Source organism: Nelumbo nucifera, chromosome 3 (genome assembly GCF_055504915.1).
Source record: "Nelumbo nucifera cultivar China Antique chromosome 3, China Antique-T2T, whole genome shotgun sequence".
Lineage (NCBI taxonomy): Eukaryota > Viridiplantae > Streptophyta > Magnoliopsida > Proteales > Nelumbonaceae > Nelumbo > Nelumbo nucifera.
Genome location: NC_142651.1, coordinates 20907591 through 20979679, shown reverse-complemented (window position 1 = coordinate 20979679; position 72089 = coordinate 20907591). Strand labels below are relative to the sequence as shown.

The window sequence follows — 72089 nt, the reverse complement described above, 5'->3', positions numbered from 1 at the left end:
ACATGGACGCCCAAGTCTTGCGAAATGGACTGGGCGAATTTCAAAAAATTTCTCCCATCTTTGCAGGGAATCGAATTCCCTATTTTAGAAAAAATGTTTTTCAATGATCAATCTTGAACCATGAACCAAACTAGATCTGGACCAAAAGGAGGAGGGAGGATGTACCTGATACGGAGAACTAGTATCTCCCAATGGAGGTGTTCATGCCCAAGGAAGGATCCAAAATCTGCTTCCACTGAAGATGGCACAGTGCAAGATGGAGCAGAATCAGCAATGTTCTTCCAAAAGAACTTGACCCTTCGCAAGAATCAACAGGATGGCTTGTGAATACAACTCCAATCAATCTTTTCCCCAAAAGATTGGTATCAAGAGAGTAGGAGATCGAACTACTGGAGGTGGCGACTGTAGGAAGGAGGCTGCAAGAGAGTATTCGTAGGGTGCAGAATTCTCTCTTCTTGTGATTTCAGGTCTGAAGAGAATTGAAAATCAATCTCTAAAGGCTGCCATCCCCTCCTCCTTTTATAGATTTAAAGGGATCAACTCCTAATCCTATTTGAAGCTACTGATCCAAATCATATTTGGATTAGAAGTCCCTTTAAGTGATAAGGGAGAACCCTTATCTTATCTGCAGATCAGATCAGCCATCTCCTAATCTAATTAGGAGGCTTCCAGATCTAAATCTCATTTAGATCTTGGACTCTCTAAGTGGATAAATTCATAATGTACATATTTCTGATTGAAGCTAAGGGCATACAACTGTCTAACAACTCCCACTTGCACTTAGGTCCAATCTGGTACAAGCCGGAGTTCCATACTTTCCACGTGTTTCTCAAACACTTTCTGTGCTAGTGGCTTAGTCAATGGGTCTGCTACATTCTCCTCTGATGCTACCTTCTGAATCAAGATGTCCCCTCTACCAACAATCTTTCGGAGTACGTGGTACTTCCTCTCGATGTGCTTCGACTTCGAGTGGATTCGTGGCTCCTTAGCCTGAGCAATCGCTCCATTGTTGTCACTCAACAATGGAATGGGTGATGTGCTGGACGGAACTACTCCTAATTCGTGAACGAACTTCTTCATCCACACGGCTTCCTTGGCAGCTTCACTTGCAGCAATGTATTCGGCCTCGGTTGTGGAGTCTGCTGTGGACCCCTGTTTGCTGCTTTTCCAGCAAACAGCACACGATCCTATCGTGAAAACATATCCAGATGTAGACTTTCTATTATCCGGATCCGACTGGAAATCTGCATCTGTATACCCTTGGATTTGTAGTAAAATACCATCGAATACCAGACAAAACTCTTTTGTCCTTCGAAGGTACTTAAGTATGCATTTCACAGCAGTCCAATGCTCATTTTCTGGGTTGGCCTGGAATCTACTTACTACACTCACTGCCTGGGCAATGTCAAGACGAGTGCACAACATGGCATACATGATGCTCCCTATGGCTGAGGCATAGGGAACGTCTTTCATGCTCTCGATCTCCTTAGAGGTCTTTGGAGACATCTTTTTGGAGAGATTGACTTCATGCCTGAAAGGAACATTTCCTTTCTTGGAGTTTTCCATGCTGTATCTATTTGACTATTTTGTCAATATAAGCAGATTGGAATAATCCTATTATCCGCTTCGATCTATCTCTATAGAGTCGAAGACCTAGTATATAGGAGGCTTCTCCAAGGTCTTTCATGGAGAATTGCTGTGATAGCCATACTTTTATCGTAGTTAACATTCCTACATCATTCCCAATGAGTAGAATGTCATCTACACACAGAACCAAAAACGTAACCTTGTCACCATTGGTCTTCCTGTAAACACAGGGTTTATCCGGATTCTGCTCAAAATCAAACTTTTTGACCGTAGAGTCAAATCGGATGTTCCAACTTCTAGAGGCTTGCTTGAGTCCATATATGGATCTATTCAACTTACAGACCATGTGTTCCTGACCCGCAGCTACAAAACCTTGCGGTTGCTACATATAGATATCTTCAATAAGATCTTCATTCAGGAACGCAGTTTTGACATCCATCTGCCAAATCTCATAGTCATAGTATGCTGCTACAGCTAGCAGGATCCTAATGGATTTAAGCATGGCCACGGGCGAAAATGTTTCCTCATAATCGATGCCTTCTTTCTGAGTGTATCCTTTCGTCACCAGACGAGCTTTGTAGGTCTCAACCCTGTCATCGAGGCCCTTCTTCCTCTTGTAGATCCATTTGCAACCAATTGCTTTTACCCCGGAGGGCGGATCCACCAGAGTCCAGACTCCATTGGTCTCCATTGAGTTCATCTCAGCTCTCATGGCATCTACTCATTTAAGGGAGTCTATGTCCAACATATCTTTCGTATAAGTCACAGGATCCTCTTCACTAGTCAAGGTTTCGACCAGGTAACTATCCTGATCGTAACCAAAACGGACCAGTGGCCTGGACACCCGGGTAGATCTTCTAGGTTGGTAATTACCTGGAACTTGTGGGATACCTCCCACTGCATCTGAGCTCTCCTCATCAAGAACAATTTCCTGACGAAGATTGTCCAGGATGTAGTCATTTTCCTAAGAATTGTGCATTCCGACTACAGAACACCTTTTGCTCACTTGGATCATAGAATAGGTAGCCCACTGAGCCCTTTGGGTAGCCTACGAATAGGCAACGACTGGTCTTGGATTCCAATTTGTTCGGATTCGTTCTTTTAATGTGAGCCGGACAACCCCAAATCTTCAAGTGTCGTACACTTGGTTTCTTTCCGGTCCAAAGCTCATGGGGAGTCTTAGGAATCGATTTGGTTGGAGCCCAGTTCAACACGTATATCACAGTCTCTAATGCGTATCCCCAAAAAGATGTGGGTAACTCTGAATGGATGAGAAGTGACCGAACCATATCTAATAGGGTCCTATTCCTCCTCTCTGAAACACCGTTAAGTTGTGGTGTAGCAGGAGGAGCTAACTGTGATACTATCCCATTTACCTTTAAGTAGTCCCTGAATTCATCAGAGAGATATTCGCCGCCTCGATCTGATCGAAGGGACTTAATTTCTCTCCCTAACTGTTTCTCGACCTCTTGTCTGAACTCTTTGAACTTTTCAAATGATTCAAACTTGTGTCTCATTAGGTACACGTAACCATACTGAGAATAGTCATCGGTGAATGTAATGAAATACACGTGTTGGTTACGGGTCCTAACACTCAGGGGACCACATACATCAGTATGTATAAGGTCAAACGTTCCTGTACATCTTTCAGGCTTACCGTTAAATGGCCTCTTTGTCATCTTACCCTGAAGGCAAGGCTCACAAGTGGGAAGATCTTCTACAGTTAGAAAATCCAAAGGACCATCCGTTACCGGTCTTGTGATTCGGTCAATACCGATATGGCCAAGTCGGTAATGCCACAGGCACGTGGGATTAGCTGTATCACGTGCTCTTTTCTTGAGGATTTCAGCCGACGTAGTTTCGGCTATGTTAGTTTCTAAGAAGGATGTAGAACATAGAGACCGTTTTCCAGTTCCCCATATGCGATGAATTTATTGTTTTTTTAATAGTAATCGTATTACTGAAAAAGACAGAATATCCATCCGCACACAGTTTTGAGACAGAAATCAAATTTCTTCTTAGATTTTGCACAAAAAGACAATCTTTAAGTACAATATTTCCTTCTCTAAATTTTAATTCTACGGTGCCTATTGCCGCAGTTGCAATGCTTGCAGAAGTCCCCAAGTAGAGCATCACTTCTCCATCATTCAACCTTCTGCTTACCTTGAACCCCTGCAGTGAGTTACACGCATGAGTTGAAGCCCCAGAGTCAATACACTAGGACGCAGAAGCCACCAATAAGTTGGTTTCTATGACACAAGATTCGAAATTACCTTTCTTGGATTCCAGGTACTGAGGACAATTCCTCTTCCAGTGGTCGGTTTGTTTGTAGAAGTGACATGCATCTGCTGTCCTGTCCTTCTTCTGCTTCTTGGGCTTGGTAGTCTTCTTCTGGGGCTTCTTTGCTTTCATCTTTTTCTTGCCCGTTTTGTTAGCTTCAACAAGCATCACCACAGGCTCATCATTCTTAAGTAAGTCCTTGGCCCTTTGCAACATATTGCTGAGCTCTTGGATGCTAACATTTAGCTTGTTCATATTGTAGTTTAATATGAACCCATTGAAGGAAGAGGGCAAGGAGTACAGAATGGCATCCACTTGAGTGCCAAGATCTAGCCTGGATCCAAGGGCTTCCAGCTCGTTAATGTATCCCATCATCCGAAGACAATGGTCGTGAACTTTCTGCCCCTTGGACATCGCGGTCATGAACATTTTCAAGACCTTTTGTCGAGTAGAACGGTTCTGATCTTCGTACATTGTTTTCAGACTGTCCAATATGTCCTTAGCGAGTTCGATCTGATCGAACTGCCTCTGTATTGAGTTGTCCAAAGAAGCAACGACATAGCAGCGGTCTAGGGAGTTTTTATCCTCCCAATCTTGGAATTCTCTCCTACGGGCTTCGGAAGCTCTATCACCCGGACGCTTCGGGGTAGGAGACTTGACTACCTTGTCCAATTTTTCAGATGTTAAAACTAGCATTAGATTGCGGTACCAATCGGCATAGTTTGGGCCCTTAAGCTTATTGTTGTCAAGAAGCTTTGCAAATTGTCTGTTTGCCATTTTCTGATAAAACAACAAATATCAGTCCACAACCTTATTTGATTCACGTTCATATCACAGACATGGATTTTAGTCTATGTTCCATTCCCATTTGTTCATTTCTGAGTTTTCCCTCCTTCTCAGGGACGGAGACAGCGACTTGTCTCTGGAAATGTGGGAAACCACATAGGGTGCATGGAGCCAACTGTTTCAGTTGCAAAACCCCACCACCTTTCTGTGAAGGATCATATCCACTCATCATATGAGTTTTCCCTTTGGCCTCTATCAGACAAGGTTCAAAGCCATTTTCAAGTAAACCTTTCGGTCCAGTGAGTGCTCACCCATCATATTCGTGAACGCCAAGGTACCGTAAGAGAGTTCCCATTTTCTGGTGAAGCCCCTCCCACATCGGTCTATGACGCCTCTATCATCTTATGAAACACTTAGACAAGCCCAACAGCAAATGGATAGCCCATTTTCTGGTGCGTTTCCTCATTACTGAAGGACCCATCCTCATGCTAATGATGGAAGGCCTTTCGAGAGTTCATCACATGAATCTCCCTATCACGTGCACTCATATTTACTGGAGGGAACAAGAATTACGCCCTAGTTTATTTTAGGTCAAACCAAAGTGGCTCCCACTGACTTTCATAAAGCTAGATTTCGGTGGGCCTAAATCGGCTAGGTTTCCGCACGTAATCTCTTTAGGAGGTGTGGCGCCCACCATTGAGGGAGGTCATCCAATGACCAGAAGGGACACCACGACAATGATGTGCATTCAGCCATGGTGTGCGCAAGAGCCACTATCGAATCTGCATGGGCCAAGTACTTATGGCCCATGAACGTAGCACATCTCACATCCATACATCACATGCAGGGAGGAATTGATCCAATCAATTAAATATTTGTAGAAACCCATTTGAAGCCCCATTTTAATCCATAATATTAACAATTAATGTCATCTAAGTATATGGGCTGAATTAGGGTTACCTAGTTCGGCCCATATAGCTTTATCCTTTGAAGTGGGCTTTTGGCAGTTTTAACAATTTAAAACTGGGCCTTACAGGTTGGGCCGAATTAAATATCCAATTAATTATCAATCCTTAGGCCCATTAAACAAAAATAGGGCTGATATTCAGCCTTGATCGAACCCTAGATTCGGTCCAAACAATTTGAACCAATCTTGGTTCGAATGGGTCTAGGGTTTGATCTTTAATTCAAGAAAATAATCTGAAATTAAAGAACTGATAAAACAAAACAAGAATCAGTCAATCCAGGGCTGTTCGTACAATCCATTCTGCAAAACAGAGGTTAGATCACAAAATGCAGTTTCACAAACTGCAAATCGCAGGTAGCGAATGTCCCATCTGCGAAATCTCCTTCCTTGCGCCGCCATCTTCGATCCAAAAAAAAAAATAGAAAACCTAATTTCTATTATAATTACATCAGATCGAATACCTAATACATTGAGTCTAAAAAATAAAAAAAAATTATTTACAGACCAAATGTAATGATTAAATCAAGAAACTGCAAATCTTGCAGGTTCCCTGCGCAAACCAAGAATTCGATCTCCTCTTGTACGAACAACCCATAAATCAAGAAAATCATAAAGAACTATTCTAAACAATAATCAGATTTATATAAAATTTAATTTCAGATTATTCGCCCATAATTTTGGGAGCAAATTCCCAAAACACTTATCTGCGCAAGTTGGGTAGAACACCTTCTGCCCATTTGCACAGGTTCAGATCTGAATTAAAAAGATTTCAAGATTTGAACCATGACTCTGATACCACTGAAGGGATGGGATATCCATCACATGGACGCCCAAGTCTTGCGGAATGGACTGGGCGAATTTCAAAAAATTTCTCCCATCTTTGCAGGGAATTGAATTCCCTATTTTAGAAAAAATGTTTTTCAAGGATCAATCTTGAACCATGAACCAAACCAGATCTGAACCAAAAGGAGTAGGAGGGAGGATGTACCTGATACGGAGAACTAGTATTTCCCAATGGAGGTGTTCACGCCCAAGGAAGGATCCAAAATCTGCTCCCACTAAAAATGGCGCAGTGCAAGATGGAGCAGAATCAGCAATGTTCTTCCAAAAGAACTTGACCCTTCGCAAGACTCAACAGGATGGCTTGTGAATACAACCAATCAATCTTTTCCCCAAAAGATTGGTATCAAGATCAAATCTTGATTACTCCTGTAGAGAGTAGGAGATCGAACTACTGGAGGTGGCGACTGCAGGAAGGAAGCGGCAAGAGAGTATTCGCAGGGTGCAGAATTCTCTCTTCTTGTGATTTCAGCTCTGAAGAGAATTGAACATCAATCTCTAAAGGCTGCCGCCCCCTCCTCCTTTTATAGATTTAAAGAGATCAGCTCCTAATCCTATTAGGAGCTGCTGATCCAAATCATATTTAGATTAGAAGTCCCTTTAAGTGATAAGGGAGAACCCTTATCTTATCTGCAGATCAGATCAGCCATCTCCTAATCTAATTAGGAGGCTTCCAAATCTAAATCTCATTTAGATCTTGTACTCTCTAAGTGGATAGGGTCTAGGCCCAATCCTATCAGCTGATCCATCTCAGAATTCGCCCATTTTATTTGACTGATCAAATCAGCCTAGTTCGAAATGGGCTTAAGGCCCATTTAAGGTTATGTACTCCTTTAGCCTTTCAAACTGCTGCCTAGTTGGGCTTCCTTGTATAGCGTGGGACCCAAACTTTGATCTACACATCAGCCACATAGGTTCAGCCCAGCCTTTGTTACAAGGCCTGGCCGAATACACTGTTATGGACAGTGCAGTCCCTGAAACCCATCTTATGGGCTCTATGGGCCCAACACTTACCCTAAGTGGTCCCTGGGCCAAGCCACCTTGTAACACCCAAGGACTGTGGGCAGATGCAAGATTAGCCCATTAGGTATTATCCTCAATGGTCTTACACTTAACCTCTCAGCCCATAATGATCAAACACTGCCCGACAAGGGAGGACCTCTCCCTCGACTGCAAGGAACAATATTGCACTCTTTGCTTACATGGATCCCGGGAATTAAAACCTTTTGCAAATCATTTCGAAACCAAAACATATATATATCTTTATATAAATATATTTTGCAAAACAAAATCTCAACAATTGAAATCGGTTGCCGGCAGTCTTGGTTTCCATCAGAGAGTGCATCCCCGATCATTACCTTCGTTCGACAAATGGGCTGATCTTGTCACTATGATCACCCACTCAGATGAATTCTCGGACTATCCCAACATACCCAGGTTTTGACCCCCGCTAAGGATCTCACTGATTGGTACATCAAAGACAGCCCAATCCGACACCTAGTGTAGTATCATAATCGAGTCAAGGGGTTAGGTGCAACTTTCCAGTTTTTGCCCATCTATCTCCAACTTTCCAGCATGTGCTTCGGGTCTCACCCTGGTAGCTGAGACAAGCCACTCCAACAGTTGGCAGCACACCAGTGTCAGCCTTGGCAGGATAAATCTCCCCAGACTTATCCAATGGCTGTGAACATTCTAAAGTAACACAAGTCTCATTAAGTGTCCAGTTTAAGGGTATTACACAGAAACACACCACAGGAACATGAATCAAATGTGTACTTTATTCATTTACAATAAATTCATAATGTACATATTTCTGATTGAAGCTAAGGGCATACAGCTGTCTAACATTAACAATTGAAAGAAAAATCAAGTGGCCTCATGAGTGCATGCTCTTTTCCTAGCTCAAATGATACAAAAATACAAAAATAGCCCATTTAACATATGAAAAAAATAGAGACCACCTTTAAGGTCTACTACCTTGCTATGACAAGCAAGAAATGCCAAGGTAGCTCAATATGTGTTGTGATGTGTTCACATGGTCACAATACTTTCTTGTGGCCTTCCAATACAACATTAACATGCTATCAATCAAAAGAAATACCAAATCACCCAGTGAGAGCATGCCTGGGTGATTTGATTTCGATGAGTTCACATGGTTACAACACTTTCTTGTGACCTTCCAATAAGTCATGAACATGCCAATAATCAAATTTAACCAAATCACCCTGCGAATGCATGGCTAGGTGATTACAACTTCTTCTTCTTCTTCTTCTCTCTCTCTATCTCTACCATCTAATAAAACATAGATATTCTGTCAATCAAATGAAAGACAAAATTACCTAATGAGTGCATGCTTTTTGTTGCTACCCCAAGTATAGTACATGAACCACCCACTCTCATATGATAAAATGAAGACTACCTCTAGGATCCACTACCTTACTAGGGATATCAAGAAATACAAAGATAGCCTAACATGTGGAATGGTGAGCTCACATAATCATAACACTTTCTTGTGGCCTCTAAAAAAAACCTGGACATGCTATAAGTAAAAGGTTAAACCAATTCACCTAGGGGGTGAATGCCTGGGTGATTTGGTAATCTAGAATAATTGCTTTCCTTAATGTAGTTGCCTGAAATATAGATAACCAATTATTTTGCAGTTTGACATGGTTTTGATCTGGGTGTGGTTAGTGTCAATGAAATTTGGATGTACCTTCCTTGCATTGTAGGGAAAATTGGGTCTGAGTTGCATGTTTCAGTCTCGTTTTCATGCTCATCTTTTTGAGAGAAAAAAGATCATAGATGTCGGAGTAAATGCCCTTGCATTGATAGTTCATGCATATTGTCTATATCTGCGAACAATGTAAACATATTGCTATGAATTTAAGAAAAGTGTTATTTTTCTATAGCGTTTTTTTTAATAAAAGTGGGCTTTGAAATTGATTGAGAGGGCAGATTGTATGGTAGAAATAATTTGTTCGAGTGTTACTCATTGGCATTAATATGTTGCAGGGCGTATTGTGTTTCTCAGTAATGATGGTGATGCCACACAAGTGACACCGCCGACACAAATGGAATTGAAAGGTGTTGGCTATTACTGAGAGCATGCGGTAGAAAATGAGGCACTGGTAAAGAGATAGACGGAAATTGTGGAAGCCCATAAATGAACATCATAAAACTCACATATGGAAACATGATTGTGAAAATGGAGGCATGAAGTAGTGCCTGGCTGCCTGCTACACATTCATTGATTAATTCTTTCTCAGAGGCCTTTCCATGATCTTTATTTTTTTGTTATTTCATTTCTTTGAAAGGAAAGAGATGTACTTTAGATTTGGTTCAAGTCTATAGAATGAAATCCTTGTCGGGAACATCCGAGAGAAACATGTTTTAGATAGAAAGTATGCTGTAATAATCTTTAGGGAAAATTTTGGATTAGTATCCTGTACTTTGGGCCTTGCGACACTTTGGTTCATGTGATAATTCAGTACCTGAACTTTCAAAACGTGTCAATCCAGTACCTGTCATTAATCAGCTATTAAGCCATTAAGTGGCATTTGAAAAGATATAAATGCCATTCGAGTGTTATCTAATTATTTTATTAACCATCCAAACATTGGCAAAAAATAAATAATTTCAAATCCTTTTTTCTTCTTTTCAAGAAAGTTGGGGTCACGTCACATCTTAACGGGCATTTTGGTGACATCAACTTTTTTAATAGAAGAAACAAAAATTTTGAACTGTTCATTTTTTGTCAACATTTAGATAGTTGAGAAAGAATAATAAATGATACTTGAAGGATATTTGTCTTTTCAAATGCCATTAACATCTGGTTAACGATATGTACTAAATTGGGTTTTGAAAGTGCAGATACTGAATTGTTGTATTTTAAAGTTTGGGAATCAATACCCCAAAGTACAGGATGTTGGCTGATAGAGAATTTTCCTTAATTTTTACATATTCTGCAATCCATCTCATCTTCGGATTGATTTGGTTTGTTGGCCTGTGGCCATTCGACTTCTTTTACTTGTTTTACCTAATGCACAACTGGAAGTTAGCCCATTGAATAACCTGAAACCAAATGATTTCATTTTTAACCTTTCATTTTATATAAACCCTAATTTTATCATCTAATAAGTCATTATAAGAATAAAATGGAAAAAGTGGCGTGGTATATTTAGATACAAAGATTTCAGATGTAAATGAATCAATTTTAACACGTTTCGGTAATGATGGCATTGGTCTAGTTGGATGATGTTTCCAATGATTCAAGCGCTATTGAAACCCAAGATGGAAGTGATTTCTCTGCCAAAGTGATCCTAGTCCTTGAAATCCTAAATGACTGTTCTTATCTCTGATTCAATATTAACGTTCCACCAATTAAGATGGCCGACTTGCAACGAAGCAGTTTTATTGTTTTACTCTGCGTGTTCATGGAACATCTATAACTGAATCTCTTTTTTTTACGTTGGACAGGCAAAAACCCTTCTGTCTTAGGACGGGTCGTGATACTCTGGGTTGGGCCGCCGGGGGGGCGGGGTTGGTGCCTTCTAAAGTTCTAATACCAAGGCCAACTGATCGTTGGTTTAGAGTTGACTGTTGAGAGCTCCTGCACAATTGACTTGCTGATGCTGAAGGGATCTTCTTCTGCCAGTAAAAGCATCGATTCTACAAGCCATGTCTCAGCTGCTTGCTGGTACCAAATTTGAAAACTATGCACTCAGTCAGGCTGAGGGCAGAGGGCCCGAACCTCTGTGGTGGAGATGTTCTGGTTGCAAACAGAATGCACCCTTTCAGTGTCGGTGTGGTGAGTGGTGGACACAAGGCTGAAAAAATGTCGTGAAGATTAGGGGTGGCAATTTTTCATCTAATTCATCCAACCTGTCCACTTATTTAGCGGGTTGTGATCAATCTATCATTCAATCCGCCTATTTAAATGGATTGAGTTGGATTGGGTTGTGGATAACCATTATAAACATAAATATTAATTCCTTAGCTTTTTTTTTTAATTTTCTTCATTTGAATTAAATAATTTATAATTAATGCATTAATTTTCTATTAATTATTAACTAAATTTAGTTTTGTCTTGAATCAACACACTTCACCCAACATAATCCAATCAATTTGACCCGAGTTCGGATCAGTTCAACGCGGTGTGACCCGATCCAGCATATACTGATCCGGGTCGACCTGAATCCGAATTAGACCCAGGTGGGATGGTTCGGTACTGCTTGCTCTACCTAGCTGGGTCATCCGGTCCTGCCAGTATCCACATATCCCAACCCGACCTGTTACAAGCCGATCCGGGTCGACCCTCGAATCTGAAACGGTTTCGAGCGGGATGGTTCGGTGTCTGCGTACTTTGCCCAATTTGGATCGTCCGACCGACCAATATCCACACATCTCGACCCAAATCCGGACCGACCCAATTTACTTATGTTGACCCACTTCGAGTCGGTCGGTTCGGTCCCAAACCCATGCACAAACCTAATATGGTATGGTCCAAGCCAATCCACCATTGACTGAATCAATCCAATCCGATTCGACTAGACTGATCCAGATCTAAACGGTTCAACCACCCTTGATGTGATTAGCTCGAAGATAATCCAATTAAATAGTTCAAGATGGTCTGACCGGTTTGAACCTAAGTGGTTCGGTTAAACCCAAAATCCGAACATAGTCAAATGGCTTTGCTGCTTGTGTAAAAATAACATGCATGTAATGTGATTTGAACATTCACCATTTATGTAAATACTAACTATAATTACCACCAAACTATGACCAACTTATTTGTTAAGAGAGAGTTAATTAGTTTTTTAAGTCCATAAATATAAGATTAATGGATTTTGGTAGGTTGGATTGGGTTAAAGTGGGTTTGGGTTGAACCCAACCCATTTAATTTTATATAACTGGGTCATTAATAGGTTGGCGGGTTAGATGGATTGGGTTTAAGGCTAATTTTTGGCCAAACTTAATCTCCACAGAAGGGGCCAATCCAATTGTCAGTTTAGTCCCGAATCCGACACTCACCATTAGCCATGTGGCTAGTTATGGGCCTGGACCACCCATATCAAAACTGTATCGATATCATCCAACGAACTCGTTGTCTACTAGCATTCCTCTCTCTCTCTCCGCTTCACACAGAGCTATTCTAAGGCTAAAAATAAGTGCTTATTTGAGTCATTAAGCACTTATTGGTATTTGGAAAATAAGCTCGAAATAAGTGCTTATTTTAAAAATAAGGGCTTATTTTTAAGTCCAAATTTCTAGTTTTTTTAAGTGCTTAAAAATAAGGGCTTTTTTTTAAAAAAAAAGGCTTATTCAATTTTTTTTTTTTCTTCTAAAATCATTCCCTAGTTGAACTTTAAAATACCACATATAAAATTATCCCTATTTGAATTTTATAAAAGTGCTTTTTATGAAAGCACTTTTACGAAATCACTTCTATAAAAGTATTTTTATAAAAGTACTTTTACGAAAGCACATTTATGAAAGTACTTTTATGAAAGCACTTTTATAAAAGTACTTTTACAAAAGCACTTTTATGTTAGGAAAGTACTTTTACAAAAGGACTTTATAAAAGTACTCTTATCAAAGTATTTTTACGGAAGAACTTTTATGAATGCACTTTTATAAAATCACTTTATAAAAGCACTTTCTTAAAAATACTTTTATAAAAGTGATTTCGTAAAAATGCTTTCTGAAAAGTGCTTTCAAATGGTATATTTTGAAAATTTGAAAAAAAAATGATCCAGAACAAAATAGTCACATACCTTATTTACTTAAGTACTTATTAGAGAAAAAGACTACAAGCGCCCAATATAAAATAAGTAATTATTTAAAAAAAATAAACACATGAAAAAGTTGAATAAATACTTATTTGAATAAACACTTATTTTTAACTTAAACACTCCCAAATATCACCTAATTGTGAAGAAATGTGGCATAACCCGCAAAACTTGCAGTTGCAGTCGCCCTCGGCTCATCCTTCAACCTGAAGAAGCTGACCAGCAAAAGGAGAGTTCCAAAGCAAACCGCTGCGAAGACAAAACCCGACAAAGAAATGCCTTTCTTGGTATCTCCATTAGTGGGGAATCACCAGTTGGCCGAATTATCGTTGGCCTCTACGAAGATGTTCCAAATGGCTCTGCTAGGTTTCGAGTAAGTGGAGCAGAAGGGATTCGTATTGGCTACAGAAAAAGGAGTTACAACATGGAGGAGTTAGTGGATTGGACGTTGACAATCTCGTCAGAGAATGGAAAAAGGTGAGTGTGAAATGTCCAGGGACCAAGATTAGGCATGAGACAGCCTCCAAAGTTGAAGCTTCTCGCACGCAAAGGGAAGCTGGAGATTGACGAGGAAGAAGTGGGTATAACCCAAATGGAACAGAGTTTTTGATTGCCATCACTCCAGAGATTCTTTGGATCTGGATGTGGTGTGGCCGGTATTCCCCAACGGAGGAGGAGGAGGAGGTTCTCAACATCAGATCAGAGAATAACTAGCAACATCAAGAAGCTGCATTGCAACAGTTGAAGATGGAACCGTGGAAGCAGCCATATAACGCTTAGCCTCTTGGCTTTGCAGCTGGTCAAGACCAGCGATCTTAGCCTGTGTATGTAGACGATGGTAAGGATTTTGGGGCGTCTCCATGGCTCTAGAGCGAGACCAAAAATGCCTTGACGCAAAATACCAAATTATATTCAATAATCAATATTTAGGTTACATAACTAGGTTGGCTTTATATAATGCAGAGAGAGAAGATTACGAACGTTTGATGGCCAAAACATTTTACTAAAATGGCTAAACAAAAAGGGTGGTTGGAACTTGGAAGCTGTGAGGCGATTGTTCAGCAAGATATCTGCTTAGTTGGTCGGTTCTTCGTTACGTGGTTTGATCGTCACAGTAATCTAGGTGAGCAAAGTCAGGGCTAGGTATTCCTTTGCTCATCGCCCTTAGGCATTTTCATTGAATTCAATTATGAAAGGATTACAGGTAAACTGTTTTATCACAACTGGGTTCCATCTTATTGCAACTATGAGAACCTTGAGCTCATCAATGGTTGTAGGAAGAGTCATGTTCGGGATAGACGTGGTTGAGAAGATAACATAGGTAAAAACAGCACAACAGAATACAAGCTCTCCCTCTTTACGGTTGTAGGAAGTCACAAATTTATTCCTTCACCCCCTCTTTAGCGTGCCAGTATGCCACACTCTCACATTCATTTTTGTTGCGCGACGCGTGTGTGTGTGTGAGAGAGAGAGAGAGAAATCAAATGGGATCGGATTTATTGTTTCATGTAAATCCATTGATCTCTCGTGCAAACACCGTACACTGTTCAGGACATTTCAAGTAACTTGACTTAGGTCCAGTTCAACGCGGTTGAGTGCTCTGGTACAACAACCGTGAATACTCCATCAATCATTCTATATCCCAAAATTTGGTTCTCCAACCTTCAATTCTCAAAGACAAATAAGTCTAAGAGATGTTTAGGTTGGATATTGCAAACCCTCTTTTTCTAGATGAGAATGCAACAAAAGAGATACTTCATTTTGTTATTTCTCTATTACATACCAGTAGAGGTGCTTCAGCTCTCAGAGTGCATGAGCCATTTTTTATATGAAGATTCCATTTGTTAAACATGTTCATTTTAATCTTCAAATCCCACAGAAACTCCATTACTAGTGCTTGATGATCTTTTAGCTTGGTTCAAGAGTATGCTTCATCCTTTTCGTGGAGGGAGACATGAAAAGCTTTCGAACTGAAGCAATGGGATCATCCACCTGTGGAAAAGGTCAAAGTGCAGAGCTGAGAAACCCTACTTGAAATAATTGTTCTTGAATATAAAGATAGAATCAAGACAGTAATAAATTAACATGCCTCAGACATGGATGAAGATGAAACAGAGTCCGCCTGTAAAGGATGAGAGCACTCCTTCCTGCGATCTAAGGCATAAAGTGTTTGCTTCCATCCAGGCAATGAATTGGCTGTTGAGGATATCCAAGGGCAGAAATGTCTGTGTTGTTTGATTGGATCAAACTTCATAGTTTGGTCAAGTTCATCCTTCTTTTGATCCTTCCCTGCAATTACAGGAATGCTCTTATAAAAACTTGCAAAACTAATGTGTCATGGCAATTGGCAAAACGAAAAGACTGACCAAAGTTTGAGCATACACAAATGTTTATAAGATGAGCACTAACATGAGAGTATGTAAATAACAACCAGAGTATACAGGATTTCGTGATCATGAAAGCAATTGAAGTTTAAAAACAAATCAGGAAGAACAGACAGATTAAAGTACATCATCACCATCTAAGCCTTGTCTGAAGTTGGCTAACAAACAGATTTTAATAGAGGAAGAAAAATCAAGGGCTTCATCAATAGAATTAAGTGGAACGAATGAAGAAATTACGTATATATGTGCTTCATATCATGCATGAAACTAGAAAACTGTACATGAGAATTTTATTCACATAAATAAACTTACCTTCAGTCATGTCAAAGATCAAAATGAAAAATAGACAACTGCAGAGTTCTCTCTAATTTTCTATGTACCATTAATCCTAGAAGCACGTTCCAATGTGAAGGTGAGAGTTGCATAAAATGCATTTACTAAAGTTGCACATCAATAAATCAGTGTATCAAAGGGCCTAAGGCATTAGGCAACACCTTGTCTCTGTGGCAATGTCAAGGTGTATTGCCATTCTTGTCAAGGTGTATTGCACCTAAGAATGGCTGTCAAAATTAGAAATAGGGGTGCAAATGGATCGGATCATGATCCAATCCGATCCCATTTGGCCAAATTCGGATCATCCCTGTTCGGATCTTCAGATTGAATTCGGATCCCCCCTACCCGATCCGATATATATTATATATTTATAAATATTTTATATTATTTATTTTTTATAAAAAACCATGTATATATATGATGAGAATAATTAAAAAAATACTTCTATTTTTTGTTTTTACTTTATTTAAATTAATATATTTTATTTTTCTTTTAATAATTTATTAATTTTTAAAGAAAACAAGTTGGATCGGATCAGATCCAATCCGAAGATACGACTTACCGATAGGATTCAAATTCAAATTGAGTCCTATCAGATCTGATCGGATCCGACATGAACAGTGTCAGATCGGATTCGAATATACCCTGATTCGAATCCAATCCGATCTGTTTGCATCCCTAATTAGAAATATCTGTTACATAATAAATATATCTAATTACCAAGTAATTGCATATATAACTGGTAGAAACAACTCCAAAACTCCTTTAAAGGAAATAATGTTAACTTCAATCTCTCTAATTTCTATCTTCTCCCTATCCCTCCAAGGAAAAAAAAAACTCATCAGACCTAAACTGCTGCAAATTTACCTATTAAAATGTTAATAATGTTACATACTACAATCTTAATTTATTATATTTTTAATATAAAAAAAGCTACATATTGAGATCTTTTCTGCAATATATCCAAGTGCCATGATTGCCTTAATGGCAACCATGCTAGGCAAGTCAACTGCCTAGTGCCTAGGCAACACTGAGTATATTTCAGCATACACGTGTTTATCACACTAAAGCCATTCAAATAGGCCTTAAGCTTGTAAACAAAATCCCAATTACATAAGAAAAAGGGAATTTGTACTAATGCCCTGGAAATTCTTTAACCACCTCTGAAATCTGCATTCCAATTTCAACGGAAAAAGTATGGTACTGGAAAGTTGCAAGTGAGGGACATGAAGGCAGACAGCCAACTCTGCACCTATAACTGCAAGCAGTCTACTGGATCCCAACCACATGCTTTGAAACTGTGCCAAGCTGGACATTTTGGACCTTCAACCAAACATATCTATATATGTATGTATTTACTAAACCTGGAAGCTATAGTTAGGCTAAGGGGATAAGGCTTTGTTGAATTGTTGAGTGTGTGTGTTAAATTGAATTGGGACTACACCAAGAATGAGACTAAACCTGGAAGCATACTTTTGATAGATACATTAAAATGCTGGGATATGTTAAATTGAATGACACTACACCAAGAATGCGCAAGATCTATTGTTGAGTAATTGAAGTTCTAACTGAGCAAAACCCTTCATTGCCGGGGATAGGGGTGTCCATGAAAAACCGAAAAACCAAAAAAAACGAACCGATAGGACCGGTTCGGTTTGCAAAACTTGTCCATGACACCCCCAGCCAGGGAGACTATAAAACCTTAGCAATACTTCAATCACAAGATCTCCCTTCATATTGAATAATTGCTAATGTGGTTAGTCCTTCTAATGATTACTCACTTTACTGAGTAGTCACTCTCTAACCAAATGCTGCATCACTGTGTATATGCATTACCACTTGCTAGATCAAATGCAAGACCATGCTATTTAACAGAATAAATTTGCAAGGAAAAATACACATGAAGATCTATGGATTCAACCCAGAAGAAAATACTCACCACTGAGAAGAGAAACAAAGGAATATAAGAAATTTTGAGAGTTTAAACTAAAAGAATATATTCATTGTTCCAAGAATGTCTAGAAATTGTGGTTTTCACTAAAGAAAATAAAAAAGAGAAGTATGAATATGTTATAATCTTGGGAAATGATGGCTTATGGCATGCATATAATCAAGTTGAGGATTTACAAAAAGCAAGAATACTAAACGAAGGCAATAAAAGCACACTCAAAGTTATTAAATGTGATAATATGAAAACAGAACTAAAAGAAAAAAAAACATAGGTTTACCAAACCCATATTCCACAACAACTTCGTTAATGACAGAAGAGTGCAGCCTACCTTTTGCTTCCTCTACTTTCTGTTTGTCAACTGCTAGGTCCATGGAGATATGGAAATCAGGACAACCCTTTCCCAGATTTATCTTACTGGACAAATCCTCATTTGCATTGACTTCCAGATGAGATGCAGCATGTAAAGATTCATGAGTGTTATCCTCTTGATGATTGCAACAATCAGCTTCAATCATCAAAGATGAGTTGTTCTTACTAATTTGCTTGTTCCAATCTGGGCCATTAGCATCTTCAGTTGTTTCAGGAATTGAATCTTTAACTTCAACGGTAAGGCTAACTTGTTTTTCTGCATTCATATTTCTAGCATCTTCTGCATCTTCATGCAATGTATCATTTTGATCTTCCGAGTCTTTGCATGCACCAATTGCCTTGTGGGAAGGAAGTCCTACTATACTGGTATCTTCTGGAGAGATGTCATGATCATATGCAACTGTGTTTTTCATTCCACTCAAGTTCTGGTCCAAACAAGACACCTGACCATCATTTCTAGAAAGAGAATGTCCATCATTTGTTTTGTTTTTTGAACTCTCCATACCTTCTGGCTGAATACCTTGTTCATTACGAGTGTCAGCGTCATCTTTTTCTTGCTGCGGCAAATTGTTTTTCTGCGACTGGAATTGTACATTTTCTTCATTCATGCACGATGTAGTAGACAAGATATGATATCTAGCATCATAGTTAGTAGATAATCCAGCTCTCAAATGTCGGCTGATAATGGGCAAAGAAACTCTTGCTCTGTAGTCCTGTTTTGTTGGTGGAGGCCCCCCTGCAATTGTCAAATTTAATTTCAGTGATTTTTCTTTTGATGATGTTGCACCATTGCAGCCAGTATCATTGGTGCACCCCCTATTATCAACATGATTTTCCTTGTCTGCATTGTGAGCTACTGGATTCCCCAAGGCATAGCTAACTGCATTTTCACCAGGATTATTTGAAACATTTTTACCATTGACCTCAGAAAATCCAACAAATCTGAATAGTTCCAAAGGCTGTGGAACAGTAGCAAAGGCCCATAATCCAACACTGGCTCCACAAAGCCCACAATCTAGAACAACAGAATCTGGATCAGATTGATGTCCAAGAGTTGGGGAGTCATTATCCACCTGAGTAACCTCATCGTCACTGGAACGTGGATAGATAACAATACCAGAACCATGTCCATTAACAATCTGTGGAGAATACCGTGAAAGCTGAGCATCTTTTGCAGATTGACTTGCTAGATCTTTGCATTCAACCACATAAGGTAATAAACGAGGTTCCCATCCACATAAACTGATGAGCTTTTGAGCCTGCAAAATGCTTCAGCTTTCAGCTAGCAATTAGAAGGTGCAGTTACAAACAATTAGGAACTGTTTAATTGAGGAAAGTAATAATGAATTGTGTGCAAGAAATTATCAGCAGCAGACATTATAAACACTTTAAACTGAGACAAAAATACAAAATGAAGCAATCTAGAAATGCAACAATGTTACTATTGATGTTTACAAGGGATATACAACACAGAATTATCAACAGCATGCACAAGAAACTGTATAATTGAAACAAGGATTTGGAACATTTTTTGACTTATTAGGGATTTATGCTTTTTCCTTTGATGGATAGGAATTTGATACGTCTTTTTCTATAAATATAGGAATCTAAAACTTCTTAATTTATAAATTGATTTAAATGGAAGAAAATGACAAGGAAGTATGGAAGGAAGGATTACTTAATCCTAGCCAGAAAGGAAAGCTATTTGACCCCAAGAAAACAAAAAAGGGTAACTAGATAACTAGTGAAAATCATCTGAGGGATCTCTGTTGGTCTTGTATGACCTATCATGAAAAGCCCTCTCCACAAAACAGGTAACTAGTTAAAGTTGATCATCAACTTAACTTTGTCAACTACAGGGCTTGGAGTTGCAGGAATAATAGATCTAGCAACTTCCAGACCTGACTGCATTACATGCCAAACAGGTTAAATGGATGTTAATGACTGCAAACAGACACTGAGAGGACATTAATTTTCTTGTCCATTAATAAAAATCACTTACAAAATTTACCTCATGAAATATCAGTAACAGCAAAACATTGACATGATATATTCCCAAAAAAGAGAGCTTATCTAGAACATGTGGGAAGGTCTGTAGGGCTAAAATTTTTTCCATGATTAGGAGAGGAATTCAGAGACTCCTGTCCGGTGCCAAACTAATTTTCCATGTAGTTTCCTGTATAGTTTAGATTCCTTAACAAAATGGCCTGACTAGCAAACTCATTCCCGAAACAACCCAGGAATCTTTTCATGTGGCAGGTCAAGTTAGTTTGGAGCTTAAAAGGAGTCTCCATATTCCTTCCTACATCCTATACCTATAGAAAAAATCTGGCCCAAGAAACTATGCAACATTTTCAACTCATTTTCATAGCTAACTTTAAAATAAAAAAATTAAAAATTTAAACTTAGAATGTAGGGAAAAATCCTATACAAGGTTCCATATTAAGCTGATGTGAACAGGGGGAATGAACACATTGCCAATCCAGAGGGTCCTCTATCTGATAGACCATAGAATTTATCCACATTGCAAACATAGATTGGGGAGACATATACAGCTTCTGCTAGTAGAATTAAACCTGATAATACAAGTTGGAAGACCCTGTATCCAATTGATTGCCTAGGTACTCAGTTGTAGAAGCATCAGCAGATTCAAAGCCATAGTCTAGCAGTGGAGATTGTTTCAGAAAGTGTTCCAACTGAGGGCTCCTCATAGAATCAATAGCTGAAGATGAAATTACAGGAAGAGCTGAAAGTCCCAAAAGTGCACGAGAGCGCTTTCTGTATCCATCAACCAAAGCGGGAGCAGCTGTTGGTGGAAATTGTGCTACTGCTTCATCACAAGCATTGTCGATCCATGGACAAAGTAGTTTGTGCCCATTATCCAGTTTTAAGCTGAATACTGCTGCTGCCTTTTCAACTGAAAGAACACATTATGGAATTGTCATATCAAGTCAATGGACTAGAATATTGCTGACAGTTTGCCAAACCAAGTCATATTGGTTGCAATAGCAAGTAGCATTACCATACCTTGCTGCTGTGTCCAAGAAGAAGGAGTGGAGAAGAGGAGGCGTGCTCCACATGCCTCACAAGCAATGATGTCCGTTTCTACATTGATCCATCCTCTCCTGGAACAGTTTACAGCACTCATTACCTGAATAAGATGAAAGACACTATCATTTCCAGTTTCATAACATAAAAGTAATGCTCCACAACTTAACCATGGAGAAAAAAAGAAATATGAAATTGTTCATCCTTCCATGCTAAAATGTTAACAATGTTATTTATATACACCATACCAAATTTTGGCTTCTTCACCACTAATATTAAAAAGTATGGAAAGCAGATCAGGTGACTTATAAATACCTACATAATGAACTACAAACTAAAGCACACAACCAATAAACCAAAGCAGGCACCATAAATAATAAATAATATAAATCTTCAGCTAATGTATTATCTAAATCACTGAGACCATGAACGTAATCAGAATAATTTTCAGCTAAATCTGTCACTACAAGCACTATACTAAAATGTTCCCTATGATAAATATCAACGAACGCATTGCATGAACAAGGACAGCAACACCTACAGAGAATAGGAAAGGAAGCATCAGTCCTCATAAAACTGCTTGGAAGTGGCAATATCAAATTTTCTAATGATTCTATTTTTTGGTCAATCTGAGTTTCTTTTGAGTTATATTATAAGGCCTTTATTTCAAGCAGGTTGAATGGAATAATAGCAGAAAGCAATGTTTTAAAAAGATGGAGGCAGGCATTCCACTATCCTAATGTGTGAGGTGTAAACCAGAATACAAGAGGCTCAAGCCTCCTGGGCATAGATTTGTTAATTAATAAATAAAAAATATGGTAAATATCCAAAAAAGGAAAAACAAATATGAGAATTTAGAAATTTTCACGTTTTCAGTTTATAATAATAAGATCATTACATATAAATATAAAACTGAAGTATCATCAATCATAATCATGTATACTGAGCTATCAGCACATCACTTGCAAAGTTGCAAATCACAATTTCAGAATTAACAATTCACATAAATTGCATAACATTAACATAAACTAGTGTGCAAATTCATATTTAGATGAATGTAAATCATTGAAAGCAATTAACAGCAAGCATTTTTTACAATTTCAGGTGAAGCGTGTATTACTGGTTACTAACCTTTTTTGGTAAATACTGGTGGGTAGAGAGAACTAAGATGTAAAAATATAAATGCAAGAAGCATCTTTACAGCTAAAGCTTATGCCTTGTCCTTTACAGCTACAACTCGAAGCTTCTTTTGCTTTAAGGCAACCAGAAAACATAAGATGTCTGCTTGTTTTCTCTATCTTAAATGAGATGGATTTGTCATTTGGCAGATTTTTCTCATTTATGTTATGTTAATATGTAAAGGGGAACATGATTAAATGGTACCCTAATTTTTCTCATTTGGCAGATGCCTGCTTGTTTACACCTTTTTACATGCCTGGAGCTTGCCTCAAGGTGTACACTTCCAGCACTATTTACAATGCTGGTAGAAAGCTTCAATCATAGTTTTTTATTTGAAATATGCTGTCCATCATTGCTGAAGTTTGTAGTTTTCTTCCCATGTGGATCTAAAAACAGGAAGGGAATCCAAAATACCAAATCAGGAGTTGGATCAAATGTCGGGTAGGAAAAACAACTCAAACTATTGCGTTACGCATCATAGCGTAGTTTATTTAGCTCATTTCTAGCTGACTGATAAATAAAAGAATTAACAATAATTAAAACAAATAATGATGTTTTTAGATTGTTGATAAAGAGGGGAAGAGGGGCGAGAGTGATGCCAAAACCGAACCTTGGGCTTGCCGAACCATGTCATTGACTTGAATGTGGCTAACCTCCTCATAAGATCCCCTCGATCCCACGGTCTGCAAAGCGGAGCCTGCGCCGACCCAACCTGGACGGCGGAACAATTCAGCCCTCCGACGGTGTCCCTTCCCGAGCTTGATTCAGCCATCGACGTACTTAATGTAAAGTTCCCGCCCTTTTTACCCCTTGAAGACTGTATTTCAGGTGAACTAGCAAAATCGAAACAAAACAAGATTAATTAAAAACGTTGCATCTTTAGCTGCTAAAAACGATTAGAATCGTCTATACGATCCAAAGGGGTACGCATCCAGGTGAGAAAAAAGAACCTGGGGGCACTTCTGGGTCTGGGAGCACGGAAGAGCTTGTCCATGATAGAATTGAACCTCTTCTCTGAATCTTCAGCCATGGCTTCTGGACGATCCACGCGGCAGTTGAGCTTTTTATTCTGGAATCTTCACCCTGCCACTGAAACCATGTCTATCTCCCTCGGTCTCTGTCTCTGTCTCCCTGGATCTCGATAACGAATGAACTCCCTTTTGCTGATACTCGGAAGGGTTCGGACTTGGGAGCGTGAGTCTAGTCCTCAAGCCGTCGAGACTCAAGAGTTCCTTGAACACAAAACTGGCGTGCAGGTGCCGCCCAACACCGCTAGCCCCAGTTTCGGGCTTCTTCTAACCGTGAGCTAGACAAGCTATGAAGCTGATGAGTAAATGAGTAGTTGGGCTACATACACCATTCGGGCCTTATGGGCCACCATACATCTTTCCCTTGTTCAGGAGGCCCATCACAAAACCTTATGGGCCTTCCCATCTACATTTCCTTTTTTATTTAAAAATTAATATATATATATGTACATGTACTATTATGGTAATAAGGGAGTGAAACTTCTTTTAACCAAAATACTCTTATTTTAGAATTTATTCCCTCTCTGATTGTGAGCGTTAAAAATGTATTTTGAATTACTACTTTTCACCTCACTTAACTGTCATTCTCTATTATTATACCTTACATATATTTAACCATTATTTTTTCACAAATAGATTTTGATAATTGGCCCAATACTTTTAACAAAATAAAACCCATGTTTTTAAACTGACCCAAACATGAAACCTTCTTCTATCCACATAGCGGGTAAGAAATTCAACCATCCAAGTCAAATGGGTTGAACTCATGATGTCATATTTAAATAATAATAAGATAAAAACACAAAAATATGATAAAATATATAAACTTTGTAAATAAACATTGGGTTACGTCTATAATTCATCATAACAAATTAAAGTAAGTTTGACAAACAATAATGATTTTTATATGCAAATAAATAGAAAAAATTGGACACATATTATTCCATCCTCATCTAAATTTGTTATGTGCAAAGAATGTGCACATTTTCTAGCTTAAAAAAAAAAAGCAACAAAATCCATTTTAAGTATGGATCTCAATGAGTTGGGTAAAATGATAAACCCAGCTTGACCTAACCATATAGGGTCAGGTTAGGGTGAGGTCTATTCAAGTACAGGGTTGAGTTAGGGTTTTTATTCCTTGACCAAGGTTGGGTTTGGATTTTGCCTAGGGTGCCCAACAAAAATCGAAATGAAGAACCAAATCAAACAAAAAAAATTGGTTAACCAAGCTGAAGCCGATCAATTCGGTTTTAGTTCAATATTTTTCAAAAGCTAGTAGTACTAATTCAGTTTTTGGTTATGGTTTGAAGGAAAAGGTAGGGAAAGGAAGGGAAAGATAAGGAAACCCATACAATGTTTGTAAAGGTTTCCCTACATTTCCCTATTTTTTCCTTCAAACCAAACACAACCTAAAAGAAAAAAATCAACAGCTAACCAAATTTACTGGTATATATATTTATATATTGTATGCATTTTTAATATATTATATATAGAGATCTATATGCATTATATATATAATTATCTATTTATAATAAAGTATGTATAATATAATATACATGTTTATAATACATTATATTATATATTGCAATATAATAAACCAAGAAATCACAGAACCAAATCGGTCAAAAACCAAACTGATCAACCAGTTAACCGATTGGTTTTGATTTGCAGTTTTTAAAAAACCGATGGTATTGGTTTGGTTCCAAAATAATCCCATGAGCACCTCTAGTTTTGGATGATCCAAATCTATAAAGTCAAGATACTCCTACATATTTTACATTCATGGGTTTCAAGCTCTTTTTGATGAAATCTAGGTACAAATCAAGGCTAGTTACCCAAAAAAAAAGCTAGAAATTAAGGTTGAAAGTATTACTGCACGTGTTTTACATTCCATTTTTTATGTGGGCTTTATAATCCTATATTAGAAATACAGTAAAAATAATAATATATTGGGTAAAAGACTTAAACATACCCTCATGTTTCATAAATCGACTTAAACACACCCTAAGTTTTGAAATTGCAATTATAAACTCTTTTACCTTTCATTGTTTTTCAAAATTTCAAAAGAGAACCATAAAACAGAAACCAAAGAGAAAAATGAAAACCTACTGTTCAGGTTTAACTTATGAATTGGCAGACTAAGTGTTAGAGAATAAAATTTATTCAAGGACCTCACTTAGAACCGAATTTTTCTTTCAAAAGTCATTAGATGAAACCCACCGTCAACCAAGTATACATTTAGTATGGGAATTTTTTTTCACATATTTCAAGAAAATTAATTGCAATAGAAGACCAAAACAAAAGACATAAAGGGTTCTCTAAAATAACAACCCGTGCTGGTTGGCGAGAAGAGTATAACGAACAACGACCCTTATCAATCAGCGGGGATGCGGTTAAAAGAGTTCAGGTTTCCATGCTCATCATAAATCTCAAGTTTTATGCGGAAAGAATAGAGGAAGAAGTCAGAATGGTGGATGTATGATCCTGATGCCTTGAAATTCCTTGCCAATACCTCAATTTGATAGAAAATTTCTATGTAAAATAATGGTTTCAGCTTTTGGAACAATCTCCCAATCTCTCTCTATGCAGTCCGTGTTTTCTTGCTTTGTTTTTGGTACTCTTATCTTATTGGCACAATATAGTAAGCACATTCAATGAATATGTAATAAATATTTTGACAATTGTTGAAAATGATTTTTAATTTTTTTCAAAGATAGACTTGGGGTATTTTAAGAAACAGGTGTCAAAAATTTTTCTATGTGCTCACAACCTTGTGCCTACCTGACTTCTTCAACTTCTACACGTCATAATTCCAATTACCCTACGTCCCCACCTTGATATCGCTGGCATGGTCACAGATCCATACAGGATTTATCATTCAAGGGTTAGAACCTAGTGGTAGAAAAGCTATTGTTATTTGTTAGTATTAATTTATATTCTATAGCTGAATGAAGCTCTGATTTGATAGTGCAAAGCAAATAGGTATCAAGTATTGGTACGTTCTTGTATGTAAAAGCCCAATAGAACCAAGCAGTCAGAGAGATGTCCATGTTGAACTTAGAAGCATTTCAATTGGCATAAATAGGGTCTTTGAAATATTAAAGAGATCATTTAAGTCACATGCATGCTAACCTTTCCTTAGTACAGGGTATTTTTAAGTCTAATTGGGTCAACCTACAAGGTATATTTAAGTCCACCTTTTAATCATTTTTTGAAGTCTTAGGGTATGTTTAAGTCTTTTACCCTAAAATATATAAAGATGCTAGAAAATACATGCATGATGCCTATTTTAGGCTATATTTAGGAGTGTCCAATGGGGCTTTTTGTTCGGAGAAGTCAAAAGTCGATAAAAATGGTTTGGTGAAAAACTCCAAACGGTCTTTTTGCATAATTGGTGACCAACCAATAAAAAGTTCTGTTTCAGGAAAGCTCGTTTTATAAAGTGGCTTTAGGAAGAATTTGGGTATGTGCATACTGCATAGCATGCATAATATTTGGATTTGTACATATTTTATATAAGTGTGGGTCATGGATATTTACACATAAAAACATACACATATTACATATGTATACATACATACATACATACATACATACATACATACATACATACATATGCAGACCATAAATACGTAATTAAATGTGTCTGGAATACAAATCAAAATGATGTAGTCCCCACTTTATATGCGATAGAATTGAGGTAAGGAGATGATGGAAAAAATTTCTGCAACAAAATTTATTGCCAATTGGTGCATTAAATGAAACAAAAAGTGCAAGTTTGGATCAGGTAGGGATGCAAATCAAAGTCACAAACGAATGCATACAAAACTGAATCGGGTGCAAAATTTGTATGTAGTTCATATTTGTATAACAAACAAAAGCCTTAAAATCATATTTCCGGCCTTTCTACACATATCATTCGTTAATATACACTCTCTATCTTTGTATATATCCTGTTATCAAATTTCTTTTATTGTTTTTGGTAAAAAATATATTAAGCAAAAAAAAAAAAGGAAAAAAAAAACAAATAACTTAGGACCAACAAAAGATACCACAAGCAACAGATTCAAATGAGACCAAGAAGAAACAAACACCAAAGTGGATAACTAAATGGGTCAACTAAACAAAGAGAAACAAACAAACAAGGAAAAACAAGAAACAAAGACCTCCACCAACGCAATGCAAAGGCCATTAAAATACGGTTAGCTTGTTTATTCAATGTAGATAGCATGGTCATCAGTTGTGGTAGATTTCGACACTAAGAGCTCCACCAACCAACTTAGGGGCACCAAAAGACCTTCCCTGATTCTACGTAGCCTCTTGCTGTTAGAATTATTCATGGGTTGGGCTTTGGGCTCGGGTTTTGGGCTGGGTCCATTAGAATTTTGATAAAATTCAAGCTCAAGCCTGGCCCATGAACAAGTTAATACTTGCTGTAACTGCATGAGCAGCACCATTTCCCTTGTGCTAGGTAAAGTTGAAGCAGCCTTCCAAATTTTGACATATATGAAGAATACCTTAAAGCAATAAAATGAATTCTTTTAAGGAATGGTCTACCATATAAATGTTCTTGTTTTCATTTGTTTTTAGAAGTGTACATCAATCAAAAAGGCAAAAAAAAAAAATTTCTTAAACTATACTTTTTTATTTTGAAAAGCAAAAACAAATTTGTTTTATGTTTTTTGATTAAAAAACAAGAATACATGTTTTTAAAACCATCAAAATGCTGGTTTTTAAAACAAAAAAAAATTGTAGTACAAAAGTTATATAGTTCTGGAACATGATATTCAATTAATAATAAGATGAAAACACATTCTTTAAACTGGAAATTTAAGAACACAATTTTGGTTTCGGTTTTGAAAACAAAAGGCTGTATTTATGACCAACAACATGTTTTATGTTTTTATTGTTTTAAGAACCAATTTGTTTTCAAATTAGTTGGCATTATTTTATTTTTATACTTATCAGCAAGAAAAACAATTCACATTGGAGAACAACTCTTTAACAATGTTGACCAATCAGAGGCAATCAAATTCCAAGCAAACTCGGTTACACTCCTTTAAAATAAGGGTTCAAACATTCTTTAACATTAATGATCTATGCTTGATGAGCCAAAATTACTCTTGGCCTTCTCATTCATTAAAATTCCTATCTATGATCATTTTAAGCTGGGCGAATTTCTTAAATACTTCTATGGTTTAACTAATTAACTAACTCTATCCTTATTGTTTATATATTGTTTTAAAGTATTCCTACCATTTGTGACAATTGAAATGTCAAATTTACCCTCTACTATTTTCAAATTTTCAAAATAAACACATATCTGATGAAAATTTTGAGGTAGCTGAGGAAACACCACAAGTTCACGCCTCAAATGGAGATCTTTGTCTGCAACTCTGCAAATATGATCTCTATCAAATCTGATCAGTCCAAATTTGGATCAGATTTGACACTAATGGCGGACAGAGTGGAAAGACAGACGATTCCATCCCAAGTTCTCTGTAGTCGTTATGCAACAGCTAATGAGATTTTTCAGTAAATTTTTTTTCGTGAAAAAATAAATAAAAAACATTACCTGAGTTTTCCATTGCGTCTCTAGTTTGATTCATCAGTCATAAGAGGCTTTAATCCATACACTCTATGATGATTTCTTTTGTATCGAGACACTGTATTTGATCACTCTCCTTCATATAGGTATTTCTTCTTCTCCTATAGGTTCAGTCTTTTTGATAGATATTAGATTTGCAGATTAGATAGAATTTGATCTCTGTCAACTCGGAGGAGAACAATCCAAATTCCGATCTCTGTCAAATTTGATCCACCAATTCGGGTAAAAATTGAAATTAAGCAAAAACTAGAGAAAATCACCCCTAGTATTAGACGTATGGATCTCTCAGCCTAGCTCCACAACCATTGGCACCAGCGTTTTCCTTTTTTCTTATGGTCATCCTCATCGACCCTCTCTTCTTTTCCTCTGCCATGGCTTTGAGCTTCGACCTTGGCCAGCCCAGAGATTGTCTTTGCAGGTTGGGAGAAGCAGACAAAGAGCTCTCTCTCTCTCTCTAGTGTTGCATCTTGACAATCACTAGCTTTTTTTTTTTCCTCTTATTTTGGAGAAAGGATATTATTGCCATTTTGTTGAAACTATAATAGTCACATGGTGTGGCATGTGAGCGAATTGTAATGGAATTCTAACGGTAAAAGAATAATTAGTCAATTATTATAAAACTTAAGGGTAATTTAAGACAATATATAAACAATAAAAATAGAGTTAGTCAATTAGCTAAATCATAAGATTAATTTAAGAATTTTACCCTTTTAAAATTTGCTTTAATATGATTTTCAAATCTCAAATTGAGTTGTCAATGGAAGGCAGGACAAATCTTTTGTTTGGATTAGTATCACTTTTTTTTGGATAAATATTGGGTTAAAATCATTAAAATAAGGAAAAAAACTATGCACCGGAAAAACATGATACCGTAAGCGTTTTGTGCAATCAAATTCCCCATGAATTTTAATAAATAGCGGTTACCACTTTATGACACCAGTTATTTGGTTAAAAGTTTTATCCAGTGTAGTCAAACCCTTAATCTTGTTTTCCAGATAATGAAAGAGTTGTTGCAATTGCAACTTGCAAGGATTAAAATGTCCTTTTCTTTTCAACCAAATTATTTTTCAAGTTCACAATTATTTTGGCCCTCCAATTATTGAAAGGACGCATTTTCCACTCTACGGCCTAAATTGCTGCCAAACCAGATACTTCTAACCAAATTGCACGTGACTAGAGCACGCATGATAATTTCTTTGTCCACATTAAAGATTCCATGTTTCATTTGATTTTACACCTCTCCTAACCCAAGCTCTTGCGGTGCAAATTAAATCTGAATGGAATACAAATTTTGAGTCCGGTTCAACTATGCATATAATTTGTACTCTAATGTGATACAAAATTTATATTAAAAAATAATGCAAAAAATTACACCACCTTCCTCCAATCTCAATTCTCCCTCATCTAAAGTGGGAGCCACATCATTTGGCATCTTATTTTATGTCTCAATTTTCACAATTAAATTAAATTAGATTAAATATAAAACAAAAATAAATCAAAATTTACATTCAACTTATTTACAGTTTTGCACTCACTCCAAACAGAAACAACGGAACAACTTGATTTTGGTATCAAAGCTTTCGAACCGTGAAACCACAAGAATGGTCAGGGAAGACTATTATTGCATTCATGGCAAACTTGCAGTGAATGAGAAATAAGCAGAATTAAGGCTTTCCATAATCAGATATAAAAGCAAAACCTGAAGATTCCTAAAGTGCCAAATATAATATTATACCTCGACGTTTGTGCTACCCAAATGGACGAAATGAATGAAGCAGGAAAATAGTTGAATCCAGCTACTACAAGTAATTGAGCCTTTACAACCAAAATTACGTTTTTTGTACGTGGTCAAGAGATTCTATTGGCGGTAGTTTGAATGAGCCTCTCTCTCCTCATCTCATCTCATCTCATGTTGAAACTTAAAACATCAAAACAAAGTTATTGGCTCAACTTGCGTCATCATTGGGATTTGGGGGTGATCATTTCTAGTCCGGCCCAGCTCAGACCACGAATGGGGCTAAGTGTTAGTCCCGGCCCATGATCACCCGTAAAAGGGTAAAGTAGTAAATTCGTAGCAAAGAGCAAGGAAGCTTTAACACCCCAATCGTCAGTCGTCGGGGGGAGACCAGGAATGGTATGGAAATGGAAAGTGTGGGCCCACAGTCCATAGAAACAAAAACTTGTGCGTTGTCATTTAAAGGCTTATCTTCAATAATAATAAAACTCAAAACTCCGCTGGCGTTAATGGCAAGCAATAATAATCACCCACTATAAACACTTACACCGTGGCATTTCAGTACAGTAGATTCCAGTTCGATCTGTATGCCATTTCTTTTACCAAAATATCCCTAACAATCCCCCTTATTTACTGTCACCGCCAGTACTCCGCCGCCTCTCTCTCCTCCTTCCCCAGGCCCCGAAAACCCAAATCCAATCATGACGCAAGAAAAACAACGGACAAAACACTATCCGCTTTGACTAAGGGCACTTTTGTCAACAAAAGTCCACATTCGAAGCGCACGTTCTGTACCGAAAGTTCTTCCTGTGAAGTGACTGAAATGCCCTCCATGATACTGAAGCCAAGGTTCCAAACGAAGGATAACATCGTAAAAGGAAAAATCGAATTCCAGTTCCAACAGATAAAAAAGAAAGAGGATCGGCGCAGAGCATGGAGCAAAAAGGCTGCGGTCGCAGAAAAAAGCGTGAGGGTTAGTTCGGTTGTGTGAGTTTCGGATTTCAGCACTCCGACTTGACGGAATTTGGGAATTCCGTTCACGTCCGATCGGGGTTTCCGTTTCTTGCTCGTTCTATGTTTCTCTAATTCGTGAAATTAGGGTTTCGGACTTTTGAGCAAAAATAACCGAGCGAATTCTTGCCCGTTAGGGTCTAATTGGTCTTCAATTTCTTGCTTATGAAGTGGAACCCGAGATCCGGGGCTACGGGTTTCCTGGAAGATTTATTGCAGTGCAATCTCTGATGTTCTCGCCGCAGAGGAAGGTGTGGTCGGGCTGGTCACCTACGCCGAGTGACGCACAGAAAAATGGTGGCGCGTCTGTTTCAAACCCTAGGAACGGTGGAGGTGGTGATGGAAGTGTTGCGAAGGGAAAAAATGTTGCTTTTCTTGAAGGGCCCTCGCCTCCGCTGGGTTCTCTAGGTGAGAATGGGAGAAGTGCGGTGGTAAGGTTGGAAAGTGGTACTGACAAGGAGGACTGGCAACGGTTTAAAGAGGCTGGGTTGTTGGACGAGGCGTTACTGGAGAAGAAGGACCGGTTAGCGTTTGTCGAGAAGGTCTCCAAGCTTGAAAATGAGGTGCGGTGTTCTTATATTCCATTCTACTCCGCCATTTGTTGTTCCTGTTGTCTAATGTTCTTCACCTTTTTCCTTCAACTCTGATGGGTTTTTTAGTGCATTTGATTTTCCTTCTTTTATTTATGTTTAAGTGGAAAAGTTTGTTTTGCACTTTAGAAAGGTGTGGTTTTTTTTTTTTTTTATTGAAGTGTTTCTTATACTCCATAACTGTTTATAGCGATTAAAACCGAATTAGTGTGATGCAAACAAATTGTTAATGGAAAATGAACGAGTTCAATATACACAAGTCAACAATCAATATGTTTCTCATGCACAGTGTTACACTATTGTCAAAATAATACAGAAACCAATCTTAGTGTTGTAAATAAAATATTTGGACTTTTGGTCTCTTGAAGAGGGTTACTATGTGGTTCTTCTGTTCTGTTACTCGATGGAGTTGTCCAACTATTTCAATTTGTAGGACTATTTGTTTTTTCCTTAGTCCTTAATCTTTCTGGCATGATATGTTTAAATAAAATAGGTTTGACAATCAGTAAGTGGATACCGTCAGTAAGTTTTTTTGGATGAATTTTTTTCTATATGACCACGACCATATTTTTTTCTCATTCCATGTCTCTTGATTCATTGTCTAATGTTGTTAAAATCTTACAATTTATGATACAATTCATGATTTGAATCATGAATCCCAAGGGTTTCAATTCAAATCTTAATATCTTTTGTCTTAATCCTTTTCTGCAAAAATCCTATGGTTTGATTCATAATCTTACTATTTATATGATTCCTATGGTTCATTATCATTCAAATCAATTCAATTAAGAATTAGTTCTCTACTTTGTCTTTTTATTTTGATTATATTTAGTTTTGTCAAGGGTGTCTTGTTTTAAAGACCTTACTGAAAATTGATTTATTTATTTTATTGAAGTCCATACATTGAGTTTATTTTCTATCATATGTTGGATAAAGAGCCATTGTATGTGGATTATTTTTCAAGTCAAACATGATTATATCATCTTAGACTTCTATTGTTTAAGTGGTAAATTTTATCATTTTAGGTACATATATGATAGATATGACTTAAAAATAGGGTAAAACACTTCTCCATATATATTTATCCTTTTAGCATATCTATATTTAAAATTTTGACAAGTTTGTAAAAAATAGAAATAATCTTACGATTTACAATACGATTCACGATTCAATTTTCTCTATGATTTATGATACAATTACGATTTTCAGAGCATTGTTCACTGTATTATAATGAAATATGTTTTAAAAGTGACAGATATGGTTGGGCGACAGGACCAAAGCTTGGGTATATTGACTTAAATCTTGGAGCCTGATAGATTCTCTACTATTGATTGCCTTTTTTTTGGGTTTTGGGTTTGGCAATAGAATGAGTGAAGATTATAAAAGAAGAGTTGCTAATTAGTGGCATCAAAAGTTAGTACCTCAGTGGGCATAGTTACAAATTATGTTGTTGTCAGGTATATTACTAGGTTTAGGATCTTGCATCTGATATGTGATGAGGTCAGTACCGATATTAATGCATTTCTAGTACTGAAGTAATCGAATTATTTGCATTTGAAAGGGCATGCCCAGGCCATTGTTGAATTACTTGTACCAGGGTGTTGACTGTTTCTTTCTTTGACAGTAGAAAAGGATCAATAAAACTGGCTCTATTTCATGTAATGGTTGCACAATTTGAGGCCAATTTTTGACTATTGGTGTCTTCTGTACAGCCTCTTTTTTTTCTTGGTTTTCTAATGGTATCTATTGACATTAAAAGGGTAGAACTGCAGAACAGGATCCATATTGTTGAGCCAACTATACATATAGTTGGGACAAGGCTTAGTTGAGTTGAGTCAAAGTGTCAGACTGTCAGTGTTAGCAGCTACTTCATTTGGTTTGAACTGCTGCCTATTGTGTCTAACCGGGTATTTGAAGAAAACAATGTCTTGAGAATTGGATATTTGAACCCAAAAAATTGGAAATGTGACAGCATTAAAAATCCGTATGTTGGGTTATTTTGATAGTTTGGGCTAGGTGAAACACTGGTTAAAATAGGGAAAACTATATGTTTGCCTTTCCTGTTTGACCTGTACTCAGGTTTCACAACATTGGCAAAAGAGAGGCTGCCTAGCCTGCCTGGCAAGGAAAGGAGTTATTCAATTCTTATGTGATAAAAGAAATTTAATGGTCATTATTAGCAAAGGCATCTTTAGTGAAGGATCACACATTTGAATATCAAAATTTGGTTTTTGCATAATTCTCCTTTCAACCAAGGGATTTGTCTAACAGCTGTTTCAGGGGAATAATATATTAATAACCTACCATATTGCCACGACCAAGCATCTTCCTACCTTACTGGTTGTATGCATGCATTGGATTTGACATGATTCTTGAGGGTTTCCAACTACTGACATTGTTGAGTGGACTCTCCTAAATGGATACGTTAGAAACACATCAGACTCCAGAACTCCATGGATTCTTGAGGGATACTTCTCTATGTCATTTTTCTTTTTTCTCATTGCTTATTTGACATAAATGAATAGTTAATGTACACATTGAATGTTGTTTCCCCATAAAATGTTATTAAGTAGCAAAGATAATCTTTTAAAAGCTTTTTCTGTTGGTTTAGAATGTTAAGTTCATTAAAATATAGAGTATTTTAATAGTTTATGCAACTATACTTGTCTATAGATGTCTCTGCAACTCACTTTTTTTCTTTCTGAGTCAGGCTCCAGGACAAGCATTGAATTCTGATTTGTGTCTGTGTCTATACAACACTGGCTATCAACCTTGAAAAAGCATGGGGATCATAAATAAATGTTATTTACAAAAATACTTCACAAATATAGAACATAGGAATTAAGAGACTGGAATGTTTACTCCTTGTCTTAGAATGCTAAGTGCCAGGATTTTGTCGTTGACTTCAGCTTGGGGTATCATCAGGATATTACAAGAAATGTCTTGCTGATTGCCAAGTTTTGGCATGTCTACTAGACCCATTAATTATAAGTTTTATTGATAACACTGAAGCTGATAGGTTTTGTGTTTGTTCAGGTTTATCCTTAATTTTTAAATAATGTCATGACTACAACAACTAGGTTATTTAACTGCAAAGTGGACGAGTATTGATTGAAACACTGACTCAATATTACATATGCATAACATTGCCCCTCCTTTTATTTGATGATAATAATTATGGTTTTATCAAGCTGAATGACTATATCTCCTTCAAGCCATTATGATTTTCTCATCTGGATAGTTGCTATTTATGTATTTATATTGCTATATCTGTTCTTGAAGTAAGTTAATTTTATAAACTCCCAAATAGTGTATCAAAATAGTCTCTATTTCCCATTGTCATTATTTAATAGTAGCACTTGCTCTTTTGGCTTGATTTGGTATTCATCTAAAGGTGTTCTTTTCCATCAATAGAATTCATATTGCGTATGTTTTTCTTTATACATGAGCTGATTTACCTTCTGCTTTCAACATATTTTCCTCGTATTTTCTTTCAGTTCAAATTTGGCATGCTCTTCTTGCCTGACCAACTCATTTTGTGAGCAGCTTTTTGAATACCAATACAATATGGGACTTCTTCTGATTGAGAAGAAGGAGTGGACTTCTAAATGTGAAGAAACCAGGCAAGCATTATTGGAAGCACAGGAGATCATTAAGCGTGAACAAGTAGCACACTTAATTGCACTATCTGAAGTAGAGAAGCGAGAAGAAAATTTGAAGAAGGCTTTGGGTGTTGAGAAGCAGTGTGTGGCTGATGTATGATATCTGCCTGCTATTGTTTTCTTTTTTCGTTACTTTACTTTGTCTAAAGAATGTTATAGCTTTAAATGATTTTGGGATAGTTACTTATAACTTTTAAATACCCCTTGGCAAAGAATCTATCAAAAAAAACCCCTTGGCAAAGAGAGTTCATGGATTTAATCTTGTTTTCTTGTGGTTGACATTCTCTCTAATTCCCATCTTGTAGAGCATTGCTGTTTGCTTATTTAGTTATTTGTTATTCCTTACTTGGTGGGATTAGGGGAGGCGGTGACATGGAGATATGGTGAGTTGCCTCATGGTTGGGATTAATAATGGAGCTTCTCTTCAAGGATGAAGACTTTGGGAGGGGAAAGAAATGATGGAAAACAGTGACAAGGGAGAAAATTTATTTCATTTTTTGCTATTTTATGAAAGTTGAGTGAATGACAAAAAGTAAAAAAGCTATTTTTTGAACCGATAATATATGAGAGGAATGGTAGAGGTTCTAGAGTAATTATTTTGGAGTTTAGCAATCATATCTTATCTATGACATTTGCTAAATTTAAAAAGGTAGAAAAGCATAAAGGTTGGAGGTTCTTCCTTCAATCCTGTTGCCTTTATTAGTTCTATTTCTCGACTTATGACATGGTTGAATTGATTATGGCTTATTTTTAGGGGTGTTCAAATTCGGTTGATAAACTGAAAACCAAACTGAACCAAACCGAATAAGCAAGTTCGGTTCGGGTAATTCGGATATCGGTTCTGTTCAGTTTTTGTTTTTTAAAAAATCATTTTTTGGTTTCGGTTCGGTTTGGTTGAGATTTTCAACCGAACTGAACCAAAAACAAATTAGTGTTTATTTAATGAAGTATATTAAATATTTAATGTGATCTATTTAATACTTTATGCTAATTAATTATTATATTTCCCAATGACCAATTTGGCAATTTCCCATTGGGCTTTAATTGTTTGTGAATAACTTTTAATTAATAATTGTTAATTAAAACCTAGATTAATCATTAATTGCTCATTAATTATTAATTGTTTTTGAAAAATACCCAATTCGCCAATTCCCCATTGGCATAGGGCTTTGGGCATAGCTTTTAATTAATAATAGCTAATTAATTAAAACCATTGGGCTTTGGGGCATTCTAACTTTTAGTTAATAATAATAGTCAATTAATTAAAACCATTGGGCTTTGGGGCATTCTAACTTTTAGTTAATAATAATAGTCAATTAATTAAAACCATTGGGTTTTGGGGCCATTTTAACTTTTAATTAATAGCACTTATTAATTATAAATTATTTATTAGTTGTTGAACAATGTTTATCATTTATGTGAAGTTGGAGCCTAACTGAACTGAAAACCGAACCGAATTCAGTTAGGGTCAGTTCGGTTCGATTGGAGAAAATGGTCAAACCGAATAGTCGGTTGGGTCCTCGGTTCTAACCGAACTGAACCGACTGATTGTACACCCCTACTTCTTTTGGCCAGGATTTTGAGAGGTCCCTGGGTTTATTTTAAGTATTTAGTTGTGCGTAGTGTAAACTCAACTCGACTCAAAGAAGCTTTCCTATTTGGAGTTACATGATCCTGTCTTGCTGTGCACTCTATAAAGGGTTGAGTGATTGCACCAGTCATTGACCAGCTATGCACATGGACAACCCATCTCAGTTGACATTCTCTCATCTTGTCACCCATTGGGCAACTCTTAAGTTGTTGCTGATGTGTTAATTCCTCATTCTATCATTTCCAGTATTTCCACCTGTGCATTTTATCATCTTCATCTCAGCAACACTCATCTTTTCCAAATCAATTTCGCAGCCACACTTAATCTTGATATATATATATATATATATATATATAAAAAAATTCTTCTTTAATTTGAATAATAATAATGCTCTTGAGGCATTTTTTAACTTCCTATTTGTAGGTTTCTCTATTAGTTTCCTTATCTCTTTCTCTATACCCACCCACTTATGTGCACTGTTCTGGTAAAAGATATCTGGTTCATTTATAACAAATATAAATGGACATTCTGCCAGACTATTATGTTGTCATTCACTCTCCTTGTTTCCTGAACATGTGGGGTCCTGCAGCTTGAGAAGGCTTTACGTGAGATGCATGCAGAGTATGCAGAAATTAAATTCACATCTGATACAAAGTTGTCTGAAGCAAATGCATTGGTTGCGAACATTGAGGATAAGTCGTTGGAGGTAGAAGCAAAATTGCGTGCTGCAGAGGCCAAGGGTGCTGAGGCAAATAGAAAGATTTCAGAGATAGAAAGGAAGTTGCAAGAGGTGGATGCTCGTGAGTGTGTCCTTCGAAGAGAGCGCCTGTCCCTAAATGCAGAGTATGCACTATTATGTCCAGACCAATTTATTTTTCATATCCATTGGATAATATCATTTTCCATCTTTATCTTGTAAAATCTGTCCATTCTTTTCTTAGGCGAGAAGTGCAGGAGACAGCTTTGTCTAAGCAAAGAGAGGACTTGAGAGAGTGGGAACAGAAACTGCAGGAGGGAGAAGAGAGGCTGTGTGAGGGTCGGAGGATTCTGAACCAGAGAGAGGAGAAGGCAAATGAAAAAGATAGGATTCTTAAGCAGAGAGAGAAGGACCTCGAAGATGCTGAAAAGAAGATTGAGATTACTAATGTAACTCTAAAAAAGAAAGAAGATGACATAAATGTCATACTAGCAAACCTAGCTGTGAAGGAGGAGGCATGTTTCTGTTCTTGTTGAGATACTCCTAAATTCTTGTTAATCCATACCCATGCATCTGACACTTTTCTTTTGTTTCTTTTGGTGCAGGAAGCTGATACTGTCAAAAAGAACCTGGAGATGAAAGAGAAGGAATTGCTTATGCTTGAAGAGAAGCTAATTGCTAGAGAAAAAGTGGGTTCTTATCCCTATAACACTGTTATACCAGTTTTGAGTTATTAGATTTCCGAATTTCTTCTTTAGCTGTGGTTGACACTTCACACTATTTGTTTCCCTGCAGATGGAGATCCAGAAGCTCCTTGATGAGCACAACTCCATTCTGGAGAAGAAAAAGCATGAGTTTGAGTTGGAATTGGAGCAAAAGAGGAGATCTCTGGATGAAGAGTTGAAAAACAAGGTAGTTGCATTGGAGCAGAAAGAAGTTGAAATTAACCACAAAGAGGAAAAACTTGGCAAGCGGGAGCAGGCATTGGAAAAAAGGTTGGAGAAATCCAAGGAGAAAGAGAAGGACCTTGAGTCAAAATTGAAAGCCTTGAAAGAAAGGGAGAAATCTCTAAAAGCAGGGGAGAAGGACTTGGAGATGGAGAAGAAACAAATGCTTTCTGATAGAGAAAACTTGCAGATAAGTAAGGCTGAAGTTGAGAAGATAAGAGCTGACATTGAGGAGCAGCAGTTGAAGATATGTGAAGAGAGGGAAAAGCTCAAAGTAACTGAAGATGAGAGGGCTGATCATGTTCAGCAGCAATCACAGTTGAAGCAAGAGATGGATAAATACAGGTTTGAGAAGGAATTGTTTTTGAAGGAAGTTGAGGATCTGAAGCAGGAAAGGGAGCATTTTGAGAGAGAGTGGGAAGTGTTGGATGAGAAGAGAACTAAAGTTATGGAAGAGCTAAAAGAGATGAATGAAGAGAGAGAACGGCTGGAGAAGCTGAAAACCTCTGAAGAAGAAAAATTGAAAAATGAAAGGCTGGCAATTCAGGATTCAATCCAGAGGAAGGAGGAAGCTCTCAAACTGGAGAAAGAATCATTTGCTGCCAGCATGGAGCATGAGCGATTAGTGATTTCTGAAAGAGCACGGAGTGAGCATGATAAAATGCTTCGTGACTTTGAGCTGCAGAAAAGGGAGTTTGAGGCTGATTTTCATAATAGGCAGGACAAAATGGAAAAACACCTGCAGGAAAGAGAAAGGGAATTTGAAGAGAAAAGGGAAAGAGAACAGAATAATATTGATTTCCTAACGGAAGTGGCACGAAGAGAAATGGAAGAACTGAAGTTGGAAAGGCTTAGAATCGAAAAAGAAAACGAAGAAGTTGCTGCAAACAAAAGGCATCTTGAAGGATACCAGATTGAAATGCGGAAAGACATTGATGAACTTGGTATCTGTAGCAGGAAGCTTAAGGACCAGAGGGAACAATTTATGAAGGAGAGGGAACGCTTCCTTGCATTTGTAGAGAAGCACAAGAATTGCAACAGCTGTGGAGAATTAACAAGTGAATTTGTTCTCTCTGATCTCTGGACCCTTGCTGAAATTGATGATGCAGAGGCACTTCCTCTGCCAAGACTGGCCACAGATTATCTAAAGGAGTCTATTCAAGGTAGTGGTGCTAGTGCTGAGAGGACAAAAATTGAAGTGTCTCCTGGAGGGTCAGTTTTGGCTTCTCCTCCTGGTGGACGCATGTCTTGGCTGCGGAAATGCACATCGAGGATATTTAACCTGTCCCCGATCAAGAGGAATGAGCAAGTTGCTGGTCAAGGACTGCATATGGAATCCCCATTTCTTGTTCCAGAAGTTAATGTAGAAAAAGAGACATCAAAAAGATTAGTTGTCACTGAAGATGAACCAGAACCAGAACCATCATTTGTGGTACCTAGTGATTCTTTTGATGCCCAGAAGATCCAGACAGATAATAGCATCAGAGACTTGCAAGCTGAACCTACTTTGTCTGTTGGTGAACAGAGTAACATGGATAACATGGCACAAGAATTTCCAGAAGATTCCCAACAATCAGAGCTGAAGAGTGGAAAGCGCAAATATGTGAAGAAACACAAGCCTGCTCAAAGAACACATTCTGTAAAGGCAGTTGAGGATGCAAAGACCATTCTTGGGGAAAACCGAGAGGAGGATAAGAATGCACAACCAAATGGTAATGCACAGCCAAATGGTAATACTGAAGATATTTCCAACCTTAATGAGGAAAGCCAAGGAGATTATGGTGTTGCAAGCATGGGGCGGAAGCGTAACCATGCTCATGTTTCTGTAACCACTGTGAGTGAGCAGGATGCAAATGATAGTGAAGTGCACTCTGATAGTGTTACAACAGGTGGACGGAGGAAGAGGCGGCAAATAGTTGCACCAGCCATGCAAAAACCAGGTGAAAAGCGGTACAACCTAAGGCGGCATAGAGCGTAAGTATCTATTTTGGTATTACATATACAAGTTATGCTGATGATGGTCAATCTTCTGCCATATTTTTGAATTTGTTTTGGAAGTATTCGTTTTTTTTTTTTCTTTTTTTGATGTTTCCTAGTCATTATCACTTTGGTTACTCCACATCTAGTTGGCCATTGCCAATATTCTCTGTATTTCCTTAGTCAGTATATAGTTGGTTGTTCTCAACATTGCATCTAATTTGGTGATTAGTGCGGGTAGAGCTGTATCAGCAGCCCAAGAAACATCCAATCTGACGAAAGGAACGAAGGTGACTGATGGCGGTGATGCAACTAGCGAAGAAGCTTCTAAACCGGAAGCTTCTATTACACCTCCACAAGTTAGCGAGAATGGACAAAATGCACATGTGGTGCCGGTGACAACAAGAGAAAGTATAGTGGAAGTTCATGAGTTCTCAGCAGATGGGGTTGTCAGAGTAATCTCTCTCTCTCTCTCTCTCTCTATATATATGTGTGTGTTTACATCTGCACTCTTGTGACTTGGCTGACTCGTACCTATTTTGTTATTTTTTTTCTCAATAGCAGTTTGAGGCAGCAACTGATGGTGACAATGCCGATGTGGCAAAATCGAATGAAAATGTGGAATTTAGTGATGAAGTGAACGGAATAACAGAAGGGGCTACTGAGTATGGTTATGAGGAAGAGTATGCGAGTGAAGTTGGTGAAGATGAGGGTGAGGTGGAAGATGAGGATGGCGACGAGTCCGAGCATCCTGGTGAAGTGTCAATCGGGAAGAAGCTATGGAAATTTTTCACGACATGATTAAATTCCACTTGCATTTTTAGCAATACCGGAGATGACGAGTCTTGACTGCATCAAGTTTTTAGAGCTTGCTGTTAAGAGCGCTCTCTGGTGTAATGTGTATTAACATTTGGAATATACTGTAACTAGAGATCTTCATTTCAAGTTGGGGTAGGATGATAGGACTCTCATTCTTGTTTCTTTTTGTTTCATTTTTCTTTTTCTTGTTTTGGTTTCCTTCTTTAGGATATTGGGCTGTTCTATTATTTACGACACGCCTGGTTGATTGGATATGGTAACCATGGTCCAGTCCACAACATTGACACTGGGAACCTGCCTTGTCCATTGCCTAAATTGTTTGTAACAACTACTGTATTTTACCTTTTTTTTTTTTTCATTTGAAGCATATTTATTTTCCAGGGTTCAGTGATCTCTCGATGAGTCGGTTCTTTTAGTTTTTTTTTTTTTTTTGGAAAACGGATCTTTAATTTCATTTGAAGCATTTATTTGTCTTAAAGTTGGTTCAGTTTATGATATTAATAAATTATCTGATCTGACTCATCTGAGCGTAGGTATTGTTGTCTAGTTAATTTCTACTGTGCTGTATTAATCTCCTCCGTTTCATCTTCATGCAGAACGATGCACCTCCTATTAATCTTCTTGTCTTTTCCCGTTTCATCTTCATTCAGAAAGATGCACCTTGCCAAACAGTAATATAGCACCTTAGTCATTTTTTTGGAATGTAGATTTTCGGTAGATAGATATTTCTCCAACCAAACAGAAAAAGACGAAAATATGGGTTATTAGACTTTTAAACAGTTGATAGTCTGTGCAGAAAAATGCACCAAACAGGGCCTAAATCAAGCCGGAGCTGTTATTTGATTTGTTTAATGTTCTTTTGATCTATTATATATATTAAAACGGGAAGGATTGGGGTCTGGGCGACGTGGTCATTTTTACATGTCCGCACATAAATTTGATTAAAGCGTGCCAGTTTTGCTCAAATGAATTCACGTAGTGGATAGTCACACGTTGTATATTCGTATTGTGAACACCGTTTGAGGCATGTGTGAGGAGATATTTATTGAATCTTCTCCATCTCATCTTTCACTTTTGCCTTAAACAATCTAATTACGTGTTGCCTAATCTTTCATCTATTAGTACGTATTGCCCATTTAAAGTTCTACCACTTTATCAAATTAGTGTCAGTTAAGTTAAAGGAGTATCAGAACATGTTGCCCTCCTCCTCCTGCAAATTTACCACCCAAGCGATGCCCTTCTATGATGATGGGAGGATAGCTTCGTGTACACTAGACCCAGCAGTGTGTAAATCCACTTCAACTGCCATCATTGCTTGTACCGCCTTCAGCCACAGTTACGAGAGCATCGCTTCTGAGCTCTATGCCAACGGATGACAATACTACAATTTGTTGTTGAACCAGAATATATGGATTGATGCGGAGAATTCAGCGGCTCCGATGCTTCCACCTGCGATGGGCTCATTGCTGGCCGAGCTGTTTGTGCCGACACCAAGTGTTGGTTAGGATGGACAAAATCAAGGGATCCTGTTGGTCTTCAACTTGGATTCAGAAGTTTGAGCAAGCAAGTTTAAAGAAATTTCCAGAGCTTTTGGTATGAATTGCCAATGAATAACCAAATACCTACCCTTAGTATTTACTTGAAATTGGCCAACTGATGATATAATTTTCTGGGTTTTGATTGATTTAATGTTTTCTTTCTCTGAATGTTTTAACATATCTTTTTCAGTGGAAAAACAAAATAAAAGTGAATCTTTTTCGTTATTGGTTGATGGTGATAGGATGGCTTATCTATTTATTTATTTTTAATTCACAGCTTTTTATTGAACGATTTTGTAATAATTTAGGGGCTGGAATTGGAAGAGAGATGCCATCCAAACAGTTAGTGGAATTGTTTGATGTTAGAGATGCAATTAAAGCTCCTTCGTGTTGCTGGTCATGGAAAAAGGTTATTGAACACTACTGCTACCAGCGCCACCAGTAACACCAACAAAACTACCACCTCTTCTAATATTAAACAAGAAGCTCCTACCCCACAAGGAGTAAGGAGTAGGAATTACCTCCACCATTGCCCCCTAGATTTTTGGGTCAGTCAACCTCCGATGCTTCTCTAACGCAGCTAGCCTTCTCAAATTCAACACCCGAATAAGAAACAAGGTTTTACTAGTACGAATTTTGTTAATTGGAACAGCAATTCGAGATCAAATTATGGAACTCCAGAAGTCTTAGCCGGTCGCATGGGTCCATAGACTGATTCAATCTCTGAGAATCTTAGACAGATAAGGGTTTCAAACAACCAGCTCAGCTTACGGGTTCTCTTCTACGGTCCATTGACAACTTTTCTATCATTCAGAATCTCCTCCTGGATGGGAATTGGTTATCCAATAACATTTCGGCTAGGATAGATAAGTAGGAACAGTTTTATGTTAGAGTTGGGTCCAGGGACGTTTATTCTTGTAGTCCTTGAGAGAGGCAACGAGAAAATTTCAGCAGGCAGTGCCACTCCCGTGCTCAGCACGGGTTACTTCGCTAGTGTTGTATTAACGGGAGAAAGATTGGATGGAACAATTGATATGAGAAAGATTGGATGGAACAATTGTATTAACGGGAGAAATATTGGATGGAACAATAGAGAGGGCATAAATGGGACAAGGGAAAGAACGAGTGAATGGAGAATGCCACGCGTCAGTCTCTCCGTTCTCCCCTGGCCTCTTGCTATGAGAAGACCAAAAACATTGATAGAGAGAGAGAAAGGAAAAAGACTACCCGATTTAGAGAAGAGAGAGAGAATGGAGAGCGCCATGCGTCAGTCTCTCCCTTGAGAGAGAGAGAGATAGGGTATATGTTTGGCATCGTCGCATCGTGCTATAGCACCCTTTTGTAGAGAAAGAAATAAGGTATTTATTTGGTATCGATGAATACCGTTTTCAAATTTTTTTGTTTGGAAACGTTGCTGTCAGGTAGGATGTTTCCTGAATTAACAATAATACTTTCTGTTTGATACCAATGCTTTATATTTGTTTTCATCATTGGTTACCATTATAAGAAGTCCATATCACTGTTACATCATGTTCTCGTTGGCAGCAACGAGCTCCAATATGAGAAAATGTTGATTCGGTATTGTTCCAAACCATGCTTTTTCGATTTCTAAGGCATAGCTTGGAGTACTGTTTTTTATGAAAAAACGGTTTCAAACATATTGACATTTCTTGGAGCATCGTTTTTTCCAACGTGATAATGATGTATCACCATTTTTTGGAGCAATGACATCGATGCCAAACAAACACAAGACTAACCGAGATTAAATGACAATAAATGTAATTTACACCACCTTCAACACCATACTCTGCCGTTTACTATGTGATTCCAAATACCAAACCCATAGGCTACCGCACGTTGGTTTTTCCGTTCTCATGTTTTGCTATAAGAATATACTAGCGGAGGGGCCCTTGTGTTGCAAGGGCTTGCAAAAGCTAAATTATTGTATAGGAAAAAATGAATTTGTAAAAAGTAATTTTTTTAATTAATAGTTTTTAGGAAAAAAGGATTTACTTAAAATAAATAGAAATTTATGGATAATAATATATTTAATTTAATTTAATAAAATAAAACAATAAATAAATAAATAAAATTTTCATTTTTGAAATCAATTTAATATAAATAAATAAAACATTTTTGTTGTTAAATAAAGAATACAAATATTTTTTTCTCAATTTCTTGGCTGGGCTTTGGGCTTTATATGGGGGGTCGAGAATGGGCTCAAGATCTAGGCCTGATGGTTCGGTTATGCTCAGGCTTGGGGATGAATATGTTCCGTTGATATAAAGGCAAAGCTTAGTGTGGCTTATGAATAGGTTTAATCCCAACCCTTGGGCGAAGACAAGGGGACCCAGGAGCCATGGCCCCCCTATGGCCCAACAAATCCCCACTCATCATGTATATTTTTCCATTCCCCCCACTCCCCACTTTTGGTTGCCCCCCTAATGGCCATCCATATTTATTCTCCTTACCCCCAAATCCACTTAGATTTTGGCACCTCTCATAAAAAATTTCTAGCTCTCCTCCTGTCCGACCCAAGCCTAACATATTTGATAACCCTAAATTACATGCCCCCCTCCCCCCCCCCCCCAATCCACTTAGATTTTAGCCCGAAAGAGAAATAATTTGTTAGTAAAATAAATTAACTAATTGAATAATTTAGTAAATTAAATAAATAGAAATATATAGATAATAATTTACTTAATTTTGTAAAATAAATAAATCAATTATTTATTGTAATAAAATAAATAAGTAACTATTCATTTATTATTGGGACATGACTAGTCCAAGTTATGTAGAACCAAACCCGACCCATTAACAACCCTAAATATTGGGTGTATGTTGAATTAAATAAATAAAAAATATGGATAATAATATATTTAATTTAATAAAGTAAAATAATAAATAACTAATTAAAATTTTCACTTTTTAAGTCAATTTAATATAAATAAATCATTTTTGTTGTCAAATAAAGAATACAATTTTTTTTCTCAATTTCTTGGTCGAGCTATGAGCTTTATATGGGGGTCGGGCTTAGGCTCAAAATCTAGGCCCGATGGTCCGTCATGCTCAAACTTAGCTTTACGTTCGATTGATATAAAGGTAAAGGTCACATCTCGACGTGACCCCCACCCCCCCTATATTGGGCTCAAACCTACCTATTGATAGCCCTAAATATAGGACTGCCAACGGGTTGGGTCTGGGTTAGAATCAATTGGAAAACCGACCCAATATGATATGTTGAGGACCTGGATCTGGATCCAACCGAACCGATTGGTTCTCGAGACAATCGGGTTTGACTAGACAAACCCGATTATAATAAATAAAAAAAATAAATATTTATGTATAATATATATTAAATATTCTATATATTATATGTATAGTATATATATGATTTATTTATTTATTTAATATATTATACATTATATACATATATTCTAAATCGATAGTAATTGGGACACTATATTAGGACCCGAAATCGATCCGTTGGTTCTAGTTCCCGGAACTAGAACTGGCCCAATCAGTTTGGGTCCATCGGGTCCGTTGGGTCAAACCCGACCCATTGACAATCCTGCTTAAATATTGGGCTCAAAGGGAGAGAATAATTTGTTAATAAATTATTTCTAAATAAATAAATAAATTAATAAAATAAATGAATAAATGTCTATTAAAATATTTTCTCAATGTTAACTCGCCTTTATTTTATTGATTTATAAATAATTTATTTAATTTTATTAGCTAAATAAATGTCCAGACCCCCGTACTAAGTATATGGCCATTGATTTGAACTATTTAAATTAAAAAAAACCATCTATATTAGAAATTTAGGTTCGGTTTTTATTTGATTTAAAAGACCTACCATAGTTTAGAGTAATGGGCCTACACTATTTATTATTTCATTTGAGATTCACAACTTATGCTTATATGATAAATTCGATTTAAGTTTCTTGTTTAATTTAAAAAAAAATAAATCAGTTTTAATTTGTAATCAACATCCTATTTTTAAAAGACCAACACCATATAAATATTTATAATGACTCTTTCTTTAAGATAGTCTCATATATTGCTTTTATCCATTTATTAATCATTTAATTACTTATTTTCTAATTGTTTAATCATTTGTATAATATTTATTTATGCTTTATTATTTAACTGTTTCATTAATTATTCAATCATTTTCTTATAATTTAAATAGCCATATTAAATTTAATCATTTTTAGTCCTTTTATCTAGTTATTCCATGTATTAAATATTTAATAATGTTGTTATTTTATTAATGAATTTTAATTTAATTATTGTTTACTTGATCAATCATTTTTAATGATTTTATTATTTTAAGCTTTCTCTCTATGGTGGTAAAATTTGAATCTAAAATATATTCATGAGAAAATATGAAAAACTAGGGATTTTTTATTGAATATGAGAGATTGAGAGAGGTAGATGTGCAGCATCATATCATGTTGGAACGTTAATTTTCTTAATTAACATGTGTTTAAAATTAATAAATTTGAATTGAATATAATACAGTTGGGTTGGTTTTTTAATAAGTGGGTCGTATTTAATATTAATAAAGCTGGGCCGCTCGGGCGGGTGTGGATGTGGAGTTTATTTTCTCATGAATTGACCTCACTCTCACTCTCTCTCTCTCTTCTTTAGTTTGAACTATAAACTACCCTGTAGATCTGATTAATGAAGTTTCTCAGTTTTTGCAACTTAATTTCAAATCCAAACAACAATAAGAAATAAGAATAGATTAAAGATAATTCACTGAAACACACCATGCTCCCACCTGGGCGGAGGGAAGACAAAACCACTCCCACTCACAGCCATCGAGATCCTCTCCGAAGCCAGTCCCGAGTCGACTTCCTCTAGTCTAAAGAAATTTCAATTATTAAAAAAATCAATTATTTAGAAGAAATTTTAATTGATCTATGTCTATGAATTATTGGCGTGAGCCGTAAAACTAGGGGATATCCCTTGAATTCAGGGATAAATCTCAGCCTAAGTTGTATGTAACTAGGAGAGGTAGAACCAGAATTTATGTATAATTAGGAGATGTTTGTATTATGAGTATATATATTTCTCAACCCCTGCAAAGGAAAAAAATAAGAAGAACAGAGGAAGAGTTTCTCATTCTACTCGAGTTATCATGGTATCAGAGCATACCGATCCATGATAAACTCGACGATATGATCGCTGCGAAAACTCGGTCGCCGGGAGGCGACCACTGCTATCACCGCCGCAGGTTCTGATCGTTGCGAAAACTTGGTCGCCGGGAGGGGACCACTGCTATCACCACTGCAAATCCTGGTCACCGTGAAATCTTGGTCATCGGGAGGTGACCGCTGCTATCTCCGCTGCAGGTCGTGATCGCTGCGAAAACTCGGCCGCCGGGAGGCGACCGCTGCTATCTCCGCTGTAGGTCGTGATCGCTGCGAAAACTCGGTCGCCGGGAGGTGACCACTGCTATCACCGCCGCAGGTTCTGATCGCTGCGAAAACTCGGTCGCCGGGAGGTGACCACTACTATCACCGCCGCAGGTTCTGATCGCTGCGAAAACTTGGTCACCGGGAGGGGACCACTGCTATCACCGCTGCGAATCTTGGTCATCGGGAGGTGATCGCTGCTATCACCGCCGCAAATCCTGGTCGCTGCGAAATCTTGGTCACCGGGAGGTGACCGCTGCAAGTCCGACGGTGGCTCTATCCGCTGCCATTACCGCTGCAACTTCGGCAGTGGTTCTATCCAGAACTATCAACCCCACCGCGGACCCCGGGTGGTTGGCTACTATTACTGTCGTTGCAAGACCGACAGGAGCTCTGCTGCAATCTCGCCACCTCATCATGGTCGACGGTGCTACTACCGCTACAACCCGCTGATAATCATGTCTGATTCGGAAACCTCAGATCCGTTTGGAGAACAACGACCTAATCCTAATCTCACTGAATTGACCACCAGAATGACTGAACTCCTGCACAGACCGATCTCAACTACAGAAACCTCTGCCGCTCAGATCGATATCAAGTTGGATGGCACCAACTATGCCCTTTGGTCCCAAGTTGTTGAGATGTATATATCTGGCAGAGACAAACTGGGATATATTAATGGAGAACTTCCTCAGCCTCCACAAACTGACCCAACCTTTCGAAGGTGGCGCACCGACAACGCTATTGTCAAAGGTTGGTTAATTAACTCCATGGACGTATCCTTGATTGGTAACTTTATTCGATTCCCTACATCAAAGATGGTGTGGGATTCTGTGGCTACCACGTACTCTGATGGCAGTGATACCTTGCAAGTATACGATCTCCGACGCCGTGTGACCCGCTTGTGCCAGTCTGGAGGGTCTCTTGAAAAGTACTATAATGATCTCCAAGGATTGTGGAGAGAAATTGATTTTCGCCGTCCGAATCCGATGGAGTGTGTGGTAGATATTCAATGGTACAATACTCTCCTTCAAGAGGAGAGAGTGTATATCTTCCTGGATGGCCTTGATGACAGACTAGACAAGATTCGGGCAGATGTACTCCAAATGCATCATACACATGGATGATCTACTACATGGATGATCTTAGCACGGGTCAAGCGCATCATACACATCATCAAGGTAACACCAAGGAACAACAGATTTGGATTTGGCATCGCCGGTTAGGACATCCATCATTCAGTTATATGAGACATTTATTTCCGGAGTTATTTTCAGATATACAGCCGCATGTTTTTCAATGTAACACTTGCATCCTAGCTAAGAGTCATAGAACAATCTATCCCTTAAGTATGAATAAAAGTCAAGTTCCATTTGCTTTGATTCACTCGGACGTGTGGGGGCCATCCCCGGTGACTACAGTCTCTGGATTCCGATGGTTTGTAATCTTTGTTGATGATTGCACTCGCATGACATGGTTATATCTGCTGAAACATAAAGATGAAGTGCTGTCTGTCTTTCAATCCTTCCATATAATGGTGAAGACTCAGTTCAAATCACAGATTCAGGTATTCCGGTCTGATAACGGCGGGGAATACATGAATCAACGGTTCCAAGATTATTTTCGAGTCCATGGATTACTTCATGAGACTTCATGCCCCCAAACTCCACAGCAGAATGGCATTGCAGAAAGGAAGAACCGACACATACTCGAAACTGCCCGCGCGTTGTTACTTGGAGCACATGTACCTAACCGACATTGGGCTGATGCTGTTGCTACCGCCGTGCACCTCCTGAACCGAATGCCCTCACGGGTCTTACAGTTTAAAACACCATTACAAGCTCTTTCATCTCATGTCTCATTGCCCTCTGTTTTGATGATTCCACCTCGAGTTTTTGGCTGTGTGGCGTTCGTGCATCTACATCCAAATCAACGTACAAAACTGGATCCACGGGCAGCTCGATGTATATTCTTGGGGTATGCGCTACACCAGAAAGGGTACCGATGTTATGACCCAGTCACCTACCGTACCTATGTTACCATGGATGTCACCTTTCTGGAATCTGAAACCTTCTACTCTCGATCTACAACCAATTCTTCTCTTCAGGGGGAGAGTTAGAGTGAAGAACAGAACTGGTTTTTACCCGACTGGCCGAATACGAATGCTTCAATAGAAATGGTAGTCCATGAAGCAACCAGTAAGGCACCTATAGAGACTACACCAGAAGTATCTACAAAAACCTCAACGTCGGCATCGCCTCTACCAGCAGAAGAAGTAGAGACCCCAACCTCGCCAGTACCGGAAAGCCCACCTCCTGAGGATATCCCGGAAGCACGTGAAAGCATCCTTGAGGTAACCTCCCCTACCACTCCTTCAAGCTCTAACGATACTTTGGCTGGCTACACCTTACCTTTCAGGCATAATCGTGGCAAACCGCCAAACAGATATTCTCCAGATGTTGAGGATAGGAGGACAAAGTATCCAATTGCCAACTATATATCAACGAAGAGACTCACCAAACCTCTAAAATCATTTGTGCAAGAATTGTCCTCTAATCATATTCCCACCAGTGTCCAAGAAGCTTTGACAAACCCAAAATGGACTCAAGCCATACAAGAAGAGATGGAGGCACTACTGAAGAACAAGACATGGACTCTAGTCACCTTGCCTGAAGGGAAAAGACCAGTAGGGTGTAAATGGGTATTTTCCGTCAAATACAATGTAGACGGGGCAGTCGAGAGATACAAAGCAAGGCTGGTCGCAAAAGGATATACCCAGACACAGGGCGTAGATTATCAAGAGACTTTCTCCCCAGTAGCCAAGCTGAATACGATCAGAGTCTTATTATCTCTTGCCGCAAATCTTGATTGGCCACTACACCAGTTCGATGTGAAGAACGCCTTCCTCCATGGTGATCTTGAAGAGGAGGTATACATGGACATCCCACCTGGTTATACAACGAACTCTAAGAACCAAGTTGTGTGTAAACTACAACGAGCACTATATAGACTAAAGCAATCTCCACGGGCATGGTTTGGGAGGTTCAGTCTTGCGATGAAAAAATATGGCTTCTAGCAAAGCAATTCAGATCATACACTATTCTTAAAGCACCAACGAGGAAAGGTGACAGCCCTAATAATATACGTGGATGACATGATTATCACAGGGAATGATTCGGGAGAAATAGCAACACTGTAGAAGCAATTGGCATCCAAGTTCGAGATGAAGAACTTAGGTGGGTTAAAGTACTTTCTAGGGATTGAAGTTGCTAGATCAAAGGAAGGCATATTTCTATCCCAACGGAAGTACACCTTGGACTTACTCTCCGAAGTAGGACAGTTGGAGTGCAAACCAACAGACACACCTATCATTCAGAACCATAGACTTGGAGAATACCCATACCAAGTACCTACCAATAAGGAGAGATACCAAAGGCTGGTGGGTAAACTCATTTACCTTTCCCATACTCGCCCAGACATCGCCTACGCTGTCAGCGTAGTGAGCCAGTTCATGCACTGCCCAAGCGAAGATCACATGAATGCTGTAATACGAATTCTTCGATACTTGAAGTCCTCACCCGGAAAAGGACTCATGTTCTCAAAAAATGATCATCTGAAGATAGAAGGGTACACAGATGCAGACTGGGCCGGAAATGTCTCAAATAGAAAATCCACCTCGGGGTACTTTACATTCGTCGGAGGAAATCTGGTTACATGGAGGAGTAAGAAACAGAAGGTCGTGGCCCTATCAAGTGCTGAAGCTGAGTTTCGAGGAATGGCTAAAGGGCTGTGCGAGCTACTCTGGCTGAGAAGACTGATGACTGAAATTGGTTTTCCCCCAACCTCTGCAATGGACCTATTCTGCGACAACAAGGCTGCCATTGACATCTCTCAGAATCCCGTCCAACACGATCGAACAAAGCATGTGGAGGTGGACCGACATTTCATCAAACAAAATATCGAAGACAAAACCATTCGATTTCCCTTTGTCAAATCTGAAGACCAGTTGACAGATATACCTACAAAGGCTGTATCCATTAAAAACTTCTACAACTCACTTGGCAAGTTGGGCGTCCAAGATCTGTACGCACCAACGTGAGGGGGAGTATTGGCGTGAGCTGTAAAACTAGGGGATATCCCTTGAATTCAGGGATAAATCTCAGCCTAAGTTGTATGTAACTAGGAGAGGTAGAACCAGAATCTATGTATAATTAGGAGATGTTTGTATTATGAGTATATATATTTCTCAACCCCTGCAAAGGAAAAAATAAGAAGAACAGAGGAAGCGTTTCTCATTCTACTCGAGTTATCATGAACATAGTAGATCTATGTCTATGAACATAGTAGATCATTCATAAATCTACAACATAATCAATTTTTAGAGGTAGATCACAAGAAAAACCTAAAATTTTCATTTTTTTCAGATTTTTTAATATTATGGAATTTCTTCAAATATTCACAAAGATTTACATATAAGAACAAAATAAATAGGATTTTTTTTGCACAAGAATAACACATCAACATACACAAAGATGCTTCTAAGCATCCAAATTAAAAAAACGCAAAAACATTGGCTGAGTATAAAAAAAATTGAAAAAATATACATATTTTCGCTCATTTTTTAACAATCTTGAAAAACTTGTTGGATCTTGCAAATATATGGATGTTTTGGTGGATTTTGGCTTGATTTAATATCTAGGAATGGTATGAAGGTTTCTAGAGAGTTTGGGGAATCAGAAGCCCTCTTTCAAATGAAGTTTTTTTTTTTTTGTTTTCCGCAACAATAAAATCGCATTGTATCAACTGATATGTTACGTATCAACCAATACAGCACCGAAATAGGCTGATACTCACCGAAACATTATTGATATGGACATGATATACTTCCGGCACGATGAAAAAGAACGGTACTAAGGATTTGGTATTGTTTCCCATACCGAAACCTCAAAGATATGGTATGTATCATCTGATACGTAATGAAACATCTCCCATATTGTATGTTTCCCTTCACTGGGAAAGTAAATCTTGATTGTGAGACTGGGTAGCGTCGTCATTCAAAAGTATTTTAGGAGGGGTTTAATGATTAAAGATAGGGATTCTTCTGAGTCCCTTTAAATTAGGGGTGCTCACAGTTCGGTTAATCGAACTATGGGCCTTTTTTTAACCGAATCGGTACAGTCGGTTTTTAGAAAACCAGTAACCGAAACCAATTGGTTAACTAGTTGATCGGTTCAATTCGTTAATTTTTTGGTTTTTTTTTTATTTTTACAATATATATTATAAAAAAATATATATAAATATATAATAGAAAATTATATATATATATATATATATATATAAAATATTATATTTTATAATAATAAATACTATATCATATATTATAAATATATATTTATATATATAATACATATTTATTAATTTATAATATATAAAAAATATTAAATATGTAAAAATATATGATACCGGTTGGTTTGATTAACCACCGGTTTTCTATATTGGTTAATCGAAACCGAATCGATACCTTTGATTTTTTAAAACACCAAACCGATTGATTCGATTAACTGATTTTTCAGTTCGATTTCGATCGATTCGATTTTCAGTTTTTTTTGCTCACCCCTACATTAAATGGTGTGTTATAAGGTGCAAAAGATTGATATATTATATTATATAATTATATATTATAATTGTACAACAGACATTGCATATTTTGAATTTAAAGGAAAATTTTCAATATGTCTAAAAATACACAAAATCTTAAGTTGCTGGAAGAGTGGAAGCGGAAGGATGTGAAACCGGAACAACTTTGACCAACCAGAACTTAAATGACTTTCCCTAAAAAATAATGATAATGAGCAGCTAGATTTGAGCTGGTGGATAGCTAAATAATGATGTGAGTTGGTGGAGGATGATTGGTTTGGCACTGACAACTGGCACCTTTATTGTGGTGAGTTGGATCTACGAAAATATTCCCAATGCATGGCTGTAAAAGGCTGTAAGGGCCAAATCGAAACTCTAATAAGTTTTCTCAAACGAAGAATAAGTACACTTCAAATTGTCACTGTACCAACAAATAGCGTACATGATAGTGGGATCATTTCCAGCCCGGGCCTGCATCAGGTCCAGATATTTTAGTACCGGGCCTGGGCCCAGTACTTCAAGCCTAGCCCAGTATTTATATTCTTAAACATGTTAGACTAGCTGGTACATGGGCATTGCCGTCCAAATTGAGAAATTCAGTTCCACGCCAAATCCCTCCTAGGGTTGATAATAGATAGAATGATGCAAAAGAAGGCACATAGCAAGCCCATAGGGAGCACTTCATTCATTGGTTTGACGGTGCTCCTACACCCCCCTAAACAAAAGACAATCCAAATTCGGTTGCCATTAGACCTGTTCACGGGCCAGGTTTTGGGCCCAATTTTATACTATCTTGGGTTTGGGCTTCGGGCCGGGTCCATTAGAATTTTGACAAAAGGTAAGTCCAAGCCCAGCCCATGAATAGGTCTAATTGCCATGTCTTGCCAAAGGTATACAAACAGGACCCTATAATTTAGAATGAGTGAAGTTGCTAATCTAGTTTTACCAAGTGTCTGTTTGATTCATTTTTGGAATTAGAATCAACATCCCTTGGAATCAGAATTAGAATGGTCTATTTGCATATCCTGTTTGGTTTGGACAGGAATCGGAATTAAAATTGGAATAAGCTGGACTGAGATCTTATTCTCCAAGGGGAGGAGGGAATGATTATTCACTCAAATTGGAGAATGCTATTCCACCATGAATGAGAACGGAATTCCAATTCCACCCAATCATAACAGTTGGAATCGAAATGGGCCTGATATTTAGTTTAGACTGTGGTAAGGAAATTCAACAAAAAGCTTGAAAATGGTTCTTGTGGAATTGAAACCACCTAATTATATATGCTGGTTAGACCCATTATTGGTGCATGGTGACGGACCAAAAGCAAGAGTTCAAGAATAGACCTTATTTAAGGTTTCCCCAAACCCAAATCACTTGTCTGTTCTAGTAAATTTCAAACTTTCATGAAAGAATAGACCCTGTTTTTAATACTCCCCTTCAGGTATTCTTTAGTTTAAAGGAAGGTCACAGAGGCTTTCTGCCTTTCCATCTGACAGGTTCTACTCAAATCCTATAACCCCTGATCATCAGACCCTATATGAGATTGTAATTTTCACATGATCGAAAGACTACCCACAAAGCAAAAGCAATAAAGTATGAAAGAAAGTGACTTATCAGCTGATTAGGCCTGCTAAGAAGAAACAGTAGGGCGGCTTCTCTCTCTCTTTTATCGTTCTTCGCTCATGGGAGATAACAAGTTTATTGATAGAGTGGTCCAAACTCCAAAGACTCCAAAATCCTTCTTAATTACCCTACACTTCCTACTGACCTTGTTGGTGAATGGTGGTCCTTGCTCCGCTCCTCTACACCATCATTCATCCCCCCCTTTCTCTCTCAATTATGTAGGGTTGATATCGATCTAATGGGTACTGGTTTAAAGGATCGGATCCTACAATAAGTCTGCAGATTAGCCATGATTTGATAATGGGTCTTTGTTGTATTCAGTAATCAGAGTACACAGGAGTGGTTGATTGGGCGGTGGTGCCCAGTGGTAACAGATGACATGTCCCCTAAATCTAATTTCTAGGCCGTAGAACCCATCCTTGTCCATGGGTGTTGGGTTTATTCACTGTTGAGGCACATTTGGTACTGAGAAAGTGAGAATTGTTTGGACCTATGCGCTTTCTTCTGATATGGACCTAAATTGAACATAGAAGAGGTGAAACAAGTCTTGGACTCCTCCAAACCCTAGTATTTTGTTTATAAATATGCCTATGAAACCCATTTTGGACTTTTGTCTGAGCTCACCCTTCAAAATGAGTCACGACAAAATTTCATTGCTCAGGGTTACAACTTACAAGATATGTTGTTGCAGGGTGAATTGGTAAGATTTATAGACATAATTGGTAAAAAGGGTTGGTCCATCATGATGCTATCAGCCTTGGTTCTTCAATCCAATCTAAATGGTTGAAATCTCCATTTCAGACATGCATTATTGGATGTTTACACTATTGATTCTATTGAAAATTTTCTTTCTTTTTTCTCCTTTTGCAAGTGATGATATGTCATCATCATCATCAAAGCTTTATTCCAACCATATGGGTCAGCTACATGAATCCTGTTTTGCAATTCTTTTCTGTTTAATACCATATCCATTGTTAAATTATATTCAAGTTGCAACAAATCACTTCTCATCTTACAAATTTCTAAACCTTTCTACACGTATATAATGTTAGAATTCAAAATTTGATTCGGTTGAGAAGCCTGAGAACTGATTCAGAATCTACAAAAGTTCTGAGCTTCTATGGCCAATACATAAATGAGCTGGACCTAATGCTAATGGATTTTAATCCAAACCCATTTCACCCTGTCTAGCTGTTTCAAATCCTCAAACGTCATTGGCTTCTTTGTTACTCTTGTCCTTCATTCATCAAAGTTCAAACCATTAAAAGCATCTACCAGCTCAGAAACAAAGAGAGTAGGAAAGAACAGAGAAAATCTAACTTTGTCTTGCATGCATATGCGTGCATGGAAATGGTCCCCTCCAAGTCTAGAACCTGATTTCCTGATCCTAACCCTAACTAATCCCACCCCTTTAACCGCCATTACTGACTCCTGATCTCCCTGAAAAGCTTAAGCCCTCAAAGCCTTGACCATCTCTAAGAATTAATAAAGCCTTCAATAAATTAACAAGGACAAAACCCACAATTGCTTTCTCCCTTGCTTATCTCTACTACTGTTCTGATTTCTGCTCTTATTGTTGTTATTGCTATTATTTCTTTACATCTTGAAAGGCGTGTCATGCTTGCTCAAAGTGCAAAGGGGATCGTAGTGCAAAGGACCTCATAGATATTGAGTCCTCTTTCCCTACTCTCTCCCTAGTCTGAATTCTGATCCCACTTCTGCTTTTCATATAAATGCAAGGATACCCTTCTGCATCCCGTCTCTTCTTTATTTTCAATCTCTTTTGGATGGATAAAGACAACCCATCTCTTCATTGTTCTCCTCTTCGTTTCAATCTCTCTGGCTCTTTAATTTAACACTCTCTCTGTTTATTTATTCACTAGTCGAATCATGGATCTAAGCAGGAGCCATTTTCCTTCTTGTCAACATCTCTATATTTGCTTTGGTGGGTTCTGTTTCTCTCTTGCTTATTGACACTCGCCTATGTTGTATGTTGCGAAAATCCTGTTGAATTCTTTTTACCAGTCATGATGAAATCTTCTGTTTCTTGTTGGTATCTCCTTTCCTTACCTTTAATGGGAGTTAACATGACTCCAAGATCTTCTCTTTTTGTTCATGAGAGACTGTAGCAGACCCTTGTGGAATAATCATGATGAGATAGTTAACCTGCATTCAAGCTTAGTCCATTTCTCTTCTTGGGTTCTCTTTTTGTGCCTTGAATCATGAAGAGGTTCGTCGTCAGCATAGAACCCGTTTTCCTTCTCCTTCTCCTACTATTGGATGTTTCAGGTTCAGACGAAGCGGACATGTCGATAGCTCCAATGGAGCAAAGAGAGCGAGAAGCTTTGTATTCTGCTATTCAAGGTTTCGTGGGGAGGTGGTGGAATGGCTCGGAGCTCTATCCCGATCCTTGCGGCTGGACCCCGATACAGGTGCTGCAGAACCCCACCCTACCAAAAAGACCAAGAAAAACTAAGAAAAGATACGAGCAAAAATAAAAGAAAAACAAATGGAAATGGAAATTAAAAAGTAATAATCAAGTCATACAACTGTTCATGAACTTTGTTTTCTATTTTTTTTTTTTTCTGAAAGCTTTCCTCTAGCTCTGAAAGTCTGAAACTTGTCTACACGTAAGAGATTATAATATTGTAAAAGAAAGAGGTCGATTATAGTATTTGTTAAGCGTATTTGTTTGATAATTCATACTCAACAAATCCATTTATGATACAAAAGTTCAGTTATTTTTGTTACTTGTTAATGCAGTTTCAAGTACATTAGTTGGTCTGCTTACCAAAAAAAGGGACATTAGTTCGGCATTTCTTACCCGTTATTTGGTTAGAAACTGATTTGATCTTTCCTTTATTATTTAAGTAATGTTCTCACTAGTCGAGTAATATCTTTTTTTTTTCTCAGTAACCACTCTCTTCAACTTTCAGTCGCAGAAGGCTCTAGTTTTCAAGCACTAATATGCATGATATCTCACTGTTCATCATTTACTGTCTCGTTATTACCTTTTATATACTCTGGACTCTGGAGTTTCCTACATTGGATCTCAAAATAAAGAAAATGTTTTGGCTCTAGATCGATTTCCTTGGAGGGTTTACCAAGTTTAATCAGTATATAACTATATATACTTGTTTACAGGGAGTCTCTTGTGATTTCATCGATGGGTTCTGGTATGTCACGGACATAAACATCGGGCCAGTCCACGACAATTCATTACAGTGCACCCATAATGCAGAATTCAGGCCGGAGCTATTTGAGTTCAAGCATCTAAAGACCCTTTCCTTCTTCAATTGCTTTGTCTCTCCTCTCCAGCACCCAAGGTCCATCCCTACTAAAAACTGGGAGAGACTAGAAGGAAGCCTAGAATCCTTGGAGTTCCGATCGAACCGAGGTCTGATCGGACAAATTCCAGCCATTCTCGGCAGTCTTTCAAAGCTCCAATCTCTAGTGCTCCTAGAAAATGGATTAACTGGAAAATTACCGATGAATCTTGGCAATCTGCATAGCTTGAGGAGACTTGTTGTTTCCGGGAACCGGTTTTCTGGTCAAATACCGCCAAGTTTGGGAGGGCTAACTCAGCTGCTGATCTTTGACTCAAGCAGGAATTCTCTATCTGGGCCTTTGCCACTGACTTTTGGAGGTTTGACTTCACTCCTGAAGCTTGACTTGAGCAACAATCTCCTGGAGGGAAAGCTTCCAGGTGAGCTGGGGAACCTGAAGAATCTTACTTTGTTGGATCTTAGGAACAACTTATTTTCAGGTGGGTTGACTCGGTCACTTAAAGAGATGATTTCGTTAGAGGAGATGGTCTTATCTAACAACCCGATAGGTGGAGATCTAATGGGTTTTGAGTGGAAGAATATGCAAAACTTGGTCATTCTAGATCTCTCTAACACGGGTTTGACAGGAGAGATCCCAGAAACAATGGCAGAACTGAAGAAACTAAGATTTCTTGGTCTGAACGACAACAATCTCTCAGGCAGTATCCCTGCGAAGCTTTCAGCCATGCCTTGTGTTAGTGCTCTCTATCTGTACAGAAACAATCTGACAGGAGAACTTAAATTCTCTGAGTGGTTCTATGGTAAGATGGGAAGACGTTTTGGTGCTTGGAGCAACCCAAATCTCTGCTATCCAGTTGAGTTGATGGCAACAGGTCGTATTCCTTTTGGGGTAAAACCATGTCAGCAGGAGGCCATCATTTCTGATGCAAGACCGAGAACCAAGTTGGGGTTGGGAATTGAGAACATGAACCAGAGTTACTATTTAGTGGCTTCTTTGGGATTCTCAAGTGGTGTTATTCGTGGGTGTTGGTGGGTTATTTTGGTTAAAGAGATGGTGCATGTGTTTCTTCTCTTGAGTACATTCATATAGAAGAGATGAATGTACAGCTATAGTTTTCTTTCTTTTTTGGTAAACAGCTATAGTTCTCTTGAACTCTTCTGTTTTCCCTTGAAAACTAATTGTTTTTTTTTTTTTTTTAATATTGTTTTTCGTCTACCTACAACATGAAATGGATTAGCTTATACCAATTTCCTCTTCAGCTTCCATTTTGTTATGTTCTCTTCTGCAATACTCCATCGTTTATAAATGAATGCTGGAAGCTATCAAGTTTTTACTGTTATTTCAAAATTCAAACCAGCAAGCAAGTTAAGACATTGGGCCGGGTGGAACAAAAGCCCAACCCAATATGCGTGGGAAGCATTCCCAGACCCCAGTATATCATATAAATCAAATTCATAGTCTTATATCATATAGTGGGGTTGGGCTGAATGTAGAAATCAGGAAAGATCAGGCCCCACCCAAGCAAACTTTGTTGGGGTTTGAAACGATCATACAGGCCAAGCATGTCGGAACTCTAGGCCCGACCCAACAACCCATTGCTTCCAGTTCCCCCAAAGCCCCAAACCAACCAGATAATGCTTCAAACAACAGTCTTGTGTTTTTTCGTGTTCCTGTTTTGATTCTAATCTCTGTCAACCGACAACACTAATGGGAACTTTTGCGAAGGGAAGGAATGAATTAAATTTGGGTTATTGGGATCTGGGTCTTTGATGTTTTCCCAAATGTTATCCATCTTTGATTAGTAACAGAAGAAGCATCTTATTAAAGGAAGAAAGTGAAGGGCGTGGAGAGAGTAGAGTAGAGTCATTACTCATCAGTACGCAGCTGGCAAAGCTGTACTCGTATTCAAGGGTGATAGTACACCTAATGGCAGGCTAGACTCTGGCTTTTCCTTAAATCCGTAGACTCCAGCACTTTTATGAACCCTCTTGGTTAATGCTTCAAGGTGATGATGAGGTAGCAACCGATGAACGAATTGGCAGATCTGTCAGCTTATCTGGGTTATTTGCTCTTGGAACTGTCAAAGAGGGAAAAGAAAATAAAAAAAAAGGGATAACCATGCTTCATGCTTGGTTGGCTGCTGCTGCAGCTGCTTCTGCTAAGGGCTGGCATTTAAGAGGTACAGAGATAGAATTGAATGTTCTTTGGCCTTTATGATGTTTCCTTCTTTATTTGTTTTGTTTCCTACTGAGCATCTTTGCTTGCTTTGGTCCTGCCCACATTACATCCTACATCAACTCAAGGGGTTTAACCAGGGAAAGTTGGTGGTCGGCCAGGTCTCTCAATTTATTTCGTGATTTTTGGCGCTGTTTGGAACCAATGTCATTCGGGCCTCGAGAGGTGTTTTATGAGAAAATGGTGCTGCATTGGCACAAACCGGATTTCCTGCCCACTATTCTCTACCCATATTTTTTATCCGTCCTGAAATGCAATCACACCGCCATTTTGAATTTTTGAATTGTGAGATGTGTGGCTGCAATTCATGGTGGATAGAAAAACTGGGTTGGTATTGGCTTGTTTTTTCTATTTGATGCCATTGATTTTGCTTGTATATAGGTAATTTTCGATGCCATGTTGACATACTTTTGCTATCAACAGTAAAAAAAAAAGAGAAAACATCAAAAGGGTTTTTTTTAGACCATATCTTTCTCGATTTCCAATGCATGGTCTGAAAAAATGATTTTGAAAAAAAACACTTGACCAAATATCAGGGAGAAAAAAATGGATTTCAGATTTGGTGCTATTTTTGAAAGAAAATAGCATCCATTCCAAACATCAGCTTTATTTTGTGCTTTTCTTCTTGGGCTAAGTCTACGGTGCAAAGACTACAAGAAATTTAAAAAAAAAATGAACCAATGATTAAATGATGCTTTTAATACGATTGGTTATTATTTTAATCTATACAATTTATGGTATACCATGGTTGATAATTCTTTAATTTTATAATTAATATCTATTAATTTCATATGTAATCCTTCTGTATCTAACTCTCTCAAACAAAATGGCGAACACCTATAATTTAACTAAGATTCATGGTTTCATTAACATGGGAGATAATGTGAAAAGGGGAGATGATCTCTCATTATGGGGCATTATGGGGGGATGTAGCCAAAGTGAATTCGTTCTTCTAGTGCAAGTTTTAGACAAGCACCCCTCTGCCACTAGCAAAACATAACATTTCAAAAACCTCATTTTTTTGGACAAAGAATTTATGAAACCCAAGACCGCAAGGGATCATCTTCACAAGGAAAAATGCGAATAAAATGGATTAATGTGGAGCTGAGATGGATACGGAAACCAAATTTCCAATTCAGATTTATTATATCATGGATGCATTTGGTTGCGTAAAATGAAAGAAAAGAAATGGGGTTTCTTGAAAATTGTTATTATACATTTTGTTGTCTCTGATTTTTTGTAAATCATCTACCCGACAAAGATGGTAGAGCTCTTCTTTTACACATCAAATCTAACATAAATAAATGATTTATTTTCATATTGAATACCATTTTCTAGGAAAATTATTCATTTCCCCTTCTTTCAAGTCCAAACAAACACTATAGCAACTGACCAGTGCTAAATGTGTCTTGGCATTTCTATTACAAGAATATTAGGACTTCAAATGATCAGATTTAATTTGATTTAAATTCAAATCCAATTTGTTTAAGGTTGGTTTTGCATGTTTGTTTAGCTAGAATCAGATTTTAAACTAAATATAATCCGTTTTTTAATTAGATCAAATTTGAATATTGCTTGTTCTGATTTGCCAGATCCAATCCAATTAACATACAAAAAACTATTCTTTTTTACTATGAAATTTCTTTTAAAATAACTGAACAAGGTGGTTTCACTTGTTTTGAGATGGTCAACTCATTAGGTAGAAAGGGTGTCTTCTGGTTGGCATGGAGACATGGGGGTATAAGTAGAACTGTTATTTGCAAAGCAAACAATGATAGGGACAACGATGATGTATTTAGGCCCCATTTGATTTGCGGGAATAGGGGTTTGGAATTGGAATCAGAATGGGTTATTCTTATTTTAATTGTTTGGTTGGATGGAATCGAAATTCCATTCCTATTTTTGTTGGAATGGCATTTCCCATTTGTAAGAATGGTCATTTCCTACCCTTTCTTTGAGAATTAAATCCCATTCTAGTTTATTCCAATTCCTGTTTTCATTCTTAACTGAACCAAACAGATTATGGGAATACACCACTCCGATTCTGATTCCGATTCTGATTCTAATTCTAATTCCATCTGCAAGCCAAATAGACCCTTACTTTTTTGTTGCAGAAAAGTCAGGAGGTGTGGTTGCGTCAAGGTAACCATAACACACATTTTTTTCACCTTTCACCAAATCAAATTTGGGATTAATTGAAAGTGATGCCTGTGTAATCAGGATGTGGAACCAATAATAATGCCCCGCACTAACCGTTAATTCTATATCAATATTGTCTTAATTCCTAAAGATTTCCAGCCTTGTATGTTCATCAATACCAACCTATTAGGCTATGCAATGTGCTTTATAAGTTTTTTTCGGAGCTATTAGAATATAGATTATGGATGGTATTGGACAAGACCATATTTCCTTGGTAGGGTGCTCTTGTACTGGGTTGCTAAATCATGAAAATACCATTGTTGCACATGAAGGCTTAGGGTAGGGGCGTATCGGGTGAATCAATACTGTTTTTATTTTTTAGTTTTTTATTTTTTTTTTCTGAAACTGGTTTAGGGGGGCCAGTTTAGGGCTCCTCCACCCCCTGAACCGGTCAGACCCCCAATACACCCACTATAGGGGCGTATCGGAGCGGTCCCAGAATGATACGTATCGGCCGATACGTGTTGATACTTTGAACCTTGTTTGGAATCCATCCATACTCACCCAATCTATTGGTGGGTCAATATAGGTCGAGTAACCCATTAGGGTCAATGGAAAGGGTCAGGGTGGGTTGAATCGAGGGTACCCATTTGGGTCAGGATGGATTGGGTCTCACAAGTCAGGATGGGTTGAGTCAAAGTCAGCTCTATCTATACTCGCCGAATCTAAAAAAAGTTACAACAATTGAAGTAACTTGAACTTAAGTCTTTTAGCGCATTCACATCTCATTACAATTCCAAACCACCACGCCACATGTCATTTTAGAATTAAAAGTGAAACAAAATAGATTTTATTAACTTTCATCTTCACATGCAATTTTACACAAGCAATTTTATAAAGTAACTTTATGAAAATGACTTTTAGAAAAACACTTTTTAAAAGTACTTTTACACAAAAGCACTTTTACACGGAAGCACTTTTACACGAAAGTACTTTTACAAAAACACTTTTAAGGAGGCATAAAAGCACTTTCACAAAAGTACTTTTACATGAAAGCACTTTTATGAAAGTACCTTTACAAAAACACTTTTATGAAAGCATAAAAGTACTTTTATAAAAGTACATGAAAGCACAAAAGCACTTTTACGAAAGCACTTTTCTGGAAGTACTTTTATAGAACTACTTTTGTGATGGCACTTACGAAAGCATTTTTATAAAAGTTATGCATTTTTTGTTATTTTTGTAATTTTTGGTATTTTTCTGCATTTTATGCAAATTTCTGGTATTTTTCTACATTTTCTAAAAATTTCTGGTATTTTTTTTCTGCATTTTCTACAAGTTTTTGATGCTTTTCTACATAATTTTTGCATTTTCTGGTATTTTTCATGCATTTCCTGCATTTTTCTAGTATTTTTTGCATATTTTCTACAAAAGTTCTGAATTTTTTGCAATTTTTTAGTTTTTTTTTGTAATTTTCTGAATTTCTTTTGTATTTTTTCTACTATTTTCTACATTTATCTACAATTTTTGCATTTTCGGGTGTACAAGTAGACCTGACTTGGTTTTGAGAGAGATTATTCTCTCCAAAATTATTATTTTGGGTATATGTGCCGTCCCAATCCATTTTTGTATTTATAGGTGAGGGTAGGTGGGTTAGTATGGATGAGGGTGATTAAGGGTCAATATAGATGGATCAAGTGGGTCAATATGGGTGAGTCACGATGGGTTAGGGTTTGGGTGGGTTGTGACCCTTTAACAAGGATGATGGGTTGGTGGGTCAATATGGGTGGGTTGGTATTCAACCCTTACCTAACCAACCCATTTACCACCCCTAAATACCATTCTTTTTTTCGGAAAGTTACTTACTTGGGTAAATGTAGTGGTATTTACCCATGTTTTTAGGGTCTGTTTGGTTCGCACTTAAAATCGAAATCAAAATCTTCTAGAACTGGATTCAGAATGGTCCATTCCCATAGTTTGTTTCGTTCAATCAAGAATGGAAATGAGAATTAGAATCAACATGAATGGGATTTCATTCCCGAGGGAGGGGCAGGGAATGGCCATTCCCCCAAATGGGATTCCGATTCCGTCCAACCAAACAGTTGGAATCGGAATAGCCCATTCCGATTCCAAACCCCTATTCGCAAACCAAATGTGGCCTTAATTTCTCAGGTAAATAAGATAATGACCATTTTAGCCATAAACAACCATTAGTAGAAGGGGCAATTTTGTCCCATGCAAGTGTTGGCAACTTTCCCACCTAAGAGATGGATATGATACCTAAGGAAATAAACTATACATGAACTCCACATAAATATGAAAATAGAACATGAGTATCTTGGTCAATGGGGGACCAAAATTCAATTGACCAACTTTCCCCTTCTCAAGTAATCGTGCTCGAACAGATAAGTATTTTCCAAGTAAAACTTATCCAACTAAGTAAACTTATCTAGGTAAATAGATTTCCGAAAAACAAAGGGGCCTTAGGGATACCCATATTTGCACCTCTTGATGTCATGCAAATTTCAAAGAATGAGAGATTGAGCTTGATAGCAACAAGCCAGTCACATCTATTGCAGGTCAAAATGGCATGAACATCATCAGTACTCAAGCAACTTTGGGAAGGAAGAAGAACAAGTAAAGAGGAGAGAGAAAGAGAGAGAGAGTGTTAACGCGTCTGTTTGGAACCGTTGCTGTTGCTCTAGAAAATGGCGCTACATCAGCGCCATGTAGGAAAAAACGGTGCTCCAAGAAACAACCTTATGTTTAGAACCGTTTTTTCATAGAAAATGGTGCTCTAAGCCACGCCTTGGAAATCGGGAAGGCATGGCTTGGAGCAACGCCAAATTTGGCATTTCCTGGAGCTACAACTCGTTGCTACCAACAGGGCAATGGATAATGGGTAGAAGTGCAAAAAACGTTTCCTAGAGCATTGGTACCAAATAGAAAAAGTTGTTGTTGCTCCAGGAAATGTCCTACCCGGTAGCAATGATTCCAAACAAAAAAAAGGGCACCATGCTCTAAGCCACACATCAACAACACCGTTTTCTGAGAAAACGTTTTTTGATGTGGTGCTGCAACTGCAGCATCGATGCCAAACATATACAAAATCAAGGGATCGATAGAAAAGTTAATACAATTTGGTCTTCACTCACCTTCTCGAAGACATGGGATACAGTTTTCTTATTGAAGATTAGATTTTTTTTTTGTGAAGATTATATTTGGGTGTTTGTGCACTTCTATTTATATTTTTCTATCATTTTCTAAAAACACCTCAATTTTCAAACCCAAATTCCCTTTCTTTCAACTATGATATTTGCATTTGTTTCGTTGGCATTGCATGGCCTAATGTGGGTGTTGCTGCTAAATATGGAGCCGAGGGCAATAACATAATTTCTAGTGTTCGAAGCCGACAAGTTCAATCTACTGAGAGAAAGAAGATGTTAGAGGCTCCGAGAGTTATTCCAAGGCGAATGCTCTGACTGTCAAGTTACCAGAGTGCTCTGAGGGGTCAGACAAGGCAAGAGAGGAGACTTAGAGTTTGAGTTCCAATTTGTGTTTACCTCAATGTGGGAGCTCCTTTTTATAGTTGGAGTTGCTAGAGAGGAGGAGTAGTTGGGAGCAAGTGGCGGCAGTTGGTAGTGGTTCGTGATGGATGGTCAGGGTGCGTCAGGCCGATGCCCTGTGTCAGGACCCATAGGATGGCTGGGATGGATCCGGCTGATGCCACATGTCAAGATCTGCAGGTCGGCCAAATACACTTACATTAGTGGGGTTTTTATTAGATTTTCTTTTTAGATTTGGGTGTTACCTATTCTTCTTTTCTTTTCTTTTTCCTTTGCATTTTTTTTTCTTTTCTGGGTTTTAGGGACTTAATCCGTTCCATGCAATTCTTGCAATCATAACTCATTCTATTTCTTTGGTTTTGGTGTGAAAAGCAATTTTCCATTGTAGAGAAGAAGGAAATTTAACGGTTTCATTCGTTTAGGGGTAGAGGGACTATTCAACTTCATTCATTTAGGTTTCCTTGATCTTTCTTTTAGGGTCCATTTGGTTGTTGAACGGAAATATGTGAGGGAATTCACTTTCCAGTGTTTGATTAATTGTTGAGAAGATTAAATTGGATAAGATGAAGCTAAGTCTATTAAAACTAGGGGTGAGTATGGGTTGGTTCGGTTCGGTTTGGTTTCATGGAAGAATCTAGTATAGGGGTCGATTCCAAGTTTTTGGAATCGGAACCTACCCTATGAAGGTTGATTCTAGGGTCGGTTCTTGCCTTGGTGGTTCTAGGTTTTTTATATCGGAGCCTACCCTATGAAGGTCAGTTCTAGCCTTGGTAGTTCCAAGGTCAGTTCCAGGGTCTACCAATGGAACCTGTTCTTTCTTTACTCCCCCCTCTTCAAAAAAAAAAAAAAAAAAAAACATGTTCTTTAAAAACTTGATTTTCAATAAATATAATATATAGTTTAAAACTTATATTATTTTTATTGATTAAATTGAGTAACTTAATATGTAGATTATCATTATATGGTTCAAAACTTATAATTTAAATTTTGTAAACATTAAGTATGTTTTACATTACTTATTTTACATATTCAAATATTAAAATGAAAACAAATGATGAAATCACTTAAGTGACTAAATGGTCAGGTGAGACCATAAGTGCTTGGGTTCAAATCTTCACATCCCCAAAAATATTTTGGGGTTTATTTCAAGGCAAGTTCATCTCCAAGGCAGGTTCCACCAAAGCCAACCGAGGTTGATTTATTGGGGCGGTTGAGATAGTCAAACTGTTTGACCTAGAAGCCAATTGTGTTTCTGGGTCCATTTTTAGATTGGACTGCTTTTTTTATATAAAAAAAAACATCGAATTGGTCAGAGAACCATTGGCCTGAACGGTTGAACCGCTAAACCATTCAATCCAGACATCGGTTTGTGGTTTATTAAAAATATTTAATTTTTTAAGATTATTAATAGAGAACAAATGAGATTAGGAAATGGGGGAGAGATTGAGACAAGACCTCAAATCTAAGATGACTGAGATCTGAGAGAGAGGAAGGCGAGATCTGAAAGAAACAAGCTCTGAGATAAGAGAAAGAGAGAGTCATTGCCGTCATCATCGATTCATCGCCAGTGAACGGCGCCACCTCGTCCTTGTTTTTCTTTTTTTCCTTTCTTTTTTATTTTTCTTATCGGACATCCAATTACCATATATATAGCAACGCAATTTGTTTAACCGACTGAGCTCTCATTGTGTCTGCATCCTTGGTGACTGGCGTAATGCAATTGAGAGTATTAGTGTTGTTGTGCGTAGTCTTTAAGGCAATCTTAGGTGATGTTTGTTCATTACAAGTTTTTTAAAATCGGACTGGACAGAGAACCATTTTGGGTCTGGTTCTTAGGTCGAATGGTCCGATCGTCTGGTCCAAACATACTGTTTGTTTTGACAAAAAATAAAAAAATTTAAAAAATAAAAAGGCCAAAAACTGTTTTCAAATCAAACAGTTCGATGGTTCGATTGCCTGAGTCAGCGATTCACTGATCAAATCAATAGTTTCTGACCAAATAATGGTTTTAGGGAAAAATGGAACCGATCAGGTGACTGATTCCCGGTTTTTCCAGTCCGACCGTCTAGTCCAATCCGGTTTTGAAAACATTGTATTCATTACACTTAGGCCTCGTTCCTTTTGCGGATTTTGGAAGGGGGGGAGTCAGTCCTCCCAAATTCTTTTTCAAGATTTAGGTGGAACCCATGGTAAATGCCTTTCCCTTGGGTATCATTTACCTGAGAAAGTGTTACCCTTCTCCCACTTGGGAAAGTTAAGAGTAAATGCTCAAAATATAATATGTCAAAAATGCCCATTAAAAAATATAATTCAAAAAGTGTGGACATGGACCAAGGGTAAAAATAATAAAGCTTAGAAAAAATAACCACTTACTTGAAAAAGTGGATGAGACAAAAGAACGTGGGGAAATTGAAAACTCTCATTTACTTGGATAAATTTAACAAAAAAGAACATGGATAAATACAGTTACCGGGGTAAATATTTCCTAGGAAACACTAGTTACCCGGGTAAATGGCCTCTTTCTAAATGAACAAGGCCTTAGTATTAATTGCTTCTTTTTTTATTATCTTTCTTTTTTGTTAAACATCTGTGTTGCGGCCCTTGTTTTGGTCCGATCACATGTTAGTTGTCCTGATTGTCTAGAGTGGAAGGGCAACCTACCTTCTTTTTTTTGGTAAGTGATAATCTACCTTTATGTGATAATTAAATTTCTTTCAATAGCGAAAAAAAGGTGTTTTTTAATTTTGGATTTAGATATACCTATTTTTTGAATGTATTTTTATTCCATGCTTAACTTTGTAATTTTGAGATAGTTTCATACAAATTTATTGATATTCTATTCAAATCAGACATTGGGATATGTATGTTTTGGATATCAAAGATTAACATATCTCTCGTCTTGTAAGATTGGGTTTGGATATACACCTATCCCAATTCGGTTTTGATCCATTTGCAGGCCTACAGAATATCCATTATCCATGGTATCTTAGGCATGTCAGGCAATCTTAATTAATTAAATTGTTGTTTTACCATGCATTATCCTTGCAGGTTTGAACAATATTCCTATGAAGTAGGATTTAAAGGTTTATAATAATAATGAATAAGCTTTCAAAAATAAAAATAATTAATTAATTAATTTAAGCGCGTATTGGACGACATGATTGGTTTTATTTTCAAAAAAAGAAAAAAAATAACTGCCATATCAACAAAAAATTATATTATTTTGTTTTTTTTAATTTTAAAAACAAAATCAACCATGTTCTTAAACATCCCCTCAATTAGTTTCTTTGCATTGTCCTTACAATAACTACCTGAGTCATGAGTGGCTCGGCAATGAAATGCATTGCATCCTTATTAATTTAATGGTTATCTCTCAATCTATTTTCTACCAAAATGGAAAAAGTCAAGTGATTTGCAAATGCAGTCTGGAATTGTTACCGGTGGAGTCAAATTTGCTCCTTGGCTGTCTTTAATTGCAATGAAAATAAATTTGCACTGCTGTAAAACTATGACAGTGCAAATAATTTGAGTGTAAATTCTGACCTATTTTTATTTTAAATTTTAGTTTATTTTGTTTGATTTCAGTACAAATGAAATAAGTTAAAACGTGGAGAAGAATAAAGTAAAACCCAAAACAAAATTAAATGAGAATTTACATTTTTTTTTTATTTGCACTCCTATGCATTTATACTAGTGCAACTAAATTTGTTACTGCAACCAAACACAGCATTAACAACACACTTTGCACCAATCTCACAGCAAATCACAGCCATATATTGAATTAAGAACATCTTTCCATGGATGCCAATATCAATTATGAGAGGTGTTCTCGATGAACGGCTGAAAGAAGTAAAGAACTGTGAGATTGGTCCAAGAGAAAATCTGGATTCGTTACCAACATACAAGAATATGCCACCAACATATAGCTTACAAATGACGCATAGACATACATCTCAAACTTGATTGCCGTATACCCCATCAATGTCAATATATAAATATGAAACATGTCATATGTAAAATTGTAGATATAAATAATTATAAAATTATAATAAAAATGTAAGGTCGTATGAACAAAAAGTACATTTTGTGGCATTATATATATTTAGGTGTAACCATGTAAAAGGGAAATTCCGGCCTTTTTGGACCTTTTTGTTGGTTCCACAGGGCTACACTACACACCATGACGATGAGTAGCCCTAGTCCATCCCCCATCCCTGTTGAAGGTGGTATTCGATTTCAAGTCTTTGTTGCAACCAGTCAACAACTGAGTTAGTTGGTGCCTTTAGCCATAAAGTTTTTTTTTTTTTTTTTTGGTAAATTGTTGAAACCTCCCCTCAAGTTTAGTGATCGAAAGGGTTTGGGGTAAGGATTGATATGAAGAGAAAATTTAGAAAATAAACATTTTGGTCAAAAGTAACTATATGGATATATATTTTGGACATTTTCATGCCTCTTGT

At 37.6% G+C, this 72089-nt stretch overlaps 5 protein-coding genes across 8 annotated transcripts in view; 4 read left to right on the top strand and 1 right to left on the bottom strand.

Moving 5' to 3' along the window:
* LOC104601044 (uncharacterized) overlaps positions 1-10024 on the top strand; it is a 22747-nt gene extending 12723 nt beyond the window's left edge. The window contains exon 4 of the mRNA XM_010264237.3: positions 9473-10024. Coding sequence (XP_010262539.1) covers positions 9473-9561 — 89 coding nt within the window. The 3' untranslated portion in view covers positions 9562-10024. The remainder of the gene's footprint in view (positions 1-9472) is intronic.
* Positions 10025-14986: 4962 nt separating this feature from the next.
* Positions 14987-29647, bottom strand: LOC104601037 (C3HC zinc finger-like protein). Of its 2 annotated transcripts, XM_088901271.1 has the most exons (8): positions 29116-29647; positions 23463-23818; positions 23123-23345; positions 21313-21436; positions 20862-21202; positions 18245-19544; positions 15338-15537; positions 14987-15240 (listed from the first exon to the last, which is right to left on the bottom strand). In XM_088901271.1, exons 2-8 carry the CDS (start codon positions 23540-23542, stop codon positions 15157-15159), a joined length of 2352 nt encoding a protein of 783 aa, XP_088757397.1. In that variant the 5' UTR covers positions 23543-23818; positions 29116-29647; the 3' UTR covers positions 14987-15156. The 2 variants fall into 2 exon arrangements, with proteins under 2 accessions (XP_088757397.1, XP_010262525.1); XM_010264223.3 differs by lacking the exon at positions 29116-29647 and having other exon boundaries at positions 23463-23830.
* Positions 29648-31778: 2131 nt separating this feature from the next.
* LOC104601026 (nuclear matrix constituent protein 1-like) lies at positions 31779-42728 on the top strand. 3 transcript variants are annotated; one of them, XM_010264215.3, is made up of 8 exons: positions 31779-32457; positions 36031-36240; positions 38327-38580; positions 38679-38949; positions 39040-39123; positions 39230-41355; positions 41591-41813; positions 41923-42728. In XM_010264215.3, the coding sequence occupies exons 1-8, from the start codon at positions 32125-32127 to the stop codon at positions 42157-42159; spliced, it is 3738 nt and encodes a 1245-aa protein (XP_010262517.1). In that variant the 5' UTR covers positions 31779-32124; the 3' UTR covers positions 42160-42728. The 3 variants fall into 3 exon arrangements, with proteins under 3 accessions (XP_010262517.1, XP_010262510.1, XP_088756642.1); XM_010264208.3 differs by having other exon boundaries at positions 41920-42564; XM_088900516.1 differs by having other exon boundaries at positions 38679-38953; positions 39044-39123; positions 41920-42564.
* A 6871-nt stretch (positions 42729-49599) lies between these two features.
* On the top strand, positions 49600-50268 carry LOC148801004 (uncharacterized). The gene has a single exon (XM_088900301.1). The coding sequence runs from the start codon at positions 49600-49602 to the stop codon at positions 50266-50268; it is 669 nt and encodes a 222-aa protein (XP_088756427.1).
* Positions 50269-57992: 7724 nt separating this feature from the next.
* On the top strand, positions 57993-60939 carry LOC104601017 (piriformospora indica-insensitive protein 2-like). Its single transcript, XM_010264203.3, has 2 exons — positions 57993-58836; positions 59549-60939. Exons 1-2 carry the CDS (start codon positions 58627-58629, stop codon positions 60779-60781), a joined length of 1443 nt encoding a protein of 480 aa, XP_010262505.1. The 5' UTR covers positions 57993-58626; the 3' UTR covers positions 60782-60939.
* Positions 60940-72089: the final 11150 nt, after the last annotated feature.

Bases quoted from the DNA above. Each gene is read 5' to 3' on its own strand.
- LOC104601037 (XM_088901271.1), bottom strand. From the start codon at position 23,542: ATGGCTGAAGATTCAGAGAAGAGGTTCAATTCTATCATGGACAAGCTC. The intron at 21,203-21,312 runs GTATGGTAATGC...GTGTTCTTTCAG, and splicing joins TTCTTGGACACAGCAGCAAG to TTGAAAAGGCAGCAGCAGTA. The intron at 15,241-15,337 runs GCATGTTAATTT...CCTTTTCCACAG, and splicing joins CATCTTCATCCATGTCTGAG to GTGGATGATCCCATTGCTTC.
- LOC104601026 (XM_010264208.3), top strand. From the start codon at position 32,125: ATGTTCTCGCCGCAGAGGAAGGTGTGGTCGGGCTGGTCACCTACGCCG. The intron at 32,458-36,030 runs GTGCGGTGTTCT...TTTTGTGAGCAG, and splicing joins TCTCCAAGCTTGAAAATGAG to CTTTTTGAATACCAATACAA. The intron at 36,241-38,326 runs GTATGATATCTG...GGGGTCCTGCAG, and splicing joins AGAAGCAGTGTGTGGCTGAT to CTTGAGAAGGCTTTACGTGA.
- LOC148801004 (XM_088900301.1), top strand. From the start codon at position 49,600: ATGTCTGATTCGGAAACCTCAGATCCGTTTGGAGAACAACGACCTAAT.
- LOC104601017 (XM_010264203.3), top strand. From the start codon at position 58,627: ATGAAGAGGTTCGTCGTCAGCATAGAACCCGTTTTCCTTCTCCTTCTC. The intron at 58,837-59,548 runs GTGCTGCAGAAC...ACTTGTTTACAG, and splicing joins GCGGCTGGACCCCGATACAG to GGAGTCTCTTGTGATTTCAT.